The 69,467-nt window shown below is 50.1% G+C and overlaps 3 protein-coding genes across 5 annotated transcripts; 1 reads left to right on the top strand and 2 right to left on the bottom strand.

Moving 5' to 3' along the window:
* Positions 1-23,323: 23,323 nt before the first annotated feature.
* On the bottom strand, positions 23,324-41,385 carry PSMB1 (proteasome 20S subunit beta 1). The gene is made up of 6 exons (XM_081035989.1): positions 39,825-41,385; positions 37,514-37,621; positions 33,844-33,925; positions 30,802-30,931; positions 24,339-24,445; positions 23,324-23,575 (listed from the first exon to the last, which is right to left on the bottom strand). Exons 1-6 carry the CDS (start codon positions 39,935-39,937, stop codon positions 23,390-23,392), a joined length of 726 nt encoding a protein of 241 aa, XP_080892115.1. The 5' UTR covers positions 39,938-41,385; the 3' UTR covers positions 23,324-23,389.
* Positions 41,386-42,203: 818 nt separating this feature from the next.
* TBP (TATA-box binding protein) lies at positions 42,204-52,552 on the top strand. Of its 2 annotated transcripts, none has more exons than XM_081035967.1 (8): positions 42,204-42,405; positions 43,885-44,078; positions 44,841-45,235; positions 47,138-47,225; positions 47,808-47,899; positions 49,903-50,070; positions 51,097-51,191; positions 51,860-52,552. In XM_081035967.1, the coding sequence occupies exons 2-8, from the start codon at positions 44,025-44,027 to the stop codon at positions 51,937-51,939; spliced, it is 972 nt and encodes a 323-aa protein (XP_080892093.1). In that variant the 5' UTR covers positions 42,204-42,405; positions 43,885-44,024; the 3' UTR covers positions 51,940-52,552. The 2 variants fall into 2 exon arrangements, with proteins under 2 accessions (XP_080892093.1, XP_080892092.1); XM_081035966.1 differs by having other exon boundaries at positions 42,278-42,405; positions 43,882-44,078.
* Positions 52,553-54,097: 1,545 nt separating this feature from the next.
* PDCD2 (programmed cell death 2) lies at positions 54,098-61,859 on the bottom strand. Of its 2 annotated transcripts, XM_081035947.1 has the most exons (6): positions 61,490-61,852; positions 60,803-61,042; positions 60,328-60,456; positions 58,966-59,069; positions 57,814-57,927; positions 54,098-56,613 (listed from the first exon to the last, which is right to left on the bottom strand). In XM_081035947.1, the coding sequence occupies exons 1-6, from the start codon at positions 61,770-61,772 to the stop codon at positions 56,455-56,457; spliced, it is 1,029 nt and encodes a 342-aa protein (XP_080892073.1). In that variant the 5' UTR covers positions 61,773-61,852; the 3' UTR covers positions 54,098-56,454. The 2 variants fall into 2 exon arrangements, with proteins under 2 accessions (XP_080892073.1, XP_080892074.1); XM_081035948.1 differs by lacking the exon at positions 60,328-60,456 and having other exon boundaries at positions 61,490-61,859.
* Positions 61,860-69,467: the final 7,608 nt, after the last annotated feature.

Genomic DNA, 69,467 nt, shown 5'->3' with positions numbered 1-69,467 from the left:
GGGAGGAGGAGCTGGGGTAGGTACCAACCAAAGCTTATGTGCCTCGCACCCCTGGTTTTTACAGAAGTGGAACCAAGTTAGGAATCAGTTGGGGGTGGGGTTATGTTGCAGGAAATGGGGTCACAAAAGGAGAGGTGAGAGCAGGCAGGCTTCTGAGGACCCAGGGGTCTCCAGCAGCCATCTGTCCCAGTGTCCCTCTCCTTGCTCACATAGCCCTCGAGAGCAGGAGCACGGTGCAGGCAGGCTCCATTCACGCCTTTGTGAACTGAAGCCATCAGCACCTTGGCTGAGAAATAGGCTTCTCACCTTCTCCCTCCCTCAGCTACAAACCAACCTGAGAGTGTCTGAGATCAAAGGGCAGGCCCTCCCCAGCCCTGCCTAGTCCCAGACCCGCCCGAGGAACTCACAGCTTGGGGCTGGGGGCCATGTGTGGATGACTGAGCTGGGTGGCAACACCTGCAAAGGTGGGTGGTTTGAACTTTCAGCAATGGCCTCAGGGGCCACCTGCAGGTAACAGCTTTCCTGCACCACAGAAGGTTTTCTGGAATTTGCATTCCAGTGGGTCCTTTTCACAGGACCTTGGCTTGAGGCTGCTTTCCACAAACTGTGAGGGATCTCCAGAGCCCCCAGCATGTCCCTCCCCAGGGGCTGGTCTCGAGTTCAGAGCCTTGCCTGGCAGTGCTTTGCCAGGAGCCAGAACTTGACCAGAAAGAGAGAAAAAGGGACACGTTGGGCGCACAGCTGCAGATGCCTTGGCTGCACGTCGTGGAAACGCTTAGTGTCGCAGATGCAGCAGACTCACACACACACTTCTGTGGACACCAGTGCTCTGAACTTCCACCCCCTCTGCTGGCTTTGTGCTCAGGCAAACTGGCCACTGGCGCCTGCAGCTGTGGCCCCTGGTCTATGTGAAATGACAGCACTCACTCAGAAAAGTCTCCAAAACATGCCCCAAGCGTGTGCCACAAGGGTGTCTGGCCCTGCAGGTGGGCTGCTGTCCTCACAGCATGCACATACGTGGTGCTCAATAAATGCGATGAGCAAATGAGCCGATGCTTGATATAACAATTCCCGTGAAGTAGGCTGTTACGGGACAGTGACAGTGGGAACAGCTCAAATGATGGATGACCGGTTGTCTGTAAGCTTAGTGAATGTTTTGCCCTCATGCCTGAATCGCTGGGCCATGGGTCCCACAGACTCTGAGTCAGTCTTTACACTGCGTCCCTACAACAAGCAGAATGCCCGTCACTATCATCTGCCTGGGCCCGTGGCGCAAACCGGCAAGAACACCATTTTGGGAACAACTTGATTTCCGAGGACGAGAACTGTCCCAAAGACCACTGGCGTGAACTAGGGGGTCGTTGTCAACAGAAAACTCTTCCTAGAACAGACAACATTCTCCTCACAACTTGCCAACATGAAAAATAGGTACACCAGATTGCTGGTTTCCGAGTTTTTCTATCTAAACCCTAACTCACAGCCATGTCGTTTGCCCTTGCATCCTGGCTCAGCAGGGTCTGAGGTTTCCAGCAAGTTGAACGGTGACGGGCAGAGCGGTGGCCGTCCCCAACAGGCACACTGACGGCTCTGCCGTCTCTCAGCCCCAGTGCCGTGTGGGGGTCTCCTCGGACCCCAGGCAGGCCCTTGTCCTGTGCCCTGTGTTTCCTGGGCGCCCGGCACAGCGCTGCGCTCACAGTAGGTTCGAGAACTGTTCTTGCAAGAGATGAATGAGGATTAATGAGCGTGAAGAGGGCCACCCTGGGCCGGGCCCCTTGACTGATTCTGTCAGCGGAGCAGGCCGTGACCAGGACACAGCTGTCCCTCTGTGCTAAAACGAGACCAGGACTCATTCCGTATCCGTCCCCAACAGCTGCCAGGCGGCAGAGGCCTTTGGTCCCTGTGCCGTGAGCCAGATCCAAGCAGTTGGTCGACGCAGGTTAAGACTTTCCTATCCTGTTACGAGTTCCCAGGCTATCCGGTTCCCCTTCCTTCTTTTGGGGACAACTTTGCTGTGAGCAGAAACCTCTTCCCCTCGTCCCCATGCTGCTCCTGCACTTGCCGGAGGCTCGCAGACCCACGAGAGGGGTCTGGCCTGCGGAAGCCTGAGCAGAAGCCGGCGGCAGCCCCTCCTGCCGACAGACGTGCCGGCCCACAGCTGCCCCACTGTCCCCGCGCTGCGGGCTGCGCCTTGGGGCCCTACTTCCCAGCCGGGCAGCCCGGAGGAAAGGCCCGAGGGCGGGGGCCGGGCCAGCCAGGCCTCGGGCTCCGCGCCCCCGGCCACGCTGCCCCCTCACGAGGCCCCACGAGCGGCGCCAGCGGGGCGCCAGCGCCTGCCCCGATCCTCCTCCTCTTCCCGTGGGGACCTGGAGCCCCGCGCGGAGCGGGACGTCGCTGGGGCCCGGCCTCCGCCCTCCGCTCGTCGCGGGCAGGAGTCCTGAGGTCCGCAGGTGAGCGATGGTCTGGCGGGGCCTTCGCACGTCGGGAACCCCATGTCCTCATTTAGAAACGGTAAATAATTTCAGCGACCGACGCTAAGCGCCCTTGTGGCACTGACCGGGGGTCGTGCTCAGGAGGCGCGGCCAGTGCTGCTCGTGGGCGCCACGCGCAGCCGGTGTGTCCGCGGGCGGCCTCCCGTGGTCAGCACTGCGGCTGCGGCGCCAATGCTCCCAATCCAGGGGCGCGTCTCACGGTGCTGCAGCATCACGGGGGCCCACGCGCCACGGGTGCTCCCGCCCCCCGTCTGTGCTCTTCTCCAGGGCCGGGCTCCGTCCCGCTGTCGTGGCCACCACCCCGGGCCGGGTGCCGAGGGCCAGGTGCCCAGAGCGCGCGGCCGGGCCTGTCCCCTCGTCACCCGGCCCCACCCCACTTCCCTGGGTCCCACGGGCTGCGGGGGCTCGGCCACGCCATCCTGCCGGCCCCGTTCAGCGAGGCCGGGGCAGCGGGCAGCGCGCAGCAGACACGCTCCGGGCTCGGGGGCGCCCGCACAGCTACGTCCTTCCTGTCCTGGGGCAGCGCGCCCCTCGTCACGTCACGTCACCGCCACTTCAGCGGGGCCCGCGACGAAGCCAAGGGCGGGGCTCCGGGACCAGGCAGCGCCGCAGGGACGCACGCAAGGCGCACACGCACGCAAGGATGCACGCAAGGCGCACACACACGCACACGCACGCAAGGCGCACACGCACGCAAGGCGCACACACGCACACGCACGCAAGGCGCACACGCACGCAAGGCGCACACACGCACACGCACGCAAGGCGCACACGCACGCAAGGCGCACACACGCACACGCACGCAAGGCGCACACGCACGCAAGGATGCACGCAAGGCGCACACACACGCACATGCACGCAAGGCACACACGCACGCAAGGCGCACACACACGCACATGCACGCAAGGCACACACGCACGCAAGGCGCACACGCACGCAAGGATGCACGCAAGGCGCACACACGCACACGCACGCAAGGCGCACACGCACGCAAGGCGCACACGCACACGCACGCAAGGCGCACACGCACGCAAGGATGCACGCAAGGCGCACACACACGCACACGCACGCAAGGCGCACACGCACGCAAGGCGCACACACGCACACGCACGCAAGGCGCACACGCACGCAAGGATGCACGCAAGGCGCACACACGCACACGCACGCAAGGCGCACACGCACGCAAGGCGCACACACGCACACGCACGCAAGGCGCACACGCACGCAAGGCGCACACGCACGCAAGGATGCACGCAAGGCGCACACGCACGCAAGGCGCACACACGCACACGCACGCAAGGCGCACACGCACGCAAGGCGCACACGCACGCAAGGATGCACGCAAGGCGCACACGCACGCAAGGCGCACACGCACGCACACGCACGCAAAGCGCACACGCACGCAAGACACACATGCACGCAAGGCGCACACACACACACGCACGCAAGGCGCACACGCACGCAAGGCGCACACACACGCACACGCACGCAAGGCGCACACGCACGCAAGACACACATGCACGCAAGGCGCACACACACGCACACGCACGCAAGGCGCACACGCACGCAAGGATGCACGCAAGGCGCACACACGCACACCGCCTGCACGTGCACATGCAAACACGTGCACATGCGCACCGTGGGGCCGCGCGCGGGCTGTGCCAGGGGCGCCCCTCGAGTTGCAGGCGTGGCTCCTGGGCTCACTATTGGGAGGAGCTGTTCTGTTTCTTGTCGCCGCATCGGGCTGTCCTGCTGTCACTCAGCTGGAGAGCCTCTGAGTCCCCACGAATTGCCCTTTGTTGCGACTGTGCAGGACCGAGAGCCCTGGGACGCAGGGCTTGTTCGGAAGCCGGGGAGCTGCCCACCGTCTCCCGGCCCGCGGGGCGTCTCCGACCGCCCTGTGCTCTCATCCCAGACCCGGCCTGCGCCCTCCGGTTCCCGGCCACCCAAGCACCGCACTGACGCTCCCGCCCGCACCCCACCCCTGGGTCACCCCACTCCTGGGTGCCTGCCTTGGCACCACGCAGCCTAACCCGGCAGGCGCCGCTGTGCCCCAGCCAGGTGGCCGCCCGCCCAGGGCACTTCCAGTGACAGCAAGGGACGATTGACTTCTTTCCCCCTCCCCAGAATTCCTGGAAACAGGCCACTCTTGCCCACAAAAGGCTTTTAAGAGTAAAACCGGCAGAAGGTCCACATCACACACACCAAACTGAGCACATGGATCCCGGAAGCCACTGCGGAGCCGCCACCTGCAAAGCCAGTCACCAGGCTCACAGGGGACACCTTTGTCCAGTGCCCAGCTTCTCCGGGCGGGCGTTGCAGGCCGATTCCCATCCTGTCCCAGGCTCGGTGGCTTCCTCTGTTCCCGAAGCCGACCAGACATCTGCAGGTGTGACTGGAGCCACAGCCCGCCTCCGGGAGCCCGCTTGTGATTCCTGGAAGGCATTGCTGATGTCCCGCCATCCAGGAGTCACAAGACACCTGGATAGTAAAACTTGACATGGTTCTCATTCCGAGAGGGATCGTATTTGAGGAAATTGTCCACGTAGAGTTTTGTGGTAACGACAGCACTCTATTATAACTCCTCCAGAGTTCAACGTCAAAAATCCCATTATAATACATTCTCAAAAATAGTTTGAAATTCTGTCAATTGCCATCAATTTGGACTTCCTTCAATTTTTATAAAAAAATAGGAAGGCTGCTTTCTTCTGATTTGTATTTAGCCATTAAATACCAGAAGATGTAGCAAATGTCCACTCATTCTACCTGTTACTCTTTCACTTAAGGCACCTGGTGTCCCACCCATGGCTCTGTGGGCATGAGGTGGGCTCGGGCGTCTGTTTTGCTGGCACAGATGGCGGCAAAGGCCGTGTGATCCAGACCCTCTGGAAGCAGAAGCACCAGCTCCCCCACCAGCCTGGAGGAGGTGGCTGGTGGTTTCTGGGATTTCAAGCTGGAGTGTGTCCCACTTTCATGTCAGTGACCTTGGAAGCACCCATGACCTGGGTTAAATCCTTTTCTGTTTAAACTGGCTCAAACAGATGTGGATGTCCCCAACTGAACTGACACTCCAAACACTCTGTATTCGCCAGGTCAGGCCTATCGTCGTGCATGCACTGGAGGTGATAGGCCACAGAGGTTAAGATAGCCACCAGCTCACAAGTCAACCAGTGGACCTCGGTTTTCCTTAGCTATAAAATGCGATGTTAGGCGGAATAATTGAATATGAACTCGGCTCATAAGTGTTCACTCCCACTCTGTCCCTTCCTGGGGGCAGAGGAGGGGATGGCGGGGCTGGGTATGGCACACGGCGCGCCCAAGCACCCTCACAGAGGTTGGGCTGGCTGTCATTTGCTTGGACCAGTGAGAGCCTGCCATCTGAGCCAGGCCAGACCTTGCCTGGTCCCCAGATGAGACACCTAGAGGGCGCCTTCCCACTGCCTGTGCCTGAAGCAGAGCCGATCCCAGCAACTCACACACTGAGTGAGAAATGACACTTACTGGGGAGGTTTGCTACACAGTGATCAGAATGACAGCTGGCTAATACCTCCAAGGACTGTTTTCGGAATGAAACAGGGAAATTAACACCGTGCTTCAGCCATCCCATAGTCAGCACTCAACTGCTGTTCAAAACAACGTCACCATCCAGTTTCCATGGGTTTCTGCAATGTAGCCGTTTGCTTGTACTCCCTTTCTCCCAGGTTCTTCCTATGTCCTTTACCAAGCTCAGGACTGCCCGCAGGACCTGGTGACAGAGCCACGCTCTGGACAACCCCTCCCTCCGTGTCCCCCCCTGGCCCCACTCCCACGATGCACACTGATCGTGCTGACACCAGGCTTGGAGGGGACCCCTGACCACTGTGTGGGCTCTGTTGCATTTGATGGGGGGCTCTCCCAGGAAGGTGTGGGCCCCCCCTCTTGGGGCTGCCAGCCCTAGCCTCTGACACAGCCCTGTGGAGGCTTTCCAGGTCACCTGGGTCACCACCTCCACCCCCTCCTTCTTCTCTCTCTCTCTCCCCTGGCCACCCGTCACTACATTTATTTATTTGTTTACTTGCTCAGTTCTGCCAGTGCCCAGCTGTTCAGGCTGCTCAGGCTGGATGCCCAGCCAAGCCCCATGACCGTGACCAAGCACGGGGAATGTCCTCCACGCCAGCACGCGCCCGCCCTCCGCAGACCCCGCTGCGAGGTTTAATGAACAGACACAAGCTCTCTCCCACGCCCAGCTGCCCCCTCCCTCCAAGGGCAGTTGCTCTGGTTGCTGTTGGCCTGTGGTAACCGACACAGGAGTATGCAGCCCCAGTCCATCTGGACCAGAGCTCCTCTCTGTCTCTGGCAATCTGACCACAATCTGACTACTATATGTTCAAACATATAGTAGGGTTTTGCTCACTCTTTTCCTTTCAAATTCGCCCCCAGCTTTTCCAGGAACAAGGTCATTCCGTCCGAGCTCCTGAATCTCCCTGAGCCAGTTTCCTCATTGACAAACAAGGGAAGTTATATTCCTCCAGGGTGGTCCTGATACTGAACCCCACCATGCTATGGGAGGCAGTGTGTTCACCTCCTGCAAACACTGGGTGCCCCTCCTCTCCCTTCTCCGTGCTGTGTCTTTCTCTGCCTCCCACCTCTCCCTGCCTGTAGGTCTCTCTCTCTCTGTCTGTCTGTCTCTCTCTCTCTCTCTGTCTCTCTCTGTCTCTTTTTCTCTGTCTCTGTCTGTCTCTGTCTCTGCCTTGCACCCCTACCAGCCATGCCCCCCCCCTCCAGCACCGGGCTGGACATGCAGAAGACGCTCGGAGGACCCCCTGCAGTGTCACTGCTCTTCTGAAGTCACTCCCAGTAAGGGCAGGCTGCCTTGGAATCAGCCCTTGGCTGAGAGGCAGACGGCCCAGGGGGCTGATGGAGAATGAAGGGGACAGCCAGCTTCTCTGCAGGAGTTGGAACTGGAGACAGACAGAAAGGGCTGAGCAGCTGGCAGTGGGAACAGAAGCCAAAAGGCACAGAGCAGGAAGAGCATTGGGGAAGGGCAGGCGTGGAGGCGCTGCTGCCCCGGGGCTGGGGTCACCATCCAGCCTCCTGCGTGAGCGCCCACTGTGTGAATGAACACAGGCGCCCAGATGCCCCTGACTCATCCCGCCCGGCACCCCAAGATCCCGGGCCATGTGGCCCTCTGCAGTGTAAATGAGCCCAGGGTCCAGGTGAGGGTCCGCGTGCTGTGCACACACCTTTGTTGCTGATGTTTCTCTTCTCTTCAGCCACACACTGACCGGCTGAGATACAGACTCCATGCAGTGGCGAGCCTTGGCTCTTTTGGGTGAGTGAGTCCTTTCACTGCAACCTTACATGTCACCCTGATGACAGAAGCCCAAGCCTAGAAAGAAACAGAGGCCACTGAAAATCAGTCAGCAAGATTTGATGTACACATATTTCTTCTCGGTGCAGAAAGCTGGTTTGTGGGGACCTCAGAAAGGCTGGTGACCAGCACTGAGCAAATGGACCCCACCATCAGAGTACTTTCTCCTCCTTGGTTTTTTTTTTTTTGGTTTTGTTTTTAAAGATTTTTTTTTTTAATTGGGGAAGGGGTACAGGACTCTATTGGGGAACAGTGTGTACTTCCAAGACTTTTTTCCAAGTCAAGTTGTTGTCCTTTCTTTTTTTTTATTTTTTTATTTTTTATTAAATTTATTGGGGTGACAATTGTTAGTAAATTAAATAGATTTCAGGGGTACAATTCTGTATTACATCGTCTATAAATCCTATTGTGTGTTCACCACCCAGAGTCAGTTCTCCTTCCATCACCATATATTTGAAGTTGTTGTCCTTTCAATCTTAGTTGTGGAGGGCACAGCTCAGCTCCAGGTCCAGTTGCCATTTCTAGTTGCAGGGGGCGCAGCCCAGTATCCCTTGCGGGAGTCGAACCGGCAACCTTGTGGTTGAGAGGATGCGTTCTAACCAACTGAGCCGTCAGGGAGCTCAGCGGCAGCTCAGCGGCAGCTCAGCTCAAGGTGCCCTGTTCAATCTTAGTTGCAGGGGGCACTGCCCACCATCTCTTGCAGGACTCGAGAAATTGAACTGGCAACTTTGTGGTTGAGAGCCCACTGGCCCATGTGGGAATCGAACCGGCAGCCTTCGGAGTTAGGAGCACGGAGCTCCAACCACCTGAGCCACCGGGCCAGTCCTCTCCTCCTTGGTTTGTCATAGGGAAGAAATTAGAAATTGTACCAAGAAGCCCCTCCCACCCCCTTGGCAGCAATTCAATCATCCATGCCCTGCACACCACTCAAAAGTGACACTTTCTTTCTACACACAGAGTCCCCAAAGAAGGGGTATCAGAGCTTCCCCGCCCTCAGGAGGGACTTCAGGGGCTAAGCTGCACATTTTGTACCCTCAGCTCTCTGTCCCTTGACCAATGACCTACAGACTCAAGAAGAGGCTCCCCCAACATGAAAACCCTGAAGGGCCCCCGCTTGCTGTTCCTGAAGCTACGGGCACTCAACGAGGCAAAGGTCGCACAGAGAGGAAGCAGAAAAGGGAAATTATTGTGTAAAAATCAATCTGGACTTAGACCCTACACCTCTTAAAAGTGACTTGAAACAGATTGTAGATCTAAATGTAAAACATGAAACTTCTAGAAGAAAACACAGGAGCAAATCTAGGTGACCTTGTGATCTGCAATGAGTTTTCAGATATATCACCAAAAATATGGTCTATGAAAGAAAAGTTGGATAAGTTGGACTTTATTAAAATTAAAAACTGCTCTGTGAACGACACTGTTAAAAGAGTGAAAATCAGGCCATGGATTGGGAGAAAATATGTACAAAACATATCTGATAAAGCACTTGTATCTAAAAGATAGAAAAATAACCTCTTAAAACTGAACAATAAGAAATAAATAACACAATAGTGTAATATTCTGAACAAGACACCTGAGCCAAGAAGATTTACACGGATATCAAATAAGCACATGAGAAGACGCTGACATCACGTGACATCAGGGAATTACAAGTTAAAACAATAATAAAATACCACTATACTCGCTTCTCACATGCGGCTGCTCAGCGCGGTGCTTGAATGTCGTCCCGACCTGGCAGCTGCCATCCTCGAGAGAGTGAGCAAGGAGGACGCACTGCTTTTTATGTCTTGCTTTTGGAAGAGACACACCTACACCTCTTCACCTTCTCTGCACAAGACGTCCCGCCATGGTCAGGACACAGCTTGACCACAACCCATGAGAAAGCCTGAGTGGGGGCCACCCAGAGAACCGCACGTGGAGACTGCGAGAAAACTTGATTCAACACCACTCAGCTTTAGGGCATCTATTATGTACCAATAGATAACTAATATATCCATCTTTATCAACCTATGCCTACGTTCATGTGGAAATTTAGCATAGACGCCACCTCCCCTCAGTGTCACAGGAAGTCACGGCTGTGGCAGAGACTGCCTGTTTGCAAGCTCATGTCCCCTTCCTCCACGCTCAGAGCTAAGCTCCACCTCCCACCCTGCCTTCACCCAGACGGAGGTGGTTATGCCACCTCCAATTATGCGCCCACAGGAAAGTTCCCATGTGCTCAGCTATGTCTGAACTGTGTCCCTGCCCAAATTCCTGTGTTGAAGCCCCACCCCCACCCCGTGATGCTGGTTGGAGGTGGTGCCCTTGGGGGAGAATAGGGTGACATGAGGTTGTGAGGGTGGGACCCCCATGACAAGATTAGCGTCCTTATGAGAAAAGACCCAGAGAACTGCCCGCCCACCAACCAGCTTGCATGTGAAGATGAGAAGGTGGCCGTCTGCCAGCCAGGACGAGCCGTCACCAGGACCCACCCTGCTGGCACTGTGACCTCAAACATCCACTCTCCAGATGGCGAGAAATACATGCCTATTATCCAAGCCGGGTATGTGGTATCTTGCAATGGTGGCCTGAGCTCCCTAAGACAGGGTCTTCCATGGTTTAGCTTTTACCATCTGCCAGTCAGAAAGAGGGATCCAGGACAACTTTGGGGACCACACATAGAAGGTTTCACAACCTCCAGTAGCTTGGGTGCCCACAAGACCACATGGAACAGGGCCCCTCAGCTGGGGTGACTGCCGAGCAAGACAACTGAGTTTCCTGTCTACTGCTTCCATGTGACAGAACCACAGTCTCCTCAATACCCATGCTGTCTGAGGAGCTGAGGAGCAGTGACCTAAGAAGTCAGTCCCATGTCACAAGCCATGTAGCACAGGGCCAGGCACGGGGCCAAGGAGATGAAGCTGCAGGCAACAAGGGGGACAAGCCTGGAACCAACAGATGTGTATAATGGGCCAAGTGTTGGCAAAGCAGGACACGAGGGTAGAGGTGGGAGGTGACATGTCAGAGCCTCATGAAACGAAGGAACACGTCACATGACAATGTGGGGATGATCCCCCAGCAGAGGTCTGAGTCCTGGTGTCACCAAGCAGCAAAGCACCAGGCCACTCCCATCCTCCCCACCATTCAAGCAGGGCGTCCCACAGCCTGTGAGGTCCCCGCTGGAAAGGGGTGCCTGTGTGTAGCCTGCTGTCAGGGGCCTGCAGTCCCCTGGGCAGGCCTGGATGCGGCCACTGCTGGGGTGGGAGCCTGCCCTCCTTGCAAGCGCAGTTCCTTGAGCACCCACTATTTCTGACAGCCCAGGGAGCACTAAAGCTCCCACCAAATGGGGCCGGGGGCCACCCGTGCTCCATACACACAGGGTGTAGGGCTGAAAGCTTCCTGGGCTCCCGCGGGAAACATATAGCACATTAGAGGGTGACAGGCGGAGGCTCGGAGACCCCGGCAGCAAAAGAAGCCAGGGTCTGTCACCCTTGCTGCCAAGCCCTCCCTGGGTTCCCAGGACATCATATTCGGCATATCGGAGTCACCAGAAAACATGGCATCATAGTAGGTCTTTAGTGGCCACATTCTTTAGGCAAATGTTTTCCTCATAAACAAGGTCAATTATTAAAGAATCTAAAAAAACAGACGGTCCTGCATACATGGCTTGATGAGGCTGGAAATGAAGGTTTCTTCCACTGGGGATGGCTTTTGGGGTCTTTACCGGAAAACAGAGCAAAGCTAATACCTAGAAAGAAGGCTCTCCTGCACCGATCGCTCAAACGACACTGGTGTCATGCTGTGTTTGTTGTGTTGTGTTTTGTGTTGTATTGTGTTGTATTGTGTATGTTGCCTTGGGTTGTGTTTTGTGTCTGGTGTGTTTGTTGTGTTGGTTTGTGTGTTGTGTGTCATGTTTGTTGTTTTCTGTGTTGTTTTGTGTATCTGTTGTGTTGAGTTTGGCTCCCTTTCCTCTGTTTCTGCAGAGTGGGCATCTCCACTCTCCTGCCTTGGAACTGGGCTCGTTATAGGGGTTGCAGTAGGACGGGCGTGACAGGGCACGCACTGTCCAGTGTAGATGTGGGGTGCAGAGCACACGGGACACACCAGCTCGTGCAGTGGATTTTGGACAGAGACAGAGGAGTGGAGAAGAGTCAAGGACAGAGGCGTCTCTGCCATTGGGCCACGGGTCCCAGTAGCTCCCAGAATTACGTATTATGTATTTTTTCGCTGTTTTCTGTGTGTTGTTTTCCTGAACATGATTTTGTGTTTTTTTTTAAAAAGTAAATCAAATCAACATGCTGTTTTTAACTAAATTTTTAAATCGAATAGTGACTATGAGGCACCAATCAGAAATGTGGTCCCACTCGTAGCAGGAACCCATGAGTCCAAGTTACCGAAGCTGAGTAACTGCAGACCTGCCTTCACCTGTGTTTTAAGTATTCTGAAACACTTCTGAATCTAAATATTCTACGTTAAAAAAAGAAAGAATACATCATAGATAAGATTTAGTATATGTCACTTTAAAGATTTCTCACATAAATTCAGTTTGCAAATCAGAAATCAGTCCTTGATGGATGAGCTCAGTTTTAGGCTCTAAACATATGGTCACCACGTAATGCTTGGTCATTCACAGAATTTTGCACGTATAGAATTTTCACTGCAGAGCAGAGGCAGGTCAGAGGAGCCAGTACCAAATGTCAGGGCTGTTTGCATCAAAGTGACCCCAAGAAACCTTAGAGAATGGCCAGAGGCTAGAGGCCAGCTCTCAGAAGACCACCAGGGGCCACCTTCCTGCAGGGGAGCCATGCAGGAAGGGGACCGGCCGGGGTCCCAAGCTTGCCTTCTGGGGTGGCTGTGGCTGCGAAGCATGGGAACAAATGCGTGATTTGGCACTCAGGTGCTGCTTGGCACCCGCTCAGGATTCCTCAAACTCTCCAGCACAGAATTCTTTTATTTCCCACCGCCCCCCACTGACACACCTGTGTTGGGAAGGTGTTTCCTATAGGGCTGTGTTTGGCAACAATGAATTCTTCAAGAACCTAAGACATGGACAGCTGTCAGCTGCACTTTTATTCAAGCAACCAATAAATTATTTTAACAAACATTCACTAAGCAACAACGGTAGACAGGGACTTAGAGCCAGGGCTGCAAAGGAGGCGAGGTGCCTGCACTCCAGGACATCCGGAGATGACGCAAGCCAGGAACCACTGCAGAGGGCAGGGCAGCAGGTTAGGAGATGGGGAGGTGGGGCCACATGACAGTGGGGAGCACACATGAGGCTTGGTCCTACTGACCGCTGCACTGAGGTTAACGTGTGCCGGGCCTGGGCCCCACACTGACACACGTCACCTCACTCCTCACCATGAGGAAGCCCTGAGGTCACCCTCACTTTACGGGAGAGGAGACTGGCTTCGCCTGAGGCCACAGGCGTTATGTGACGGCACTGGACCCCAGAGCCCAAAACTCTGTATCTTTGGGCAACAAGCAGCCTGGAGTGGCCAGAAAGGGGGATGTGGGAAGAGAGGGGAGGTGCCCGGGTCCCGCGGAGCACTGCAGAGCTGGCCACATCCATGCGTCACAGCCTACCTGACATGGGTGACAGGCGACACAGTGAGCCAGAGGAGGGTGCCTGGAACTGGCTGCACAGCTGTCCTGCACATGCCAAGAAACGGACAAGCCTGAGTCCTTGGGCCCTATTTCACGTTAGTGCCCAATACGTGCTCGATTTTCCAAAATACCGCCCTGGGCCTTCCCTCCAGTCTGATGCCTGGGGACACACAGGACTAACTGCACACCCTGGTCTGCTTGGCAATCACGCCCACCTAGACTTCCCTTGAAGTCTGTCTTAGTGCAATCTGCTAGCACACCACTTGTCATAGCTGCACTGCTGTGAAGGAAGGATGATGGCAGTGGCCCAGCCAGGTCATTGGCCACATTGGCATGGAACCCTCTTCCTACAGAAGTTTGTGTTGGAACATAGCCACAGAGGAAATGGGGCCAAACAAGATTTGCCTTTGCTGGACAACTCTTTGAGATGGACTCTGCTCCTCCCAGATACTGCTGCAACTTGGGCAACATGGAGTCCCCCACAAGACACCCGCTGAAGGTGACACTGGCAATAAATCGACATCCTGGATATGGCTGCACCTCCCCGTGGCACAGTCACAGTTGATGTGACTTGTCACATTCCCACCTATCTCAGGTCACAGAGGCAAACTTGAACATGGCTTTAGTGTTCGGGAGCTAAAGAAGAACAATGCGCCCAGGAAAGAACATGGTGCTCAACTGTGGTACAAACACAAACTGTAAATGGGTTTACAAAGGGCCCACATAGGTAGTGGGCTGATTCACGGCCGCCCAGTAAGGGCAGCGAAGGCCGGCCAGGCTCTTCTGAGGTCAGGCTGTGAAGGACACTCGCTCTGTGCCACAGGCCACTCCCTGGGCACCGCTGCCCAGGAGAAGCCACACCCTGCAGCCCATAGCTGCACTCAGAGCCACGTTTCTTACACCCTCTCCTTTCGCGGTTGTCGGGCACCTGAGCCCTGCAGGCAGGAGGCACCATCCCTGTCAAGAGCCTGACTCCGTTTCTAAAAGGGAGCCAGGGCCACCTGAGCCTCCCAGAAGAGGGACAAGTCACACTAGCCCTGCTGCCATGTGTGCCAGGCGGAGCCATCTGCAGAAGTGGGGACATGAAGGGCATTCTGTAGGACACTTCAGCTGGTAGGTTAAATGTGGCCCACAGCTGTCACTGATGCACTGTTCCAAAAATAGTCCCAACGCAGAAATAATAAAGGTAATGGCAGAGGTGACAAGGAGAGTAATAGCATCAGAACTGTTATCCTAGGAATGACAGTAATACGCAAAAATATTTAAGGTATAAATAACCTATACAAATTATGTATGTGATATACAAAAACACTATTCAAAGAAGGTGTTCACCACAAGCGAGCAGAGAAGCAGCGTGGAATGTGGGGCCAGACTTCAGATAAGACACAAAAGCAAAAACAGCCTCTGCTACTGGACCAGGGAGTCTGGCAAGTTTGTTATTTGAGAAAGCAGTGACATTTATACTATGAAAACAGAGCCGGATAACATGATATTGGAGACAAAAAGCACAGAAACCTTGCGAGAAAAAGCATCGGCCTGAAGGGAAGGGGCCTCCTGTGTGGCCAGGGGACTGTAGCAACCCCTGGGGCAGGAGGAAAGCCCTGCCCAGTCTGAGTCTGGGACCTGTGATCGAAAGAAGTCTCGTGGCTTTCTGGAAACTAAAGTTTATCTTATACCAGCACAAACTCAAACACCTGAGACTCTGAGATGCGTGTCACACCACAAGGAGGTTTCTATCCCAGTAGACTATGTTTAACTACCAGCTCTGACTCGCTTATTCGCAGTGGTGAGACACACCAATTAGGTGGCTCCGTTGATGAAAAACTGAACTGAAGCGGTCAAGTGTCTAAATCGAACCACCAATTTACAGAAACCACAGGAATGCAGTTGGTGATACCCAGGAAGTGGGGACTCAGCAGGACATACCTGACTCCTCTGATAGTTTCAGGGACGCAGACAGGTACTTATCTGTTTGGATCCAGGTGTGAAAAATGCTGTGAAGGAATATTTACGAGACAATGAGAACATGCGAACACAGACTGGACATTTGAGGAACTATAGTTATTATGATACTATAGTTCCATTTTAAAACATGGTCACTATCTTTTAGAGGGCTGAGATATTTGCAGATGAAGTTACCGGATTCCCAGGTCTTGCTTCAAAACCACCCAGGGGTGGGAGGGAATGAACTAAGAAAGGCCATGAGAGTTTCCTGAGTGGGAGAAGGGTACATGGGGTTGGTTCCATTGTACTGGCCTCTTGACCTCTTTCGTATGCGTTTGAAATGTTTCATAATAAAACACATGAATGAATGAGTGAATGAATAAATGAAGCATGGGGGTACTTCAAGGGAAAAAATGGCCTGTACCTCGGAACAACCCCAGCATGCTGGCACCTGAGGTGACGCACAGCTCCAACCTGGCCACACAGCAATGCGATGGTCAGAGTGGGGATGCTGCCATCCCAAGAAGGCCGAGCTGCACCCTGGAGGTGAATTCTGAGCAGCTGAAGATCTTACACCCAGGGTTTCTGCACTGCGAACTTCCCAACTTATTTTTCTCGTAGAATAATGAGGGACGTAAAAATATTAAAGGGATAAAGAAAGTAAGAGTGACCCCAAACCTACACCAAACTTCCTGATGAGTTTTGACTGGTACCTTTCCCTCCAATCTGCGTGTTTGTTTCTTGTTTTTAAAACCCTGACCCCTGAAAAGATTGCAAGCTTCCAGTGGAGTATGGTTGGCACTGGCCATTCCCTGTGGTTTTCCCTCAACTTTTCTGTGGGGGACGTAGCACCTCTCAGCACTTACGAGTCCAGTCTTTGTGAGGGAAACTCTGCACCCTTTAATATCATTTGACTTGTTAGAATTTTGCAAAGGGCAGTAAGGATTAAGACTGCTTTCCCGTTCATGAAGCCTGAGGTAGGTCCGAACCATCTGTGTTTTTCCCCACACAAGCCAGGGACTGTGTACGTCTGTCTGAAGAGCCTGGCGGGTTTCGGTTTCATAATCAACAGGTAAATGAGACTCTCACTCTGGCCACCACCTAACTGTCCACCAGCCTGTGAATACAGTGGGTGGCACAAGCAGGCCAGGCCCCCGCCAGCTGTGCCCCCACACACCACAAGTACTTGGGGCTCATGTCAGTAGTTATCTCAGCAACACTCATAGTTACTAAATAGGAGATCATCGAAGGTAGGTGTTGATGTCACATGGCTGGTTAAATGACACTCAGACTACCTGATTTTTTACCAACTCAAACCAAGTCCCCAGTCAGGTCTGTTCCTAGCTCGACTGCTAGGCTGCATCCACAATGAAAACGAAGTATTGTGAGAGGCTGGTCGCTTCCTTTGGATTCATGCATAAATGGAACAGGAGTTACTGAATGTAGAATGCTAAGCTTACAAAGCTTTGCCCTAAAATTTAAAAAATAAACAAGTGTACATACGTATTGTCACAGGATATAAAGTGCAGCATAGGTAATAGAATCTATGGTATTGTAATAGCTGTGTATGGTGTCAGGGGGTAGTGGACTTGGGGGGGTCATCACTTAATAAGAGGTGTAAATGTCTAATCATTATGTTATCTTTGTACACCTGAAAATAATAAAAAAATAAAACTAAAAAAGAAAGCAAAAAATAAAAAAACAAATGGGAAGTCTGGGAAGTCTGGGAAGCAGTGAAAGCACCATACCAGAGCACTCCATTGCGCTAATTCTGCTCCTCCTTCACTGGTTCCACCATGTCCCCAGGGCTGTGCATCACTCTCAGTGGCCGAAAGTGTCCCATGCAGAGTTTTCATGAATGGCTTAGCCATGTCCCAGGGGTGGTTCTAAGGAATTTTGAGCTACAACACGCTCCCGGTGCGGGCTTCTACCCACCTACATGCGCTGCCCACCAGGTCCCCGCCAGCAGTGGCCCCACATGTGTGTCCCAGTCCTTTCACAAAGGACACCACGAACACAGCACAGGAAGCTTGCATTCGAGGTTAGGGACGCATCCTCTCTCCAAGGCACAACCATGTCTCCCTTCTTGGAGGAGCTGCAGCAAAGCCTCGTGCTGAGTGCTGAGATGCTGCCGGCCGTGTTCCCCTCGCAGTCCTCAGCTCCCAGCAGGCCCTGGAATCCCTACTTTGTCTTGTGTCCCCTGGCTAATGTCGTTAGGACATGGGGCGGAGGACTGGCCTTCCACCCAGGGCCGTACCCCAGGCCCTGGCACAGTGATGGCACACAGCCCATGGTGTGTGGGGAAATGAGTGTTGGGAGCCCAGCACAAGACCCCCAAAGCCCTGGCTCTTTCTTGTTATCCACTCAGCTCCCACCACCTCCTCCGTAACCCTTCTTCTCAGGGAGACACCTGCCCACACTCCTGGTTCCCCTCCTCAACCTCGGATGTTCTTGGGCTGGTTGGTCTACTACCTACCTCAATAGAGCAGGGGCTGCACCCCATTTCAAGCCACACCCCAGGACTTGGAACAGAGTAGGAGCTTAAAACTACTTTTGAAAGAGTGGGTAGCTGCCGATTCGATTCCCAAATGGGCCAGTGGGCTCTCAGCCACAAGTTTGCCACTCGAACCCACAAGGGATGGTGGGCTGCGCCCCCTGCAACTAACAACGGCAACTGGACCTGGATCTGAGCTGCGCCCTCCACAACTAAGATTGAAAGGACAACTTGACTTGGTCCCGGAAGTACACACTGTTCCCCAATAAAGTCCTGTGCCCCTTCCCCAATAATAATAATAAATCAAAAAAAAAAAGAGTGGGTAAACTGAGCACAATGAGCATCTGAGCCTATATCCCGGCCTCACCTCTAAATAAACACCATAAATAAGCAAATTCTAGTATCTTGGGAAAACTGTGCTCTCATGCCATAGCAGTGCTGGCCCACGTTCTCTGGGGCCTGCGGAGAGATCCTGAAGAATCACTCGGGCTCTGTGACACTCGCCGGGTTTTCTGGGCCTGTCTTCGTCTTCTGTGCCTCTCTTGGTCCCCACCTCCCCTTCAGAAATGCTGGCAAGTCATTGTAAACTGTTTCTAGGAAAAGCTTCACAAGAAAACCACAAATGGGGAATGCCTTATGACATTTAAAGCTTCCTGGAGCTTTCCCTAAGCTCGAGAAGGTTCCGGAGAACTTGTGAACAGCACCCTCACACAGGGCTGCCACATTCCTACAGGATGCCGTCCAGAGACCCTAACCAACATCCCGAAGTTTGGGGATAAAGGTTCCTAGGCTCTTAAACAACCACGAAAACAGCCCAATGTGCACAGACCATCAGCAGCGGCTTCACCTTCTGGCCTCAGCCGTGGTTCTCAGCTCTCAGTTCTGGAAGTTAATGAGGGTGTTGGTACAACAGAGCCAAGAGCACAGAAGAGAACAGAATCCAACAACAGCTTCTGAAATAGTTAGAAACACATATTTAGAAGGAACAAATGAAACAGGGACTCTTAATAAGTCCATTACAGGTGTCAATGTTTCAAAGCCTTGAATTGAAATAGTTGGTCAGACACCACATTACTGCACATTTCAACCTTTGCGTTAGAAAATGTGGTCCTTAGTCCACAGACTTTCCTTTTTCATCTAGTCAGGCCAGGTCTGCCTTGGACCTGACTTTTCTTCTGAGGAAAAGAGATAAGAGGCAAAACTGCCTCTGATTGACAGGAAAATACCCTTGCCAGTGGCTGAAAACAGCACAGCGTCTCCTACGGAACCTACAGGCCTAAGTTAAATGAAGAAACGCGAGCCTTTCTTGAATTTCCTGGGGTGCCGTCGAACACAACTTGAAGTGAGCGGACGGCTCACTGCGATTTAGGACACTGCTATGTGACTTTGTGGCATCTTCTACCACCAGCACCTGCACAAAGACCTCAACCAAAACCTCGGTGGCACTTACAGACTTGAGTCCTTAGGTTATCAGAACACCAAGGTTCAGCTGAAAGGAACTTACCAAAGTACAAGAAATAAAAGGACTTGCTGGTAGCAGAACACAAAGAAAAACGGGAGGGGGACAGACAGAGACATGGAGAGAGGCAAAGAAACAGAGAAAGGGAGAGGGAGCGAGAGACCCACCAGTGGAACCGAGTCTTAATCTCCTGGGCAAATCCCGTAAATTTCTCTGTTTCCAAAGTTGTTTTGATTTTTGTCTCCCCAAACCACAACCAGTCCCTTCTCCCTTCCTCTCTATTTCCCCCACCCTCCCCTCTACCCTTATACACACCCAGGACCTGCAGTGTAAATGATTCCTTACCAACTTTTCGGTTTATCTCCTCCGGTAGATTATCAATTTTGCTGGGTTTGTCGTCTCTTTCCACATTGATATCAGCAGGAGCTGAGATTCGGAGCATCAGCAACGCGCCCCTCCTTCCAGGTATGGAGCCTGGATTTCGGATCACGCCCCGGGCTTTCTCACAGCTCAGCAGGACATGCACTGGGGGAGCTTGTCCAGCGACCTGCTTCTTTACATACACGAGACCCCCTCCTACCGCAGTGAACCGGCTGGGCAAGCCAATACCGCCACCTCGTGGTGGCCTCTGGGAGAGCGACATGCAGATCCCGAGGCTGAAGGAGTCTGTCCATTTCCAGGCCAGGCAGCCAAAGCCTCTTCAATGCCCACAGCTCCCCGCTCAGAGTCTTGGTGGCGAAGAGTCACAGGCTTGAGGGCAGTGGTGCGAGATGACACTCGCACCGATACTTTCCCATTCAGCTCTGTGGACATCAATTTGCACCCCATGTTGTTTTTGAATGGAGATTTTTCCCATCATAGAATGTTTTTCAAACATGACAATCTCCACAGAGCCACAAAGACCTGGGCGCGCGTCACACAGCAGATGCCTACAAAGCGCCTCCAGGACAGACGCTGGGCACACACTCACAGACGTTGACTGTGGCCGGGGCAGTCAGGGCCTCAGCCCGTTGGACATATCGTCACCACATCCAAAATGCAGACACACCAGGAGCCCCACCCTGTCCCAGAGAAAACAGGCCCGAGGACGTTGACAGGCAACCCCACCGAGATCCTGTGGGTGAAACTGCCCTTCTCACCTGTCCTGTTGGAAAAGGAGCTACCTGTCAAAATGCTAGGTGAGGCTCGGGTACCACCTCCCCTTGCCTTCAGGCTCCGGCAGCCTAAGCTGTCCATGGACACAGCTTCCCCCTCCTCCGGGAAGCCACAACTTGGAGAAGGTACTTGCAGCTCCTTCCCAAGTTTAGGGCGGGCCTGCTGTGGGAAACCCCAGCAGGCTGGGCTGGCGGTGAGATGGGTGAGGAGCGGGCATCTTCTCCACAACTGCTGGGTCACTTGAGGACACTGGGCACCAAAGCAGGTGTAGGTGCTGAGGTTGGTGCGAGTGTGCTCACGGCCCCAGTTCACAAGCTGCAGTGTCCCAGCGTTCCTCCCTACCCCAGCAGCCTGCATGCACTGTGAGGCCTTCAGGCTGCAGCCCCACAGCCACTTGACCAGCTCAGCATTGCTCCAAGTCAAGTGCTGCAATAAGCCCTCACACGTCCCCCAGGGTGTCGTCCAGGGGCTGCTCGTGATACAGCCTGTCTGGAGAGCAGCTAAGGAACTTCCAGCTTGTTCATGCTCCACCTGGGTTTTTCTGTTACAAGTGCAGATTTTCACGTCCCAGCCCCAGTACACCTGGGGTAGGCCCAGCAATTTGCTTTTAGCAAGTGCTCTACTAACCAACAGAGTGGTTCCCGTCACTTTGAAAGTGACAAAGGGGATGGGGGACCCCCAAGTCAGAAGGCACGTTAATGATCACTCCCGGCCATGGAAGGCTCTCCCAGAAAACCCCTAAGTGTAACAGTTGGGACATTTGGGTAATGAAGACCATTTTCCTACCAGATGGTCCGCACCCCTTTCAAGCAGGCTGGCAGTCAGTCAGCCTGATTTTTGGCCCATAAAGGAGCAGAAACGTGCAGGTCACAGCTCAGCTGTCAGCCAGCACCACCTCCAGGGCAGCCCATCAAACACCAACTGCAGAGAAATATTTCTGCTGTCTTGTGTGGAAAAGCCAACACCACACAGCATATGACCCGGCTGATGCCTCCAGAAGGCACCATCTCCCGCCAGTTTCTAAGACGTGCAGGTACCTTAATACCTTCCATTCCGAGCAGCAGACAGGACTGTGCTTCTGGTGTGTGGTCTCATCGCAAGGCAGCTTTCCAATCAGAACCCTGACGGCTAGCTCGCTGTGAGTTACTCCCCTAATCTACTCAAGTGCTAAGAGGCTGCCCCCTTCAGGTGAGGAATTACGCTGGAATGATCTAGAAAAGCCACCCAGTAACTGGGTCTGGACACCTGCCGGCACATTCTCCTGAGGTCACGCTGACTCCAGCTTCCGCAAACACAGGCCTTCAAATAAGACCATGTTCCAGGTCTAGAGGAAAACTGAAAATAATTTATATACCAGGAGCTGGGAAAAATACTACGAATTTGGAGAACTTCCCCAGAAACCTTGAGAAGTGAGGACCTTACAGAAAATTCTAGACCCATACAAGTGTGGATAATTTCAAATAGTGAAAAACTGAATCCTAAAATCAACAAAAAAATCCTTTGAAACAAAGAACATGCCTCATTTATGTAACTGCAATGGTTAACTTGCTGTCAACCTGACTGGATCTCAGGGTACCCAGATTCCTCGCTAAGTATTATATCTGGGTGTCGGGGGATTTCTAGATGAGCCTAGCATTTGACTCCGTAGGCTGAGGAAAGCAGGTGGCCCCAGTGTGGGTGGGTGTCACCAATCTGCTGAGGGCTCGGCTAGAACAGGTGGGAGGAGACTGAGCTAGCACTGCAGAACTCCCGGCCGGGACGCAGCCCTGCCAACACCGTTCTCCTGGCCTTCGGCTCTTACCTGAATCACCTGAGGCCTCCCTCCGGCTTGCATGCAATCAATCCTGGGACTCCTCAGCTTCCATATTCACGAGTCAATTCCACACAGTAAATTTCTATCTGTGTTTATCTCATTGGCTCCGCTTCTTTAGAGAAGTCATACAACAGAAAGAAAAATGTGCACTGTGAATGGGACAGTCTAGTTGTCACTTGTGACACTGAGAGAGAAACACGAATGAGATCTCACCGTTGTGGCCCCAGGGCCTGTGACAGAGCATTTAACAGCTATTAGAACAAAATTTAAAATACGTATCTACTAGGGTTTTAATAATTTTCAGTTCTTAACAAGTCAACAGGAAAATCTCATTACAACCCACCTCCTAGGCTACATTGTATGATTTGACTCGTTCAACACCAAGAAAGCTGTTGCAGCATTATACGTAATGGAGTTAAAAAAGTATTTAACAGTTCTAAAGCAAAAGTACTTTAGCTCTCAAAATTTAGGTCTCAATTTTAATCTTCCTAAACAAGTGTTTGGAAAAATTATCCCAGATTTCTGGCTAACGCCCATTTCCAGAGCTATCAGCTTTCATAACTTTCTTCTACTCTGGCTGATTTGACGATGTCTCCAAAATAGCCATTCCAAACTGCTTGCTTAACAATCCCAGGAATGAGAACCCTTAAATATTCTATTTAGACCCAATAATTTCTTAATAAAACCAAGATGTTGTAAAGGTAAAACCTGTGCTGTAAAGCTAGCCCGCCCTCACGGCAAGCTGAGCGGACTACATAAACCCCAAAGCACCCCCTTCACAAGACGGCCAGCCACCATAAGGTGGTGCTGACACACTCATGAAAAAGCCAACTGCCCCAGCCAAATTTCTTGCTCACAAACGTAAGGAAAAACTGCCATGGCCTGTTTGTTTCTTCATCCTAAAAACACAAAAATAGCTCTGGAAGACAGAAAAGGGGAGAGTGAAGACAACAAGGAAAAAGAAACCCCACTTCCCAGCTTGGTGCCACCAAGAAAACCAGTCCCAAAAAAATGAGTATTTTTTTGATGAAGGTTTATTTTTTAATAATGGAGTTTATTTTTTAAAAATGAGGGTTTATTTTTTTAATAAAACAGCTGGTCAGTCCTTCCTCAGGGGAACGGTCTCTTCCGTGATGCCCTCCTTGGTCACAACGCAGATCCTGAGTGCGTCCCCTGTGTACACATCACGCTCAGCCGCAGAGATGAAGACATCTTTCACGAGCCGCAGGGCCCTCTCCAGGGTCAGGGGCACGTGCTGCACATTCTGCATATTCTTGAAGCCAACCTGGTGGGACGGGAGGCCTGGGTGAGATGGCGACAACATCCCCTAGACAACATTCTGCGACAAGGCTCTCGGCCCAGGGAAGCACATGCCCTGGAGGCAGACAATGTCACAAACAGTGTCGTGACAGAATGCGCCATAACTAAGAAGATGAGCGGGACAGCCCAAGCAGCCAGAGCCCAATGTACGGGATGAAGAAAGGCTTCTGCAGAAAGTGCACTGAGTGCGGGCATCTGCGGGGGTAAACAGGCATTACAGTGGGATCACATTCAGCCCAAGGGGTGGGGGTAGCCACAGCCTGGAGACAGGACAGGCACAGCATCTGTGGGATTGGGGTGGAGATGGGACGGGGTGGACGAGCAGTAAGCAGAAGCGACTGTATGTAATATACTCAGAAGGGCGAGGAGGAAGACCTGGGGAATAAGCTGGAGGCAGAAAGATGTGAGCAAATAAGCAGTCATCCAGGCAAGCTGCCATGCAGGGCTGACTTAGCCATCAGACATGGAAAAGGGGGCCAAGCTCAAATATGCTTGGGAACTAGAATACAAAATTAGGAGACACAAGTGCTAAGACTGGGGAGAAAGGTGGAGATGACAAGAGAAAACGTGGACCAACCGCTGTCAACACGACTCAGAAGCTGTGGGCATACGGGAAGAAGTCAAAGCCAAGGGCAAGGGAGCCAAGAAGGGCTGAGCGGGCAAAGCAGCCAGGGCCCCCGGCTCCGGGCCTGGGGGAGCAGCGCCCGGCCCGCACGCAGACACATTACCTGGTTGTCGAGCAGGGGCTGCAACATGGCACTTGCCGAGCCTCCGGCCTTGAAGGAGTCTCTCTGGTAGGACCCCACCGGGTCAAAGCTGTACACGGCTCCCTTCCCTGAAGGAAGGAGACAGTCTCCATGAGGAGCTCCAGCCCAAGGTCACAGAAATGTCCTCAGAGTCGGGTACAAAGTGGACTACCAGCTGAGCTAAAATTTCAGCCCAAGTTCAGCGAGAAGCACACTCACTGTTGTACAGTGAGACCCAACACACCTCCCCTCAGGGGCCCACCGGCCATCTTGTGTCCACCATGGTGTTTGCCGCAGGCTCCCTCTCTCCGTGCTGACGTCATCGGGCACCTCCCTGTGGCTTCCAACACGCTGCAGGCATGCTGGTCAGCGGTCACAGGCCCTTCCCTAAGTGCCGCACCAAACTCCTAGACACACTCCCAGTAAAGGACTGGGGCGCTTCGGGTCTGGACTTGAGCTTCCTGGTGTGAGTATGGACGGTCACACAGGACACGTACTGTGCGTCTCTGAAGGACTAGTGAGAACGCTGTTTAGCATCAACACCACAGAAACAGTTTAATGAGGAAGAAATTTAAGAAAAACACACCAGCATTGCAAAGGGTTAGTTTTGCCTAAAATGTAACCACTAGCTTTGTTCCACCAGAAATAAGAAGCATGCCTTTTTTGTTGTTAAGAAAAATAGGATTTTCAATTGTCACCCCAATAAATTAAAAAAAAGAAAAAAGAAAAATAGGATTTGAACCCTAACCCCACCCCCCAACTGCCATTCTTAGCTTGACAGGTAGAGAACTAGGAGCGGATGGTTAAGGGGCTCTCAGGTTCACCCAAAGCATAAATCCTTATGCCTTTCTTCAAAGAGCAATCTGGGGCCGGCTCAGTGGCTCAGGTGGTTGGAGCACCGAGCTCTTTAACACCGAGGTCACCGGTTCGATTCCCACATGGGCCAGTGAGCTGAGCCCTCGACAGCTAAGATTGTGAACAATGGCTCTCCCTGGAACTGGGCTTCTGTGAACAGCCGGAGGTTGTCATGAGCTGCCACGGGCTGCTGTGATCTGGCGACCGACTACCTGAGCCGGCGGGAGTGAAAGTCTCATAATACCAGCATGGGCCAGGGAGCTGTGTCCTACACAACTAGACTGAGAAACAACAGCTTGAACTGGAGTGGGGCGGCGGGGGAGGCGGAAAGCGGGGGAAAGAGGTGGAAGGGGGGAAGAGACAGAAAGGGGGGGGAAGAGGCGGAGGGGGGGAAGAGCAACCTGGTGGCAGAATCTATCAGAATGCAAAAGTACAAACCCCATGACCAGTAATAATCTCACTTGTAGAACATGATTTACCTGTAAGAATGCTTGCACAGGCAGACCTCATTTTCTTGCACTTCACAGGTGTTGCATTTTTGTACGATTGGAAGGCAAGACCTTCTACCCACAAAAAAAAAACACAAACGACCTTTTTTTTTTTTTTTTTTTTTTTTGGTGACACTCACTTGACTGCGGTGGTCTGGAACCCAAACTACAGTATCTGAGGTCTGCCTATATAAACACACAAAGCATTACATACAAGACCATTTCTGTAACTCTTAAAAGAGCAAAAACCTATAAGCCACCTGAAATCCATGAGCAGGAAATGCTATGTCCACACCGTGATGTACAGCCTAGAATGAGGAAGACGGGGCAGGGGGGTGGTGGAGCCCGCCCACCGAACAATGTAAAACACAGAGCTCTGTAATATATACAGCACAGTCCTATATTTTGTTTAGAAGCATAAGAAAATTGCATACATACTTGTGTAAACACCAGAAAGTATGGAAAGGTAAATAGCAAACTAGTTCTGTATCTTTGTGGGATTGGAGGCAAGAAGAGATAATCATGTTGTATGTTTTGGTACTACTTGAGTATATTACCAGAAACACGTCATTATCATTTTTAAAAATGCTTTTTAAAAATAACTGTGTTCTGGGGGGCAGCCCGGTGGCTCAGGCGGTTAGAGCTCCATGCTCCTAACTCCGAAGGCTGCCAGCTCGATTCCCACATGGGCCAGTGAGCTCTCAACCACAGGGCTGCCAGTTCAATTCCTCGAGTCCCACAAGGGATGATGGGCTCCGCCCCCTGCAACTAAGATTGAACATGGCACCTTGAGCTGAGCTGCTTCCAGGATGGCTCAGTTGGTTGGAGCGCGGGCTCTCAACCACAAGGTTGCCAGTTCAATTCCTCGAGTCCCGCAAGGGATGGTGGGCTGAGCCCCCTGCAACTAAGATTGAACAGGGCACCTTGAGCTGAGCTGCTGCTGAGCTCCTGGATGGCTCAGTTGGTTAGAGTGTGTCCTCTCAATCACAAGATTGCCGGTTCGACTCCCACAAAGGATGGTGGGCTGCGCCCCCTGCAACTAGCAACGGCAACTGGACCTGGAGCTGAGCTGCGTCCTCCACAACTAAGACTGAAAGAACAAGAACTTGACTTGGAAAAAAAGTCCTGGAAGTACACACTGTTCCCCAATGAAGTCCTGTTCCCCTTCCCCAATAAAATCTTAGAAAAAAAAATAACTGTGTTCTGCATATGAGAACTCACAGATCACTTACAAGGTATGACTTCAAGTGACATACCTGACTTTGCAGCACGCTGTACCTAAACTAAGCACTGCAGTGGTTACCCTGGAGACGTGAGATGAGGACAGCCTTCTCACTCCCTATGGACACCTGCACCATCAGCTGTGTGCATGTCCCGTGTCACGATCACGCACACAGAAGCCCCTGCTGAGACAGCAGCCACTGTGGTCACCTAAGAGCCTGAGCAACTGCTTTGGCTGGAAGCAAGCGTGGGACAAGAAATAAGGGCAGTTTACTAACTCCAACAAACAGGGAAAGGGATACAAGGAATAAAGCCAAAAGAACAACTGAATTTCTCATGAGGCTAACAGGCCACAAGCCAAAGGAGGCCCCAAAGCTTTACCCAAGGGTACGTCTCAAACCCATACACAGTAGATTTGAGGCAAACAAGAGTGGGACACGTCTAAAGACAGAACTTCAAAGACCCCTTAGAAAGGACAAAGAGACATCTGTGACATCAGTACAGAATGGAGAATCTTAACTGTGGATATAAAGTACTATTCCTCTTTAAAATGCCAAAAAGGCATGATTTCAATGCAAAAAATGACATAAAACCAGGTTACGTCCTAGAAAGAAATGCAGGCAAGCATTAAATGGGGGAGGCCTTTCTAGCAAAGCAGGACACTCCATGCCTTTAAGATTGACAGATGTGACTATCAAACTCATAAACTTGTGTGTAGTTAGAGACACCCCCACCACCACCACCAAATGTAAAAACAAAGCACATTCCCGGGAGTCATCTACCATTACATGACAGAGGGCTGACGCAGTTGGGTGGTGTTCTTATAGATCAGTAAGAAAAAGACCAACCTGCAAGTCAGGAAATGAGGAAAGCTTAATACACGGGTCAGATTCCAAGGAAGAAAAGAAAGGTCAATAAACATGAAAGGATTCCAACTTTAACAAAGAAAACATATAGGTGAATTAAAACAATAAAATACTTCTTCGGCAAAAATCTTTCAATTATGTTCATTTTGATACCATTAAGGACACAGGAAAGCCAGGCACTCATGCTTCTGCGGGTGTAGCATGCTGCATACCCTTCCTGAAGGGCAAGCCAACAATGTCATCAAAAGGCAAAAAGTATATATTCTCTGACCCAGCAACTCAAATTCTAGGAAATTTTTCCCAGGGAGGGTAGCACAGTAGGAGAAATACACAAAATCATGTTTTTAAGATGGTCATCATACTGTTTACATTAAGGACCCCTGATAGCAGTGGTGGGCCAGCTCTGGGGCAGCCCCTTGAGGCATGAAAGCATCTAGTCTTTGTGCTAGTCTTTTCTCACCAGCACAGAACCATCTTTGTGATAACACACCCAACATCCATTAACAGGAATATGGACAGACTGCATGCCAGCCCTGCAGTGCACAAGCACGTGAACACACTACATCTAGAGGAGGCACATGTACCAGAAGCTAACCAGCGATTTTCTCTAGAGACAAGGTTTGGGTGATTACTACCGTGTTTCCCCGGAAATAAGACTGGGTCTTATATTAATTTTTGCTCCAAAAGATGCATTAGGGCTTATTTTATATTACGAGCATCCTGAAAAATCATGCTACATCTTATTTTCAGGTTAGGTCTTATTTTCGTGGAAACATGGTATTTTCACCTTTGTATCTTCTAAAATTATTTGAACTTCTGCAAGTATTACTGTTTTTATTACAGAAAAACTGAAGCCATTATTACTTTTTTGGGGAAAATTTTAAAAGAGAACATGACAGCAACTGGAAAGTTAAAGGCACAGAGTGGAAAGCAGATGTCTGTTGACCCCTGAGGGTCAATCGCGTCCCCACTGTCCTGAGGGTCAGTCGTATCCACACTGTCCTGAGGTTCAGCTGTTGACCCCCTGTTCTGAAGATCTCAGTAAGGTGCACTGCTCTCCATGTCCCCCCTCTAACGATACAAAAGACCGGAAAACAGGAAATTTCAGTCTTTTGGAGACCGGCAGAGGCTCTGGACTTGGGGCACCCAGCTTAGGAGCGGACAGGGAAAAGGGCAGGGATGAAACCAGAAGCGTAAGTGGAAAGTTGGTGAGCCGACACAGTTCGTTACAATCAGATTTGGGTGTCTCACTCTCGATATGAATGTGTAGCCAAAAATCAACAGACATTAGAAGGAACCTCCAACACAGCAGACAGAGGCCAAACACACACAGAATGACAAGAGCAATCTGATAAAGGGCAGGAACACAGGAAAACTTCAAAGGAAGTAGAAAAGATCCAATAAGAACAGGACACTTAAAAAAAAAAAGGAAGCCAGAAAAACAAATTTAAAAAGTTGACTGTGGAGATGTGGAGAAAGAGGACACAAAAGACAAGGAATTTCAGAACACCAGGATTTAATAAAAATCCTAAAAGCCAAGTCTCAGAAAAGGTTTCGATTTCTTTTTCCAGAAATCTGTGGGGAGATGTACACCACAACCAACAAGGAAATAAGCCAAAAGGACAGCACTGGTAAGAGAGCCAAAGATGTGGGGAGATGTACACCACAACCAACAAGGAAATAAGCCAAAAGGACAGCACTGGTAAGAGAGCCAAAGACTGGAGAACAGGAAAAGGCAGATAACTGTTTTATTACACACACATGAACTTCTGAGAAATAAAAATTAATTTAAAGATCAAAGCAAACAAGACAAGATTAGAAAAGACAGTTAGAAATGTCTGAGAAAACCACCAAAACAAGGAACGCTGCCACATGGAGACCAAAGAACAGGGCTTGAAGGCAACAGCTGCGAACCCAAATCGCAGCTCTACTGTTCAGCAGACGTGAGCTTTCCCAAATTAGCCTCCCTGACACTCAGAAAAACTCAAAGGCCCTCTCCGGCCTGCAAAAATTCAATGGTAGCTATTATCAATGTTGCTAAAATTGAATGTAGTAATCTGACATTCAAACCAGACATAATTTAAGTTAAAAAGAAACCAGAAGTGCCGTGCTGGGTTAGGAAAACTAATCTGTGGCCAGAATTGAATTGCCCAGGTTAAGGGTAATTAATTTCTATTAACCATTTCTATGCCTTACACTTTCTGTTTTCAAGTAAGGTTGAAAGCCTCTAAAGAAACTGTGTCAACCTAAACCGTGGTCAGTAGAAGATCAGAATGCCTCCAGAAGCCATAATCGGGGTAGCAGCTGAGAGAGGGACAGCAAAGAAATTCCATGGGACAAAAAGGGATGTAAAACTAGACAAAGAGCTGAGACGAGTCCACTCCTTCCTATCCTGAATTTTCGCTCTCAGAAGACAGACTTATTTCAGTGATGATGTCCTCATAGAGACACTGCTGTCACTTGTGTCTACAACGGACTACTCTAAACAGTGGCACAATCTGCCCTGGGAGAGTGTGTTTGGTTTCTGGAACATACCAAGTCAATACACATCAGACTTGTGGAAAACATCGGTGCCCCAGCTGAGTAACACCACACCAGGATGGACATGTCAAGTGTCAAGAGCGACTGTCTCAGGCTCTCCTGGTCTAACGCTGACAGAAAACCAGAGACGTTTCAAAAATGTTTCCAAAACACTGGTGGAAACGCATGCATTTCTTTCAAGACCTCACTTTTTAAAAACTCTTTGTTAATAAACTGTCAGTACTTAGGTTAAGCTTCTCCAGGTCAGGTTTCTTTTTGTAAGAATAAAGCCCTAATTATCTACTACTTACCCGCCTCTAACATCTTGAGGAAACAGTAAAATAATTAACTGCCAACACTCATTATCAGAGCCTCAATACTGCGTCCTTTCAGCCCCTGAATTATCAGAGAATGTGCTGCGGGGCAAGATGGCCTGGCTGGCTCCTTCCCACTCTGGGTGGACATGCGCTCAAGAAGCCCCCCTTCGTGTCCTACCTTCTTCATCAAGTCCCCCGATGATGTTGTACACGTAGTACGGGAAGAAGCGCCTGGAATAGAGGATCGTGGACAGCATCGCAGCAATGGCCCCCGTTGTCATGGCCTTGTTATTGGAATGCTTGTACATCTGCGGTGTGACAACGACAACAGGCAGAACACATTATACTAGAGCAATGAGCAACAACGTAAAAAGAATGAGTGTACATCTTGGTGGAAGAGGAAAGGACACCCGTTTCTCTCGTCATCAAAAGCCACAGTATTACTGAGATAAAATGATAATTTATCGCACCCTACCACTTGGGGAGGGGCTATAAACATTTGTAAGGAAAAGAACACTAAGTTTGCCCGAGGCTCCCGGCTTAACGACTGTTTTCCCTGTCAGCCTTACCTCGGGCACTGCCATCAGGAGCAAATGCACACTACCAGGGCACATGAGGTGACCCAGGGATGCTCTTTGAAGCCCAGCTGCTCTCTCTGAGCCTACACTACGGTCAGCACACTGGAGCCCATGGGCCAAATCCAGCCCACCACCTGTTTCTGTAAATGAAGTCTTACAGCAACACAGTCTCTCCTTCATTATATATCATCTACGCCGGCTTCTGCGTTTCCACAGCAGAGTTGAGTAGTGGCCACAAAGACCAAATGGCCCCTAAAAGTGAAAATATTGACGACCTGGGCTGTCACAGATCGTTTGCTGATCCCTGATGAGACCAGATGTAAGTCGGTCCCTCTCTTTGCACACCAAACATCGCAGAGAACAGAAAAAACGTGGGCAGCACCCTCACCCTGCGGGAACCTAGCACAGGGCAGTGGTCCCGCTCACTGAAGCATCTACAGTGGACAACAGAAGGGCCCCAAGCAGTCCTTACAGCGATCTCCGATCCAACAGTCACGTCACCATTGGAAATCCTAACTTACTCCACAAAAACCACACACCAAATGATGGCACATATCTCTTAAGAGAAACCAAAGAAGTACTGTGAAATCACACAGTGACAGTCAAAATACTGAAGAAGGATTAGAAATGGGCTACAAGTAACAGATAAATCAGTGTGTGGAAGAATTTTCCAAGCTGAAAGTTATAAAAAAATTCTTCACTTCATTTTAAAACCAAGTACTGTTTTATTTCTTCACCATTTATGTACTAATGTGTAAAAGAAAAATTTCGAGGACTGTGCATTAGATTGAAATCACTGTACCTCATTTTATTTTCACAAAACAACTTTCCATGTGATGCTTATTTTTGTCCTTTAAGTTCCATTTATAAATATGCATTAAAAATCACATACATGTGTCAATAAATCTAAGTCACTGAAGCTATCAATAAAAGTAAAGATTTTAAGCATTAACAATTGATAAATACTGAAATTTAATCATTTTTACATCGGCATCACTTGTAAATGTAAATCATCTTAAGTGTTATTCACAAATAGCCAAAACAGCATGTGGTCGCCCAGCTAATTTTTTTCATGTACCACACAGACTTACCAACAAGTTATGACATGTATCCTACAATATTAAACAAGAAAACAAAGGGTACTATAGTATTAATACTGTCCATGCCATCAACAGCTATGAAAAAATGTTCACTGGGCTCCAATCATTTGAGAAACAGACCTACGAGGTCTGACAATTAAGTTCACAAACTTGTAGCAACGCTGTTGCTAATCTTTTTTGGTATCAGAGGGATTATTCATTATGAATTTGTACAAACTGGACAGTTAACCAAGTTGACTATTTGGAAGTGCTGAAAAGGCTGCATGGAAAAGTTAGACAACCTGAACTTTTTGCCAACAATTCATGGCTCTTGCATTACTACAATGTACCAGCTCACAAGGCACTGTCTGTGAGGGAGTTTTTAGCCAGTAAACAAATAACTATTGGAACACCCTCCCTACTCACCTCATTTGGCTCCCAAGGACTTCTTTCTTTACCAGAATATAAAGGAAATATTGGGGTAAAAACAACAAAAACATTTTTATGACATTCAGGACATCAAGGGTAATACCATGATAGCTCTGATGGCAATTCCAGAAAAAGAGTTCCAAAATTGCTTTGAAGGGTGGACTAGGTGCTAGCATCGGTGCATAGCTTCCCAAGGGAGTCCTTCAAAGGTGACTGTAGTGATAGTCAGCAGAGAAGTATGTAGTACTTTTTCTAGGATGAACTCGTGGACTGAAATGTCTAAACTCGTACATTTCTGAATACTTATAAATGGCAACAGAACCTACTGCAACTAAGACAGTGTATTTACTGGCTGTTGTGAACAAAATGCACTGTAACACAGTCCAAATCTCTCCTATGCTACTCTCCTTGACACTGGTGGAAGCCAACACTGCTTCACACACACAGGCCACAACCGGGATGGAGACCCATCTTCACTACCATCAATCAGCACTCCTCTGTTCTTCATGCCTCCCCAGCTCGCCCAGAAGACAAGCAGGCAGTGACAGTGTCAGACACTTTAAAAGCGCCAAACAGGCTGGTCCGTCACCTTCTCTCGCTTCTTCCTAAACTACCCCTCTCCTCTCTCCTACCCCCATCTCTCTTCTGTCGAGTCTTCCTCCTCAGCTGGCTGCCAGCTGAAGCCCGTTAAGCTGTTAGGTGACAGTGGCTCACGAGGGCCTCTTTCTGGATGCCTGGCTCACTCCTTCTGGTTCCTGTTCTGTCCACTAAGTGTGCAGTGTTGTGCTGGGGGAGAGCATGGCAGCCAAGGCATTCCAAGTCAAGCTCCTATCTAAAAGCTTGCCTTCTCCACAGAAACTGATTTGTTCTGTTTCTGAGGGAAGAGTATCTTGAAAAGAGCCCCCTCCTGGCCACACAGAAAAGGCAGAGAATGCTTTATAGTACACAGAGCTGAGAAACAGAATTCGCCATAGGTTTACATTATACTACTCTAATGATGTTACGTAACAGTAGCATTTCACTTCTAGGATAGGTTAGTTTCACAGCTATTCTGCGCAAGTCATGCTGTGTGCTTAAAAGAATCTAGTGAATCGTTATAACTTTTAGTAGTGTAGACATGTAAAAAGGATCTACCTTTAGTCTTGCTTCAATAATCTTTGTCAGGGTAAGACAGTCTCCATGAAAACCACTGCATCCAATGACTGTTTTGTCTGTTCTGTAAAAAACACATTTTAGGAAATTGAGTTGGTTAGACAGCAAAGCAAAACATGCCACGAGCGGGCCAGCCCAGTGGCTCAGGCAGTTAGAGCTCCATGCTTCTAACTGCGAAGGCTGCCAGCTCGATTCCCACATGGGCCAGTGGGCTCTCAACCACAAGGTTGCCAGTTCAATTCCTCGAGTCCCGCAAGGGATGGTGGGCTCCGCCCTCTGCAACTAAGATTGAACACAGCATCTTGAGCTGAGCTGCCTTCCGGATGGCTCAGTTGGTTGGAGCACGTCCTCTCAACCACAAGGTTGCCAGTTCAATTCCTCGAGTCCCACAAGTGATACTGGGCAGCGCCCCCTGCAATTAAAAATTGAACACGGCACCTTGAGCTGAGCTGCCACTGAGCTCCGGGATGGCTCAGTTGGTTGGAGCGCGTCCTCTCAACCACAAGGTTGCCAGTTCGACTCCCGCAAGGGATGGTGGGCTGCGCCCCCTGCAACTAGAAATGGCAACTGGACCTGGAGCTGAGCTGCGCCCTCCACAATTAAGACTGAAAGAACAACAACTTGAAGCTGAACGGCACCATCCACAACTAAGATTGAAAAGACAACAACGTGACTTGGAAAAAAGACCTGGAAGTACACACTGTTCCCCAATCAAGTCCTGTTCCCTTTCTCAAAAAAAAAAAAAAAAAACCCAAGGAAAAAAAACACATGCCATGAGCAAGTTTACATTTAAAATTACTATTTCTGCTATGCTAAATGGTATGGTATGGGACTAGTTATCCCTTTTTTTTGGGGGGGGGGGTCTATAATCTGATATCTAACCCCTTACAGAAAATGCATTATAGGAGGATCAAAAACTAGAAACTATGAATGGACTAAGGAAAACATGGATGAATTTCTTGTAACCTTGGGTTGAAGGCAGCTGATTTAAATATGATACAACCCTTGGGCCGGCCGGGTGGCGCAGGCGGTTAGAACTCCATGCTCCTAACTCCGAAGGCTGCCGGTTCGATTCCCACATGGGCCAGTGGGCTCTCAACAACAAAAAAAAAAAAAAAAAGAAAAAAGAAAAAAAATAAATAAATAAATATGATACAACCCAAAGTCCACACAGAACTTTCATAAATGTGACTATATGAGAAAGGAAAACTTCTATAGAGAAAAAAACAAACAAGATATAAAAGAATAAAGAAAATATATTTGTAATGCACACGACAAAGTCTGATTTTAACTTTCTTAGTGTACAAATGGCTCCTAAAAATATGAAAAACATCAATATCGCAATAGAGGTGTGATATGCAGCAGGGGACCAGTTAATGACACTGTGCTGCACATCTGAAAGTGGCTAAGAGAGTAGATCTTAAAAGTTCTCTTCACAAGGAAAAAAAAAAATCTGTAACTGTAATGTTGACAGATTTGAACTAAATTTATTGTGGTCATTTCACAACACATACAGACAGGAAATCATTACGATGTACAACTTAAACTAATATGATGGTGTATGTCAATTACACCTCAGTAAATCACACAATGGAAAGGTGAGTAAAACTATGAAAGTCACACAACAAGAGATGCAAGTCACCACAAACATATGAGAAGAGCCTCCATGTCACTCTGAAATCCGAATCTAAACAGGAGACGGTCCCAGCCCCCTGCTATGATGGCTAACGATGCATGATGCTGGAGAGCCTGTGGGAAATGGGTACTCAGACACGGGAAAAGTGGGCATCGATCTAACTGTGTGCAAGGTCCTGTTGGCAGTGTCTAGTCCAACTTAAAATACACAGCACTTCACTCAGGAACTCCACTGCTAGAGACTCATCCTGACAATATACTCAGTTTGCAAGGACAGGGTCGAGGCTTACTTGCATAAGCACCCCTCTTATTTTAATGGCTCTCCAAACAAACCAAACCAAAAACCTAGATGCCCACCAGAGGGAAGTGGTTAAATTTTGGTGGAGTGCCGAGCCCCTAACGCCCCTAACGCCAAGGTCGCAGGTTCGACTCCCACATAAGCCAGTGAGCTGTGCCCTCTACAGCTAAGATTGTGAACAAGGGCTCTCCCTGGAGCTGAGCTGCCGTGAGCAGCCGGAGGTCGGCGTGAGCTGCTGTGTCCTGCCGTGAGTGACCAGTGTGAATGGCGGCAGCCATCGTGAGTGGCAAGCAGCCAGTGAGAGCTGCCATGAGCTATTGTGAGCGGACGACTGGTGACCGAGTGCCTCAGCCGGGGGGCAGCCCAAGGCTCATAATACCAGCATGGTCCAGGGAGCTGTATCCTACACAACTAGACTGAGGCAACGGCTTGAACCAGAGTGGTGCGGGGGAGGTGGGCAAAGGGGGGAAAAAAGAAAAAGAATAAATGGAGGGTCTCCAACAGGTGGGAAAGAGGCAGGCTTGGCTGTAGGTTGGCTCCAAAGGGCACAGATTAGGGGTGCAGAGGCAGCTTCCACTGTATGAATGTTCACGCGAGGATGGGTGATAGGGACACAGGAAATTGTTAACGTCGTGTCTACTTCTATATCTAAGGTCATAAAGTCATATGAAAAACGATGGGTGTTCTCGAGTAGCATGCATACTAAAATGTGACAAAGATGAGCAGAACCCAACACAAGCAGGGTATCAATAAAGTCATGTTTTCAAATTTTATTTGTAGCACTTACTACTTTCCAATTATAAAAGTTACATCTTAGAAGAAAGGTACATGGGTGCACTATGAATGGGGAAAGAAAGGGGTGTCAGAAGATGGGAGAAGTGGTCAGAGAGGGAACTGGAAAGATAAAGACAAACTGCACTTCTTCTTTATGTTTAGACGAGGGACAGCCCTGAGCCAGGCAGACAGGGCTCTTCTTTACCCACTCCTGACAGCTGCCCCAGCCCCGTTCCAAGGACCTAAACCTCATCAGTCCCTTCCTGTTACAATTCAGGTTGAGCAGATTCTTCTGGACCATCCTGAGAACCAACCACCATTTAGAACTGTTTCTGAAAAATGTTAAATACAAACCACTGCTAATCTGCAAGACGCATTTTGCTGAATTATGCAGGCTTTTTTTTTTTATTACGTGACTTTATTGTCATTATTTTAGAAAAAATATAGGTAGACCATTAAAACCATGATCCATGGATATAACTGCTTTAGGACATGGCTAAATTGAATGTTTCAGGCAAGAAAGGGGGGGGGCAGATTTTAAAAAATATTTCACGGATTAGTGAATGGATAGAAAAATGGAAAGATGTGATAAAATAATAATGCAAAAATGGTAATTAGATCTAGGTGACACTATATGGGTGTTTACCACAAAATTTTACTTTTCTTTTTTTTTTTTTAAATTTTACTTTTCTTGTATATTTGAAATTTTTCATGACACAATGTTGAAATAAAAAAAGCACTGTTATTAAAGGCACTGTTGGAACCCAGATATGGCAAATATCATGAAGACTGCATACTGAAGTATTAGCAAATACTAATTCAGAAGATTGTTTCCTAACAAAAATGCAAGCCATGGTACAAACTCACAAAACAAACCACTTAGAAATGAAATCTTGAGCAGCATTAAATTTTCACACAGGGAAATGTGTCCTTACAAATACTTACAATTTGTAACATTTGGGGCTGTCCCGGGTGTGAATTGAAAATCCTTCACTCAATCGAGTATCAGAAGCAACAATTGAAAAATCTTCTCCAGCAATTGCCAACACAGTACTGAGGAAAAAAAGAAAGAAAAAAAATTAATGAATTCCTCTGGTTGGTACTAAACCCTCTCCCAATGGAAGAGTGTACAGTAGCATAATGTCTAAAAAAAGTGCACACCTTAATTAAAAAACATTTTATTGCTAAAACATGTTAACTATCCGGAGCCTGTTGGGAAAATGGCACCCACAGACTTGCTCCACGAGGGCTGCCAGGAACCCTCACTGTGTGTAGCACAAAGAAGCGCAGGAAAACGAGGTGTGCCTAGTTGGAGTGAGTAAGATCAGGGTTCAGATGGAGAGGGAGAAGGGGCATAGGATCCCTCGGCTACCAGTCATCTGGAAGAACATTAAGGGCTTCCTAAAAACACAGAGCCAGGGTCCCTTAGCACGAGGACTGTCAGCACTATGAAAAAATCAAACGCCTACGCTGTGCAAGGCACTGAGGCAACACAACAGCCAAAGGCCATGGCCCTGCCCGTGGGGTCAGGTACAGACCGTGGAATCACAGCATGTTACCCAAACTCAGAGAAGAGGGGTTGACGTTTTTCACTTCTGGATATCCAAGCCCTTAATATGACATCTAGCACTCAGTAGACACACAAATATCTACTGAAAAATGAACAGAAACCAAACTTCACATTGTGGCTGTGAGATTTCTGATGGCTGTTTACTGCAGAGGCCTAGAGCACGAATTCCAAAGCAGACTGTCTGGGTTCTCATTCTGATTCTCCCACTCGGCAGGTATGAGACTGCGGCTAAGTTACTTAACGTCTCAAGGCCTCACTGTCCACATACGTAGATCACAGGTCCTAACAGTAGATACCTTAACGGGGTTACAAGGATTAAATTAGTTACTAATTGTAACGCCCCATACTAGTGCCTGAAACGTGACTGGTCCCCCAGTTGGCTAGCACCATGGAGGCATGCGTACCAGGCAGCATGGTGACCACTGAGAGCCACCCACGACCCAATCTTGCCACTCACCTAGCTCTGTGACCCTGGACAAATTACCCAAGTTCAGGTCGAGGACAGTAACAGTTTCCGTGTCACAGGGTGACTGTGAGAGTTAAAGGACATGATTCATAAAAGCCCCAGCATAACACCTCCGAGGACAGAAAGCACTCAGGAAACTTCATCTCACCAGAGGTGGGATGTGCACTCAAGTTCTGAAGTACTCACGGAAGGCATCCCCGATACCGTGGACAGCGACTGGAAGGAAATGCGTAGGAATTCAAACAATACATTCAAACAGCTTGTTCAGGTGTCCCTTTATGTGCAAGAAGACGAGGATCATAAAGCGTATGTAATGGGCAGGGATCCGAGTGTGGGAAATGCCAAATACCAAAGTAAAGACTTTGGAATTTTAGCGAGAAACCGTCAAGAGAAGAGTTCCATTTGCAAAGTGGAGTTTTAAGACTCCTGGGACAGCAACACGTCTGCGAAATGGGATGGAGACACCTCCGATGAGACGAATGCGATACCGTGTTTCCCCGAAAATAAGCCCTCGCCGGACCATCAGCTCTAATGCGTCTTTCGGAGCAAAAATTAATGTAAGACCGGGTCTTATTTTAGTATAAGACCCGGTCTTATATAAGGGTCTTATATTAATTTTAGCTTCGAAAGTCGCATTAGACCCCATTGTCCCGCTAGGTCTTATTTTCCGGGAAAGACGGTAACAAGTCAGCAAACAAGAGTATTACTCAAGATAAAGCTGGTGATTAAAAAATATACAACCCAAATGTAACATGCAAGCAAGTAACTTTTTAAAAGGCCCCCTCCTGAGCATTTCTTCCCTGCGCTTAAGCTAAACCCTAACCAAGCAAACCTACTTTCTATGCAAAATAACAGAAACGATGACCAAGTGGCGTGACCGGGCCTTCAGGGCCAGGCACCAGCATGTAGGACAAGGACCGAGCGGCGCAGGCCGGTCAGTTCGCGGCCCTCCCGCCCCCCGCCCGCGGCGCGCGGAGGACGACGAGCCGCGGAAGGAAGGTTCCGGCCGCTCCGCTGCCTGACGCGGCCCAGGGCGCGAGACCCGCGCGGCCGGCCGCTGGGGTGCGGCCTGGAAGCCTACGGCTGACGCGAGCAACCCCCGGAGACCGGGGTCTGCAGGCAGGCGGCGCAGGCATCGGGTCCGCCGCGACCCCCACGGGCTTGAGCAGGGACGTCGCGGGCGGGTGCGAAAGCGAAAGGGGCGACTCTCCGGGCCTTACCCTCCGTTGAAAGCGTAGGGCGAAAAGCGCAGCTGCACCGGGCCCGCGACGCTGTGAGGCTCCATGGCCAGGTCTCTGCCGGGGCCCGAGTACACGGCTGGGGAGGACAACATCGCGCGGCAGCTGCCCCTGCTGTCTCACGGCGAGATGGCGGCCCCGGCCGGAAATCCGCCACTTCCGGCTGTTCCTTGGTGCTCTTTCCCGTCGTTCCGTGTCGCACACATGCCCGGCTCCTGGAGGTCCGCTCTGCATCCCGGCCTGTGGGTAGAGGAGCGCCCCGTATTCCGAGGAAGCTTACAAAGATGTCAAGCCTTTCTTTCCGAAGAAAACATTCAAATTCACTCCTGGTGGACAAAAATTTTTAAATCTTACCATACGAAAAATTTTGCAAACTTGTGGAGCAACGGAAAGTCGAATCCTCTATTGGAGTGTAAACTGGTACAGCCCTAGGTGGAAAAGGGCCTGGCATCGCCTGGCATAGCAGATGTACACACCTTAGGCCCCAGCAGCTCAACTCCGAGGTATACGCTCTACCCAGAAGACCCGTGCAACAACGTTCATATAGCATTGTGCTTAATAGCCTCAAGCTGGAAATGAGCCAAAGGTCCATAAACAGCAGCATGGATAACCCCAACTGAAGGATGTCACAGCAAGGAAAATTAACCGAGGTTAGCTCAACGTCTTATAACGTTGAGCAAAAGCATACTACATCACTTAGGAGTACAGTGAGTAAGAGGGGCCTGCTTGGCGGAGGTATGGGGCTGACGTTCTGATGCTGGCAATAGTCGCTTTCTGTATTTGATTTATAACCATCCTCTACATGCGTTTATTCACTTCTTCATATGAAAATTCTATTTTACAATTTTTAAAATGTTATTATTTAAGAAGCAATCAAGCAATTGGCTAATACACGATGGACTGCTGATATATACATGGAATTCTGGAACCAGAAAAGATTTTTGAAAGTATTTAATTAAAACTCTCCCCATGTTTTACTGCAAACAAACAAAAAGGATAAAAAAAGAACTTTCTTTGGTTTGGTTATTGACAGACAAGCATTGTATTTATTCAGGTACTGTCCTGGATACAAAACAGTCTATATAACATTCCCTATCCTTAAGGGGCTCACAACCTCACTGAGTATATAAAATACAAAGGAAGCAAAACAATAAGCAATATGAAGGGGTTCAGAACAAGTCTCCCCAGAATGTGCCACTTTGGCATGGGGATTATTTTGAGCTGAACACAATGGGGACCCAAAAGACTCAGGAAAACCTTTTTACCTCCCCTTTAACTGCCTAAAAGAATGTAGCTAGATGTCCTGGTCCAGGAAGAGAGCGATCACCAGAGATAACTGCAAAGAGTATGAGCCAGGTGTGGTGGGCTGGGGTCGCTCAGCAGGGCCTGTTTGTTCAACATCCTCCTATGACCCGTTGTCTCTTCCATGGCATGGCAAACATTTGTTTACCAAACCTTTGCTCTACCCATCTTCCTCAGAGTTCTCTTCCTTCCCTTTGAAACCACAGATCCCTATCCCCTTCTCCTTAGCTCGGGATGGCACATAAGCCTCAAATGACTGACCGCCAGGAAGCCTCTTATTGTCCCATGATAGTACATAATAAAATTTGTTCATCTGTTACTCTGTTTATGTCAATTTAATGAGTAGAACAGCCAAAAGAACCTATAGTGTAGAGTAAAAATTCTCCTCCCCTGTAGGTACAATATATGATTATGTCTAAATGAACTATAGAAAGAGAGATGAAGGTCCTCTGGGATCTAAACGAGCATCGGGAAGCAAATAAACAACTATGGACAGTCTCATTGTGACAAATGTGAAAAAAGAGCATAAGTTGGTAGTAGCAGAAGTAAAATATACTTGACTCTGTAAGCCAGGCTGTCTGTTTTTGTTTTTCTTATCTTTTGACATGTTTGAGAATAGAAAGCATGCACTGAGTGCTCATCATGTGCCAAGCAGGTTCATGCTTTTCCTTATTCCATCTCTCAACGTCTGCTATTAGTCCATTCTGCAGACCCAGAAACTGAGTCAGACAGCCAGGTAATTTGCCAAAGGTCACACAGAGAGTCGTCTTAGAAAGTCCACATTTAAAAATCTGTATCTCGCTCTCTTTTGCACGGAGACGGTCGGCCGGAAGGTGCGTGTTCCCACACCGCTGTGGCGGTTTTGTTTTCTTTTCCCCAATAAACCCTCTTTTTGATGAACTATCTAGAAAATAATAAAAATAAAAATAAAACTCTGTATCGCTCGTTCCAGCAATGACCAACCAGCAAATGCTCCGGCCGGGCGCCCTCACCCCGGAAGTCCTGCAGAGCTCCGCCCCGCTCCTCAATACCCTTCAACCCATCATCCCAGGAAACACAGGAAGCGACAGTGCCCACACTTCCCATGGCCGCCGCTCCAGCGTGGGCACCCCGCTGAAGCCAAGGGCGGGACTGGCGGAAGTGACAGTATAAACGCGCGCCAGCCGTTCAGTAGGGTCGGGAGGGTGGCCGGGGCGGGCGCTGGGGCCGCCTCCGGCTGAACTCCGTTTCCGCGGGCGGGTGTTCTCTGCAGTGACTCCAGGTAACAGCCCTTTAGCCTTTTCTCTCTTCTGAGGGTTGTGCGGAGGCGACCACTGCAGCGAGGCCCCGGCGCGACGGCGGCGGGAGACGCAGGTGGGCGCGCAGGCCGCGCGGGAACGTGCCTCCCGCCCGGGCCGAAGCCGCTCGGCCGGTACCGGCCGCCCAGCCGCCGATTCGCCCGCTGCCCTCCGCTGCAGTTGGAAAGCGGCTTCCGGCCGTGCGAGCGGGGGCGCGGGGCGCGGAGGACCCCGGACCGCGCGGCGCCGAGCCCCGAGTCCTGTCCTGCCACCGTGTCTCCCGAGGTGGAGGCTGAGACTAGACCCTCTTGGCCTCTGTCCTCGCTCTTGGCCTCTGTCCTCGCGGCGCTTCTGCGGTAACAGCAGGCTTCGTGTCAAAAGCGTGCGACCGTCCGTCTGTCTCGGACGTTTCGGAGGCAGTCTTCATGTTTATGGTGGTCTGTCAGTAAGGAGGATGCAGCCCTCGGGGTCCTTTGTCCTCGGGAAGTGGTTATCAGATCCTTTCATTTCTTCCCGAGAAGGCTGAGTGCTTGCTTTGCACCTGCACGTGGGTTTCTGACTTGCCTCATGTAACTGGGACCTGTAGGTCTGTGTGGGAACGTCTGGTCAGGTATTAATGTTTAAACTGAAACCTGATGGTAACAGCACACGTGTCCCGTGCTTCTGTACGATAACTAGGTGCTGTTTGTGACACGTCAATCACTTAATCCTACTTGATTCAGTCAGTTCTCACAACAACCCTCAGCAATTCAGGGGTCCATCTGAGTTAAACTGATCGAAACGTCTTTCCGCAGCCACTTGGTTCTTTTGTCTAAAACTGACTTCAAATGTTTAGCCAGTAAAGAGTAATTTTAGGAAAGCCAGACATAAGCACACTTTGTACTTATGTGTTCTAAACAGGTAGTTATTGCGTGCGTAAAAACATGGTCTTTTCTTTATTTTTATGTCTGTACTACTTCTTAGTGTTTTATTAAAGTAGCAACTCAATAACCAATAGACTAAAGTGTATTGGACTCAAATATTTCTTGAACTTAACGCCAAACTTTGAGGATATAAAATTGATTGGAATACTTTGAAACCTGAACTTAGCCTAATAGACTTGTGTAAACGGTGGTTAACAAATCTTTCTACTCAGATATGACAGTTCGCTTAGGAATTTCTTTTCTCTGGGCATTTTCCCCCCCAGAAGTTTTCAGTGCAGATCACGACACCTTAATTGTAACATTATAAGAGTATTTAAATTAAACATTAGCAAAACAGTTTTTATTTCTGTTGGCGATTTGGCATGCAGTCACAGGAAACATGGAAAGAATAAGATTACAACATTATTGGTAAAAAGAAGTGTATTCCAAAATAGCTTGTGTTTTGGGGGGTGGGGGGGTTGTGTAACCATGAAACTGATTTATAAGATTGTATGATGTACCTGTATTCTTACATTAAACTTCATTCTGTCCCCAAAGCAGCATCAGTGTTCCCTGGTGTGCCTGAAGATAGAGAGTTGAACTTGCTGAGAAGAGTGTGCTAGGGATGCTCCAGGAAAAGCCTGAACGCTGAGGCGAGCTCCAGGCCCAGGTGTTGATTTGCCAAACAGAAAGCAGTCATCATGGATCAGAACAACAGCCTGCCACCATATGCTCAGGGCCTGGCCTCCCCTCAGGTAACACAGCAGCAGAGGGTATAGTCCAACTGTCGGCATTGTCAGAGAGAGTAAGGAAGGGAAGGAAGGGAATGTAGCAGTCTGTTGTGGAAAATGGATGTGTAAAGTTACCACGTGACCTAGCAATCCCACTACTAAGCATTCACCCCAGAGAAATGAAAACACGGTATACACAAAGCCTGCACACAGATGTTTACAGCACCTTTATTCATAATAGCCCCAGCACGGAAATGCCCCTAATGTCAGCATCTGGAGGATGATCGTCACTGTCATTGCTAACACGTCAGTGTTTTCTATGTGCCTGTCATTGTGTTGGATGCCTTCAGTGGATGTCTCTCGGGTAACCATAAAATTTATCATCCAAACTGAGACAGATCCTCTTTGAGAGTGAGATGGGGAACCGCCCAAGTGGTATGTTAGGAAAAGAGTTTAAACAAGGATGTGTGCTCACTCCAGTTCTCTCTCTTATTCTTTCTAACGACCTTCACATGTTACTATCCCCTAGAATGCCCGAATAGCTAAGCTGCTTGTTCAGGTTCTCACATGTGGTAAGTAGCAAGCATGGATAGCACAGCCAGGTCCAGTTCCGAGCCCTAAGCTGTTACCTGCTGTGTCGTGTAAAGAAAGGGGGTGCATAAGGAGCAGGTTCCTGTCGCCATGCTCAGGGACCTGTCACACCGGATGATGCCTGTCCTTCCCCAGGTGCGTCCTGCACACACCACTCAGCCGCTGGCCTGACCCATTTTCTCCCACCTTTGACAGGGCGCCATGACCCCGGGAATCCCCATCTTCAGCCCCATGATGCCGTACGGCACGGGGCTGACCCCACAGCCGATCCAGAACCCCAGCAGCCTGTCTGTCCTGGAGGAGCAGCAGCGGCAGCAACAGCAACAGCAGCAGCAGCAGCAGCAGCAGCAGCAGCAGCAGGCAGCGGTGACGACGGTGACAGCGGTGACAGCCGCAGCACAGCAGGTGGCAGCCCAGCAAGCAACTCAGGGTGCCTCGGGCCCCACCCCGCAGCTTTTCCACTCACAGACTCTCACGACCGCGCCATTGCCAGGCACCACGCCCCTGTACCCCTCGCCCATGACCCCCATGACCCCCATCACGCCTGCCACACCCGCCTCCGAGAGCTCTGGGATTGTGCCCCAGCTGCAGTGAGTATCTGAGCATCCTGCCTAGGGCTGGTTGTGTTGGGGTGTGGCTCTGCGGGTGATGTGGCCAGAGCTGTCTCCCCTCAGAGCCAGTTGGCGCCCCAGGGAAGCCCTGCAAACAGATGTGGAAGTTGGGCAGCTTGTCTGTGTACTTGGTGAGCAGAAGCAGTGCGCCCTTCCCGTTGCAGATGTTCCTGCAGCTGACTGGCTCCTTGAGCCTCTGTTGTCTCCTTCCCTTGTGGTGGTGTCTTAGGTCTCTGGGAAGATTCAGTCCTGAGTCGTGGAATTCGCAGAGTTGACTGGCCTTGTTTGTCCTTACTGCGTATTGGGACGGCCGTGTCTAAATATTTGAAGAGCTGAGGATGGCTGTTCTTGGCCTGAATGGGTCTTTCTGCCTAAAGGACGTGGCTCAGGATGGGGTGCACTGTATTCAGATGGTGGCACGTTCGTTACTCAGCCATCCAGAGGAGGCAGCTGTGTAACCTGCTGGTGGAGCCCGGACTATTATGCCAAGTGCCGTGAGTCGGTCACATGACACACACTGTGAACCCAGTCTTGGGAGGTGCTTGGTGAAGATCAGAGACAGGAAGTGGAAGGGTGGGTGCCAGGCTGGCGGGGGGAGCACAGGGTTATTGCCTTGTGGGACAGCTTCCGCTTCCCAGGGACGATGGTGGTGACAGCCGCACAGCAATGTAAGTCCGGAATACCTCTCTGTTCTGTGCCCTGAAAGATGGTTAGATGGTGAATTCTAGGCTGTTTGTGTTTGAACAATTGTTTAGAAAGAGAATACATTACTAGTTGTGTGACTGAGTTTGTGACAGAGGCACCAGAACTTGCTGGATTCAGTTCATGAGGGGACAGTGTAGCAGGCAGGCGTGCATACGAAATCGCTCAGTGGGAAGTAGGTGGTATATAGAGATGAGCACGCACAGTGGGTTGCCGCCCTAAGTGGCCTCACACGTGTGCACTGACCAAGGCAGCCGTCTTCTTTTTAACACACCAGGAGCCACTTCTGACAAGAAGTGTTGCATTTTGATAGTACAAGAAAGAACCAGAAGCAGCAATGAGCTAGACGCAGCTGGAGATGTGTGCACAGGACGTGGCAGTTCGTTTTGTTCAAAGGACATTGCCCATTTCCGGTCTATACTTGCAAAACCAGGAAAACACAAAATTAAAATTAGTGTTTGCTTTATTGAATTTTTATTAAAATTTGTAATAAAGTTCTTTTCCACTATATATTTTCTTTTGTAAGTTATTCACAAACTGATACAAGAATACTCAAAAGGGAGACTATTGGGCCTAGATAATAAATGGTTATGTCTGGTTTTCTTGATTGACTGTTAATCATAAGAAAAAAGCAGGTATTTTTTCCTTTGTCAAAGATACTGAATTCTTGTTTTTCCAAAAGATAATTATTTTGAGAGGGCCGAGAAAGTCATGCCTGCCTCTTTCCTTCATAAGTAGTGGTTTTAGGAATAGGGGTTATGGTGACGGTAGCTCAGAGCTCGTGGATGAGTTGCGTCAGTGTAAGTGAAAGGCTGAGGCTCTGGAGAGAGGCAGACTCAAACCCTGACACGAGTCCTTGGAGGTCTTGTGTTTCCTGAGCAAGCCACGCCTGTTTAAGCCTCAGTTTCTTCATCTGAAGATAGTTATTACTTCACGGTGCACCATCAGTACTCAGTAACAATTCATGTGAAATGCTCACACCATGGTATGTGTTACTTGTTAAACGTTTAATAAATGTCAGTGATTTATTAAAATTTCTAATTAAGAAATTAAGTTAAAACTAAACTAATGAAATTAAATTAGTTTTGGTGATAGGATCAGATTTTAGATAATCATCTAATACCTCATCCTATAAAAGGTAAATGAATAAATCATGTTTTCTTTTCAAATTTCTTGCAGAAATATTGTATCCACCGTGAATCTTGGTTGTAAACTTGACCTAAAGACCATTGCACTTCGTGCCCGAAATGCTGAATATAATCCCAAGGTCAGAGCGATTGTAATGTATTTTAGACTGTAATAATACAGGAATTTACTTCTACAGGTCCCTAGATGAAAAAGTCTGTGTCATGTTATGCATTAATGCTGTTTCTAGAGCTGATTGGAAATAGGAGGGCACTCCACTATTTCCTGGTGTGGTTGTAATCTGATTTACTAGTTCCCTCCAGAGGTAGAAAAGGTTTATCAAATAGAAAAGTTATAGTTACAGAAGCTGGTCTTGAGAAGCAGCAAGTTCAAGGTAGAAACGGAGGTACTGGTGTGTATTAAGGTGTAATTAGTTAAAGAATACAGTTTTGCAAATGTTACTTGTTGGAATGAAAGAGCACACAGGTCCTGGTGCTGCTTACTCAACTGTCACAGGGTGTTGGTTCTGCCACCCTAGCGTGCGAGGCCTAGCGTGCCACGTGCAGAGACAAGGGTGTCCTGTGCAGGGACATGTGGCAGATGCTTTGACAACTGTATGCCCTGGGTCCTTTAGTAGTCGGGATGTTTTTTGTCATAGTTTGGTTCTCCTAAGAGAAATCAGCAGTCTGGCAAGACCTCGTTAACAATTGTGTCTGACTTTCAGCGGTTTGCTGCTGTGATCATGAGAATACGAGAGCCCCGGACCACTGCCCTGATATTCAGCTCCGGGAAAATGGTGTGCACAGGGGCCAAGAGGTAGGTGGGGGGCTTTGGCTCGTGTTCTGGGCAGTAGGCCAGTTCTTCCATAAGACGTGGTTGCTCCCTTGTTAACATGGTTGGGTCTGATCACTTCAGACAGCAGTCATTTCGTCTTCTTCAGATTAGGCATGAGTCTCGGATGTATGTTACCATTGCTTACGTCCATACAGTTCAGTTACATTTTATGTGTATTTGATAAAATGTAGTATCAACATTATTAAGAAGGATCCCTTTAAGAGAAAGACTTTATTACAGTCACCCCCCAGTGGAAAACAAATGGGTTCTGAGTCACAGAATTTCAGAGGGGATGCTGAGAGTGTGGCAGACAACACTGGGCGGGCAGTGTGCCAGCACAGTGTGTGTGGTTGCCGGTGCCTGCCTCATGGCAGCACGTAGAGAACGTACCTTTCCCATCACATGCTGTTGCCGTGCTCCGCCTCTGTTTGGAGTGAGCCTGTCTGAAAGTTAGCGTTTTGGGCCTTGGCGTCTAACTGTGTCTGACAGCCCACATACTTGGCAGGAGGCACACGTGGGGGGAGGGCTAGTAACATCAGCTTCGTAAAGCTTTTACAAAGGGAAGTAGATTGAACTTTTCAAATAAAAGATGATTAAAATGCAGTTGGTGGTGTTTACGTACAGGGGCAGTTGATGCTTGTGCTTAGTATGACCTTTGAACTTGTCTTTCAATGACGGGAAAGCCATGCTGTGTCCATCCCAACTCTGGTCTCGATTTTCGGCAGGCTAGACGTGGGCCTGTCCCTGGCTTCCACGTGACTGTTCATTTAGGAGTCTGTCCGCTGCTGTCCTCTGGACGGAATACCAGCGACTGGCTTGTCAGCGGATGCTGGGTGTGGGTTTCCTCCCCAGTCTGTAGCCTCTTTGTGCAGAGCATTTCCCGCAGACAGAATAGTGCCTGTCTACTTCGGTAATTACTTTATCCAGATAAGAAACCATAAATAAGTTTACTTTTCTGAGAAAAAGCACTGTATGTGTGCTTACATTTTCTTTTTTTTTAAGATTTTATTGGGGAAGGGGAATAGTGTGTACTTCCAGGACTTTTCCAAGTCAAGTTGTTGTCCTTTCGATCTTATTTGTGGAGGGTGCTGTTCAGCTTCAATTTGTTGTCCTTTCAGTCTTAGTTGTGGAGGGCGCAGCTCAGCTCCAGGTCCAGTTGCCGTTGCTAGTTGCAGGGGGCACAGCGTACCATCCCTTGCAGGAATTGAACCGGCAACCTTGTAGTTGAGAGGATGCGCTCCAACCAACTGAGCCATCCGGGAGGCAGCTCAGCTCAAGGTGCCGTGTTCAATCTTAGGTGCAGGGGGCGCTGCCCACCATCCCTTGCTGGAGTCGAGGAATTGAACTGGCAGCCTTGTGGTTGAGAGCTCACTGGCCCATGTGGGAATCGAACCGGCAGCCTTCGGAGTTAGGAGCATGGAGCTCTTAACTGCCTGAGCCACCCAGCCAGCCCTATGTATGCTTATGTTTTGTCACTCCTGACTTCGCAGTTGAGTCCCTTGTTTATGATGGTTTTATCGCTTTCATCCTTTAGCGAAGCTCTGCTTCGCTAAGTCACAGCTTCACCCAACAAATAGTCACGCGAATCGGCAGGAGACTTAGTGTGTACGTTCTTCAAGTCTGAATCTCGTCAATATTTTCCTGCCAAAGGGAAGCCCGTTCGTGTTGGTCTCTGCAGGCATCTGTGGGCTAAAATACAGTGACAGTAACGGTGATGGTGACAGTCACATCTGTGACACACTGGGCTGTCAATAATCTGGTAATGGAAAAGGTGCTCATTGGGGCAGGCCTTTGTTTTCTGCCTTTATAATGAAATGGTTCATATCTGCTGGTCTTTTATCCCCTTGGGGGGGGGGGGTGACCAGTTACACTTTTTTTAAAAAAAACTTTCCCAATTTGGACTTTTCATAAGTTATTCCTCTAAATAACTATTTTGGCTGTACGGGTATAAGTCTCTCCCATTCCCTCCCGTTCCCTCTCCCCAGCGAAGAGCAATCCCGACTAGCAGCCAGGAAGTACGCCCGAGTCGTGCAGAAACTGGGCTTCCCAGCCAAGTTCTTGGACTTCAAGATTCAGAACATGGTGGGGAGCTGCGATGTGAAGTTCCCAATCCGGCTGGAGGGCCTTGTGCTGACCCACCAGCAGTTCAGCAGGTGAGTCTCGCGTGTGCTGGTGCATAACACGCTGTGGCCGCCTGTGTGTCCTGCGGAGCCTCCTGCCTGTTGGCAAGCAGCCGCGGCCCCTCTCACCACCTCTGCCTCCCACCCCACCTGCCGACATGAAAGCGCCCCTCACCAGGTGTCACTGACTCCCCTTGGGCACATTTCATTGTTTTAAGTACGATTTAAGTGCAGGAATTAAATCCACAGCCTCATGTGTCAGCTTTTTCCTCAGCTGTGTGACCTTCTAGTCTGCATTGTCGGCTCTCCCAGCCAAGAGTAAGGCTGAGTGATGGGACTGTCCTTTCCTCCCGTGCGCTGCGACTTCCCAGCGAGGACTTGCAAGGTCCTGGCCACCTCTGCAGCCTCCCTCTTACAGCACCCTCGGGCACCAGGCCCTGCACATCTGGGAAACGCAGTCGCGTGTCTTCCCAAGCGTCTTCCTGAGAACCTGTCCCACATTTTCCACTAGGTGAAACACTCCCCTACTGACTGCTTCCAGTATCAGCTAACATAGCGGGGTTACTGGGATTCCAACTAGGCATGCTGGTGGTGTATGCAGTCAGGAAGGCCTGCTGTCCAGCCATGGTCTGCTCTGGCACTTTGGTTAACTTGCCTGGCCAGCACTCACAGCTAGAGACTATTCCAATGTAAGGAAATGAGACGGGAATGGAAAACAAAAATTATTATTGTCCAAGCTTAGAAATCAATGATACAGGCAGACTGGTCCAGAGTGACACCTGATGAGGGTCAGAGACCACAGAACATTAAGGTAAAGCTTTTGTTCTCATGTCAGAAAATCCAGATTCATCAGAAACAGAGTTATTTGCCTTCCTAGTGCTGGTTGGTCAGAAGTTGGCCTCGCTGGCCTTTAGTCCTCTGTCCTTTACTGTGACTCAAAAAACTGCTTTCTCCTGATCGGGTTGCTGTTTAGTCAGTGTTTTCCCTTGTATGGGGCCTCATTTTGTTTAACAGTATGGACTTTTAATTTACAAATTGTTTTTGTCCTTTTTCTTCTAGTTATGAGCCAGAGCTATTTCCTGGTTTAATCTACAGAATGATCAAGCCCAGAATTGTTCTCCTTATTTTTGTTTCTGGAAAAGTTGTATTAACAGGTAAGTTACAATAGACAGGGTGTGGTATCTGAACCTTTGAATGGCATTTTCTCAATGCTAAAAAGTAATGTCACTGATTTGGGACATTTCGCTACCAACTGGGAAAGATGCCTTTGCCGCTCTTTTCTTCCCACCCTAACACCGATGGGAAATGCACCCATAGGAGGAATCAGAGCAGGTTCCTGCTGGTCCTTCTGCCGAAGCATGACCTATCGGGGGAGGGACAAGGGAGCACCACACTGGGTAAGAGGGTGTTTTCAGTTGGAAGTTGTCCTCTGAAGCGTTGGCTTTCACCAGCTATGTCATTTTGAGACCACAGAGGTGTGCTGTTAGGATCTTGGCTGGAGGCAGCAATTGGGACAGTGAGATGCAGCCACTCAGGGCTTCCCTGCCTGGGACAGCAGGCCAGCTGCAGAGAGGAAGGCTGGGTCACCTGGGACACTGCTTTTGTAATTCCAACAGCCATTCTAAGAAAATACTGCTTTAAGAACAGGGATTGTGACAAGGGGTTCCATCGCTAATGTATTAGTGCCTACGTCTGTAGGTCTAGCTGGGCATGCAGACTACGTCTGGGCAGTCTAGCTGTGATTGTTTTAAAGTCACGATTTCACCTCTTAGTATGTTAAGAAATACCAGACTCTCATCTCCACTCCCGTGTGTCTTCATAGGTGCTAAAGTCAGAGCAGAAATTTACGAAGCATTTGAGAACATCTACCCTATCCTAAAGGGCTTCAGGAAGACAACGTAGTGGTTGTGTGCGCCTGCCTTCCCCACCCGCTGGTTTTTTAAAATAAAAAAGTTTGGGGACATTGAAGTGGTGGTGGTGGGGATGGCCCTGCTGGGCTGTGGGTGGCAGCCTGCGTGTGCCCGCGGGCACGCCGGTAGGGGCACACTTCTGCACAGAGACCCCACCATGCCCCTGCCTAAGCGGTGCTGCCCATTATTTATATTTAGATTTTAAACACTTACTGCTGTTGACAAGTTGGCTTAAGGGACAAAACTTTAGTGTTAGAGCCACCTCTACAATTGACTGGACTTTTAATTTTGTTTGATTTCTTCCCCTTAAACCAGTTTTTATATTTCTACCAGAGCAGTAAAAATCTTTTTTAAAAGTGTTGTTTTCTAGTTTGTAACTCCTAGGGTTATTTTTGTGCCAGACACATTCCACCTTTCAGTATTGCAGGACAGAACAGGTGTGTTCATGAGAACGAACAGCTGTAAATATTTTCTTTCTTCACCAGTGCTCTGTACAATAAATGCTGTTTATAAAGTGTTAGGTTGATGTTGTAAATGGTGCCCTGTAAGGTCCATGTGGTCATACTGTTAAAAAGTTGTATTTTAGATATAATGCCTGAAACCATTTCAGTGTGTGTTTGCTTGCTTGCTGTTTCAATCAACATTTCATTATACGTTGCACTGAAAGTAGGTGAGCTGCCTGAAAATGTAAGGCTGCTCAAGAAAGAGGTACTTATTGCCCTCCATATATTGAACGTCTCCTCCTTCCCAGATAACACTGCCCGTAATTCTCACTCTGACCCTGCAAACATCACCCAGAACCTTGCCGGCCATCCCAGAAGCCTCTCTTTCGGCTCCAATCCAGCCACCAGCCCCACGACCCCCTACAAATAGCCATTACTCTAATAGAGGTTAGCCTTCCATTTAAAAAAAAAAAAGAGATGTTTTTCTCTCTGTTTTATTCCTGAAGTTGCCTCTCCATCTCTTTTCCTGAACGTTTCAGGCTGTTTGGCTGGTGGTTTCCTGTCCTGTGTTTTGCTGTTTGCACACTCACGGTGCAGTCCAGTGTGGGCCTCGTTCTGTTTCCTGTGAATGGGCCGCTGCATCCAGAGCCTTGATCCCTTTGTAAAGACTGCAAGTGGCGTGTTCTTTTGTTAGGAATCAAGTGTTTGTCTTGATTGTTGTTTCTCTTCTCATTGATCCACTAATTTGTTAGTGGGTTGCAAATGGTGAAATTCTAATAGTTTCATTTTTTTTCGTATGTTCATTGAATACTTTTTTAAAGTGATGCACTTCATACACCAGGATAATTGCTTGCGTTTTTCCCTTTGAAAATTTTCAAGATAAAATACCTCATGAATTCACAGATATACCCAAGTTCAGGACCACAGGGGTTTTATTTGATCGATTTATTATTTATTACCTTTTATACTGAGAATTCTTACTTTTTAAAAGCACACAGGATGACTTAAAAGACCCTATAGGTAGTTATTTATCCCACATGAACAGTCTTACAATAACAAGACCACCATCAATATGAATGTTGAAAGTATTGAAACATATTTGTTATGGTGCTTTCTGAGTTGTCAAAGGGTACGGAGACCAGGACTCAGATCTGTCAGAAGACAGGTTAATGGGGTGCTGTGTATAGTGGGGCTGAGTGGTCAGGACAGGACAGGGCCCAGCAGGGGTCTTGGGTGATGGGCAGGAACCCTTCCTGGGATGAAGTTATCCTGAAGCCAAAGGAGGTATCTCTCGTGTGTTCAGTAGGGTTCAGAGCTGTGTCCCGCAGTGTCTTCTGCTACGGAACAAGCCTGTGTGCATTAAGACTAAGACCCAGAGGACGGCAGGGGCATGTGGTGGAGAGAGAGGGGGCGCACGTGCTCCCAAATCATCCTAGTCCCCATTTAGTCTTAAGCCAGCTCCACATCTGTATGAACTCCTTTCCATTTAAATTTCAGTTGTGTCATTTGCAGCTAAGGGTCCTGACTCATAGAAAAGTTAGGATCAACTGATGGGTAGAAATTTAGCAGCCTGCTGAGAATACAAGCAGCATTCTAGGCCGAAGTTACATGACTTCAGGTGTTACAGTGAGGTCTTTAATCCACTTTCAGTTAATTTTTGAGTAGTGTAAGAAATGGGTCCAGTTGCATTTTTTTTTTTTTACATGTGAATATCCAATTTTCTCAGTACCACTTATTGAAAAGACTCTTCTCCACTGAGTATTCTTGGCTCCCTTGTCACGTATTAGTTGACCGTATAGACGTGGGTTTATTTCTGGGCTCATTTCAGTTCCAGTGGTTTATTTGTCTGTTTTTAGGCCAGTACCACAGTTTTGATGCCTTGCTTTGTAATAGAGCTTGAAATCAGGAAGTGTGGTACCTCCTGCTTTGGTCTTCTTTCTCAGGTTTTCTTTGGCTATTCTGGGTCTTTTGTGGTTTCATATAAGAGTTTTTTTCTCCTGTGAAAAATGCCACTGGACTCTTGACAGGGACTGCATTGAGTTTGTACACAGGTTTTGGCAGTAACACGGATCCCTCTCCATTTATTTGTCTTCAATTTCTTTCATCAGTGTCTTGTAGTTGTCAGAGTAGAGACCTTTCACCTCCTTAAATTTACTCTTAAGTATTATTGTTTTCGATGCTATTATAAACGGGACTAAGTTATTTCCTTTTCAGAAAACTGGTTTAGTGTTAGCTGTTTTTAACAGTCACCAAGTAGGCGCTGTGACACTTTCTGGTGATTTGGGCTAGCTGTCTCCCAATGGAGAGGGCCTGTGAACTCTCACCATCATTTCTAAGCTTGCTGGGGATACACACCTAAAGGACAGCTTGGCTGATGACACCAACATGCCTTTAAGAATGTCCATGTCGTCTGGTGATGTCTCCAGGAACAGACCTTAGTGAATTTGCTGGAAAATCCTTAGCAGTCAGGATGCTTTTCTGTTTTGCAAAACTTACTATGTAAGTATGTAACATATCCTGATTATGAGTATTACTTAACAATTTGAAGGCCTCACTAGTCATTTTCCAGGAGCCACTGAGATACTTACCAAACATGACCCTTGCCACCAGTTGATGGGAACTTTTCACGTGTCCTCCAGTAACCATGGGCTATCTCACCATAGTTATGGGTGATTCTGATTTAACCTTCCAGCTTCAAATTTAATACCATTCCCTCCCTCTTTAAACACTGTATGTAACCAGTCTCCCCATGGGAATTTCACACTGCGGTTTTCCATGTAACACTGTTTTATGTGCACGTCTCTACGAGTTACGTGTACATACATGCACACACACAACGCGGACCACTCAGCCAGAACTTGGATGTATAAAGCCAAGTACTCAAGGACATCAACACTGTCACCTCCAAAGCAGTGTGTACAGTGGTGGTGCCTTTCAGGGTTAGCAGGGCGTGTGGAGAGAGACCCAGTAACCATGAGAAAGTGACCAGAATTAGCTGACAGCAGCCAGTAGCTTTGCCTGTGCTCTGAGCAGGTGTCCCTGGGGCTACGGGAAACAGGGCTTCTCACAAGGGAACTACACCGCTTGGGGCTGAGGGAGCCTCAGGATGGTTGAGGGCAGAGGTTCAGAAACCACCACCGTGCTAACACTGTCCCACACCTGAAAGCTGAGCTCCGGGCCTGCCCACAGGCTGCTGACTCCTGGGCCAGATGTCCCTGAGGCACCCTAGGGAATCCCGATGGCCCAATCCTGCACCCTCAGTCTGGTTTCCTTGCCCGTGCACAATGGTGTGAGGTGCAAAGGAGACCAGTGCTCTCACCTGTCAGTCTCATCTGTACGCTGACCACTGGCTGACCAAGGTCAGTTTCAAAGTTAGGCTGTCTGATCGCAAACCTTTTCCTGATTCTAACTGCAGCTACTTCAGAACTGCTGGGCATCCCTCTCATAGTCACAGCCCAGTATTTTCATGTCTAGGCTTCCATGTATACTACAGCCTGTGACAGACAATCACTTGTTATCAGACCAGCCCTTTGCAGTTTTACCCAAATATTTTTCTCTGTAACTTTGCAAATTTCAGGGGAGAAAATGATCTGAGTGGTTTGACTTAATTAGGCACATTTAACCCATTTTTATTGAAGAAATAAATATACATACAAGATTGTTTCACTTAGCCCACCATTCAGCCCACCTAGTATGTATTTTCCAGATTGATCTCTATGCTACACACATATACACAGATATTTTTAGAAAAATCTAGTCCTACTCTGAATACCATCTATAAAGGTATCAGGGTGTCAATTTAGATCTTTATCATACTTGGTGTGCATGCAAGTCTCTAGCATTAAAACTGCATAGCCTTCCATTGTACAGATACCCCAAAATGTATGGAATTCCATCACTGGACATTTTTGCTTCCGTACTATTTAGAAATTGGAAACAATGCCTAACACAACATCTCTGTACCTCGATCTCTGGTACAATTACTTCCTTAGGGCAAAGTCCTAACAACTGGAACTGCGAGGTCTAAGAGACCACAAGCATTTCAAAGCTTGACGACAGGGTCTTTAAGGTGTATCTGTTACATCTTGTTTCCAAACAAACTCCTCGGTGTAGCCAGTGCCTTGTCTACAGCTGTCAGCGCAGGTGAAGACGGCCAGGACACCCCAATCGACACTCCTGCCCAGTCTGTCAGCCTTTAGGTAGTTGAGCAGCTGAGGCATGACCTGAGAAGAGGGTGACAGTCACACCTGGTACAAGGCAAGGAGGGCAGTCTGCTTTCGACAGACCTTCCCTGCCAGGGTGACTATAGGGTCCCTGAGCTCGCCATCTCCACACCACACAGCAGAATTATAGACATTACACAACAAGCACATTTGACCTAAAAATATTTTACAACTCTGTTTCTTCAAAACCCCTCTCTATTTCACTTGGTCTTCATTTGGTCTTTCTTTTCTACTTGAGAAAGAAGATCCCAAGTACAGTGGGCTGGTGGATCTATTTGGTTCAGCTGGTAACCTAATTATTTTTATCAATAATACATCATAAAATAGGACTGAGGCTTCCATTTGGGCAACTTTTACTTTCTGCCATTTGAAAGCTGAATAGTAGATGTTCTTACTGTGACTGAAGAAACTCGAATAGTAATGAGGACAAGAAGGAAATCGACAGGTGTCTGTACAGAAGCCAAGTTGTCAGCTGGCAAAGGGAAGACCCACAACAGCCACCAGGGATAGGAACACGCTTCACACACCATCTTGGGGTCTAAGAACCAATCGGTTTTGGAGGCAGTCCTCAAAATAGCTTTCTTCCCTTAGAAACAAGTATCATTTACCACTTTGTAAGGTGCATGAATCCACGGAAGAGCATTGCCACTCAACCCAAAATGATTTTGATGCTAACAATTTGTGAAAAATCATTTATCTTAATGATTACATCCACTTGTTTACTTTATAAATCCAAAAACCAAGACTAACAGAGTAAGGTTCCAAAACTCTCCTGTCACAAAGTACAGAATGAGACCTTAATTGATGAAAAAATATATTATTTAAAATTACAAAGGTAACCATAGAGCCTAAAAATAACAATATAACTGCACTGACAGGTAAGGTCAGGTCTGCTGATAGTGGAAGCGACTACCTTTAAATCCTCATGACTGCACAAGTCAGTCAACACAGGTCTGAAAACCAGCAAAGTGACCGATGTCAGAAAAAGCATGTTATTTAGAGATAGAAAGAACTACTGGATAAAGCAGTAAAAGACAATTTTAAGCCATGAGGTGGGGCAGGAAGCTTCTGATTTTCACTATGGCACCTTCTATAAAACCGTCTAGACCCCTGTGCAGGTTCCTTTGGTCAAGTTTTTAATGTTTGGAAACATAAACGTGGGTGACCATGTACTGCAATAGTCTGTATTTAAGGTCATACCTGGAATTCAAATAGCCTCCTGGCACCACAGGGGCAATCTGGAATGTCCTTTTCCTGGGGGATATTTTCACCAGAGATCCAGATGGGGGCAATCCCTCGGCCATATCTGAGAATCTGAAATCAATCACAGTCATGTCCCAACCACCGACACATCACCTAAGTTTGCAGTGGCAGTGTGCGATCCGACAGTTATTTGGAGGAACTCTGTACCTGCTCCCACCCTTGATGGAACAGCCTTCCACAAGGCAGCTTACTGTCTCCTCAGATCCAGCACCCTTATTGCCTTCTCCATGTCATCAAAGCAATCCTGCAGCTATCTGCCTCAGAACTTCAGAATTTATTTCTTAGGTGACATGGTCAGATTGAATCTTGTGACTGTTTGTGGAGGCTGAACAGAACCCTGTTCCCAGGATGGTCCTGAGACCGATTGCAGCCATCTGTGCTGTCTTGCACATGAGCTGCACTTAGAGGTTTTACGAGGGACAAATAAATACCACATGAAACACAGTGTTTACGCCAACACTACAAACAGGTAAATGTCATCGCAATAAGGCCTTATGTAACAACTGAGGTTTTCCCATTTTGTTAAAAGCACACCCGCTGCGAACAAGCACTTTCTCGGTGGTCCAGATCTAGACCTCTTCTCTCTGTGAGCCCTGGACACCTGACCCAGTGACTGGTTTATGGGCATTTAACTGAGGTTTCTCTAAAGACTGCTGTTCATGACGAGGGGAGTCAAGGAGAACAACACTGAAGACAGCAACGTGCAGACACACAATCCCCCTCTATACTTTCCACATTGCAGATGCGGTTACGTCAGCTCACGATGTAACTCAGGATCCAGGATCCTTTTCACAAAACCAGTGTCTCTGTGTTAATATGTCCTGTTGGTTTTACAAGCCCAAGGCCCCTGTTGTCACTGGTGCCTGAACTCCATGTGTCGCAGGCCACATGTCTCCCCCAACCCTGCCATTAGGATAAACCCCACATGATGGACAGCACAGCTGTTGTCTCTTCCGTAACTACTGGTAGGACCTGTCCTGCGAACACCTTTCCTATGTGCGAAGGATGGCTTACAAGACAGCTTTAGTGATGACACCCCTAAACATTTCTGGGAAGAACACGAAGGGGGCTATATGAGTTCTACCTTACCTGTTCTGGTTCTGGGGCTATTTTAGTTTTAAAGCTCTGGAAAATTTTATCTTCCCTGGATTCATGTTTTGCCATAGAATCCAGTTCTTCCTCAGGTGCTTCACCTGGAAAACCATCAACACAATTATTATGGCAACAGGAATGATCCCCATGACTTGACGATTCACATCTGCTGAAGCAGCCAGTTTCAAAGATCCAGCTTAGTGTTAAACCAGACTGTGGAGGCTGCATGGCCCCACAGGCTCTCCCAACTTAAAGTCCTTCAAGCTGGTGCTTCAAGACCATCTGAACATCCTGGCACTCCAGAAGCACTATTTACTATGCAGGCTGCTGGTGAGCGCTTCTCTTTAAAGCTTTACTTTTATCAGAACAGACCCAAGTCCCAGGCTCAGGACTGCTGTGCACACACGACAGGACACCCAACAAACATGAGCCCTAGCTATCACAACTGTCCTTAAGCCGTCTGCACTCGTGTCTCAATTCTGTACATGTCTCATGCCTTCCCCCTCCTACTGGTACATGCGCTCTGTCATCACATGCTCAAGGTGCGCCTGCCAGCTCGTTCCTTTTCCATTCTCACTTACTGGAACCCCAGCTACCGGCACCACTGCTGTCCACAACAGGATTTAGTGTCTGTAACAGGTTAGGTTATTTTTAACATCCTGAGTATGAATTACAGACCAGTAAGTCAATATTCTAACCTGGGATCCAATTTAGTGCTTTAGAGCTTGAGTTCTAGTCAGTGAGACTAAGCGCGAACTCCAGCTGTAAAACTTACAGCCAAGAACCTCAATTTCCTCATTGCAAAAGGGGGTAGAGTTGTTAATTCACTATGGATTTTAATGAGATCATACACAAACAGCCCTTGATGCAGAATAAGTGGTTGTAAATGCTGGCTACCAACCAGCCTCGTAGGTATGTGGTCAGTACAGGCACTGGAGTACAATCAGCTATGGAGATCGAACAAAGTCACACATCTAAAACTGGCCGGATCAGAGAAACTAACTTTGAAAAGTCCCCTGCCTCTGACCAAACACTATGCCAAGCACTGTCACATATACCATCTTGATCTGAGGAACAGGTCTGATACCCCTTGAACTCACCCATTTTCCAGCATCTCTTGCAGCTCTACCCAAGTGACGTATTTGTATAAAAACCAAGACAGACCTGATATATGCCAAGCAGGGGAAGTACAGGAAGGATACTTTCAAAGGAGGCAAAGTTAGGAAATTATATACCGGTACTGCAGCTTCCAAAGTGGATTGAGTTTTCCTCTCAGTACCTCTCTTGACATACTGAGCCCTTTCTTTTGAGCACTATGTTTAATCACTTCATGAACAAAGTTCTGAATTGACTCCTTACCCATGCTCCCTGTAATCTCCGATTCATCTGTTCCTACAACTTCAGGTGTAATCTCATCTTCTGTTTCTATTACAATTTCAAATTCGGGAAAAAGGAAATTGTGGTCTGGAACAGTATTGTCCAAATTATCTGAAACAAAAAAGGTAACTAGCACCATCAGCAGTAATTTATTTTTGAAGATAGTCTGATGAACTCTTATATCTAAAGTAGATCCCATGTAGTAACAGTTTTCTCTGGTAAATTAATCCATATAATCCAGCATTCAGGTCATAAATTAAATGCCTCTATGAAGGCAAGGCTGGGACACAACTAAGTGGGCACAACCTCAAAGCTCCTTTCAGAAAGCCGTTACTACCAAACTTCTGAAAAGTATTATGCCTTTTCTAATTTTAACTTTTACCCTCGAAATGAAAGATTTGGGTTGACAGATGTTATGAAACTAAGCTGAAATTTAAAAATAAAAAACCGGACTCACCTGATTGTGTACAAGCCTGTTTATGTCCCAATCTCCAGTCTAGAGCCTGATGCTCCTTACTGCAGTAATGTGCCTTGTGACATCTGGAGCACGTTTTGGGTCCTAAACAGCCACAAACCCTGCAGAGATGCGCTCCAGACTTGAGCTGGAGGCACACGGATTCTCCTGTCTCGGGAGGAGACTCAGAGGGTGGTTCATAGGAATAAAAGTCATTTTTCCTTGGTAGCTGATTTCTAAAAACTGAAAAAAAATGAGGAGAAACACTGTATTTTTAAGTAAAACAACATGTCAACTCAAATGTTTGAGCCTGCATTCCATAAAGGACAGAAAAGCCACCTATTTCTTGAAAAGGCAAATAGAGGGCAGTTTTTGCTTTCAGGAAACTTATTTTCTGAAAGGAGATAAAAGGAAAACGGTGCAAAAGAAACTCTAATTCTAAGTCTAGAAAAGAGTTTGGTTCCCACGACTCAGTTCTGCGCCGATTCCAACTCATCAAACTAATGACGACACTAACGATCCGCGACAACACGAAACAGCCGTCGGCCCCGCCGTCTGAAAACCGACCGTTCCCCGCGTCTGCACGTAACACGCGTCCTGAGCGCCGAGGAGGCACCGCGCCGGGGGCTAGGAGCGCGCGCGCAGGACGGGGCGGGCGGGACGCCCGAGGAAGCGGCGCCGAGGGCTCACCGCGCAGGCCGGCGCAGCACGGCGGCGCCCGGCAGCAGAAGAGGAACAGGGCGCGATGGAAGGCGTCGGCTCTGCCGGGCAGGGGCGCGTACAGCTGCAGCACGAAGGCCAGCGGGCGGCCGCACAGCGCGCAGGCCAGCTCCGCGGGCCCCGGCAGCCCGGCCTCACCCAGCCACGCCGGCCGCCCGCCCACCTTGCTGGGGAACTGCTCGCTGCGCAGCCGCCACGCCGGCGCTGCCTCCGCGAAGCCCAGCTCTGCCGCTCCAGCGCGCGCGGCCGCCATGGCCCGCGGGGAACCTGGCGCTCGGACCCCCGCACCAGCCGGCCGGAAGGCGGAAGTGGGGCACCGGAAAGTGCGTAGGCGGCCGGCCAGAAGCGATTGGACACCAGGGCGGGGGGCGTGGCCGACCTCCCCCCGTGACTGGGTGGGGGCGCGGCCACCTGCTGGGGCCGCGGCGTGGCCCGTCCCGCGGTTTGCGGGCCGTTAGGCACCTGGGGGGCTGGGGGTCGCGGGTGGGGGGACCTTTGTGACGGGCCGGCGCGTACTGTGCGGACACTCAGGAGGACACTTGTGCCCCCGCTGCTCTCACCTCACAGTAAACAGTGAGCACCTGGCCTTTCCTTCCTTTCGATCCCGTTGGAGAGTTACTGGGGACAGCGCGTCTCCCCGGCCCGTCGGCCCCACGTCGCTGCCCTTCCATCCGGCTGGGGAGGCCAGCTCAGCCCCAAGGCCGGCGCCGTCCCCGGCCCGCAGGTGCAGGCCGGCCGCCCGCCGTCCCGCGGGCACCGAACCAGCGTCCACGGCGCTGCGCGTCCCCGGCGCTGCGCGTCCCCGGCGCTGCGCGTCCCCGGCGCTGCGCGTCCCCGGCGCTGCGCGTCCCCGGCGCTGCGCGTCCCCGCTCGAAGCCGCTGCGCGTCCCCGGCGCTGCGCGTCCCCGGCGCTGCGCGTCCCCGGCGCTGCGCGTCCCCGGCGCTGCGCGTCCCCGCTCGAAGCCGCTGCGCGTCCCCGGCGCTGCGCGTCCCCGGCGCTGCGCGTCCCCGCTCGAAGCCGCTGCGCCGGCGCCGCCCGCTCTACCGCCCAGGTGCCCTGTGCAGCGGTTGCCCCTGCCCTTCAGGCTTTCTGCGGGCTTGCCCCTCGTCACACTTGACAAGGGGGTTTGTACACAGAACGCGGTGGATGGGAGTCAGCTGTTTGTACGTTTCTCTGCAGCTTGTCACTTCACAGGACTCATCATGGGGACGCGCCACGTCAGGAGCTGTGGCTTCGCCTGTCCTCACACTATCGCAGAAGGGAGGTCGTTGGCCACAGCGACGCAGCCTTGCGATGCTACTGGATGTTGATGTCATTCAATTGAGTTGTCATTTCAGCAGTGCCACCAGGATCACTTGAGTGTGTCCTACGGGACTGTGTGTGTTCGCGTGGGCTGCATAACATAGTGCCACGATGGACGGTACAAACAGCAGACATACATTTCCTCACAATGCTGGAGGTTACAAGCTTGAGACGAGGGTGTTGGCAGCGCTAGTTCCTCCCGAGCAGTCTCTTCTTGGCTTGCAGGTTGGCGTCTCCTATGTGTCACACGAGCCTCCCTCTGTGCTTCCCAGTGGCCTCACGTCTTCTAAGGGTGCTGGTCACGTTGGATTAGGACCCACCCCAATGAGCTCACTGAACCGTAATTACTTACTTAAAGACCATCAACCCAAATGCAGGCCCATTCTGAAGGTGTAGGCGCTGCTAAGTCAACCTGTGAATTGGGTGACACGATTGAGCCCATAGTACACACTAACCCGTCACAGGGTTTTGGTAGGGTCCAGCGGATCACCATGGCCGGCGCGTACCTGGTGCTTGGCTCTGCAGACTTGGCTGCAGGATATGCTGTGCTGTTCATGGCACTCACTTCTCATGAAAATTTGCCTGCCTCACCCATCACTGGCCTGTAGCATTTCTGAGTTTGGAAAGGCAAGTGGAAAGCAACCCGCTGAAGGGTTTGAGATTCCACGTAGCAGCCCTTGTCCTGGTCCTCGGTGCAGCCAGATTCGGGATCTCCAGACACGGCAGAGGGCCACTCAGACATCTGTGATGGTTGCGGTTGGAATTCATTTGTTCAACAATGTGTATTAAGAACCTACTACAAGCAGGCAGTTTTGGGACACTCAGCATAACTCAGTGAATGAAGCAGACACAACCCCTGGACCTCAGTTGTAGTCAGTGAGTCAAGCACACTAAACGCCGTTCACAGGTCCTGTCCACCACCCAGCAGATCTGATGTCCTTGTGGCCTCCTCGACATGTGGAGGCCTCTCCCCATATTCTGCCCAGGCTGATGGGCCACAGGGAAGCCTACAGAAGTGAGTGGTCTTCGGGTACAGAAGGAGGGCTCCGTGCGGGAGAGTAGCGGGCAGGGAGGGCCTGTCAGAACGATCTCACACATCTGGTTCCCACAGGAGGGCTGAGGTCTGGCGGCTTCCACTCCAGGAGGACGGGGTCACACAGAGCTGTGGTGGGTCCCAGGCCCCTGGTTCCAGCGTGGAGGCTGGGCTGAGTTGTCCCCCAGAGGCCCAGCCCCACACTGTCCCAACTCTGCCTGTCCCTCTCCACACACACCCCTCCTGACCACCGTCACCAGGCCCGGAACAGGAGATGTGCGAGCATCTGCTCACAGGCAGGCTTCACCGCTCAGTCCAGATGCCCAGGTGCAGGGAAGCTGAGTGTGTCCAGGCCCTCGATAACTGTCAGTGGGAAGAAGAGACTCACACAGGCTCTGCTAAACCTGCTGGGTGAACAGGACAGCCACATGGGTCGGCGGTGGGATAGGCTGGGATGTCCCGGTGTAGGGGCCTAGACACAGCTGGTCCCAAACAAGGTGCCATGGAGGGCACTGAGGAAGGAAAGGCCAGGACTCTGACTCTGCTGCCCACCTGCCGCGCCCCCAGGGCCACTTCTATGGTGGGAACCAGCCCGCCAGATGCAGGGCTGCAGCCAGCGCCTGTGCTTCGCCTGTTTCAGGCTGGAGCTGGTCTAAGTACAGGTCAGCCTCCCACCGGGTAGGCCCACGCTCCTTCTCTGCGTCCACCTGGAGCAGCCAGGCCCACTGAGGCCCAGAGGGACGCTGAGGGGACCCAGACCCACCGAAGCCGAGGGGGACACTGAGGGGACCCAGACCCACTGAGGCCGAGGGGGACGCTGAGGGGACCCAGACCCACTGAGGCCCAGAGGGACACTGAGGGGACCCAGACCCACTGAGGCCGAGGGGGACGCTGAGGGGACCCAGACCCACTGAGGCCCAGAGGGACGCTGAGGGGACCCAGACCCACTGAGGCCCAGAGGGACGCTGAGGGGACCCAGACCCACTGAGGCCGAGGGGGACGCTGAGGGGACCCAGACCCACTGAGGCCCAGAGGGACGCTGAGGGGACCCAGACCCACTGAGGCCGAGGGGGACACTGAGGGGACCCAGACCCACTGAGGCCGAGGGGGACACTGAGGGGACCCAGACCCACTGAGGCCCAGGGGGAAGGCGAGGGGACCCAGACTGTCACGCGGGGCGTGGGCTGGGGTGCCTCTGGTCCCGCTCCCCATACAAGAACTCAGGATATGGGGAGGCCAAATAGGAACACCCAGGGAGCCATAGGTAGGACTATAGTCTCTCACTGGAGGCTGGATTCACACAACGTGTGACCTGCTGTCCCCTTTCTGCCAACCGACTGACTCTCCGGGACTTCACTCCCTAACACAGCCGCGGCAGTTATATTAGTGGCCAATGGCTCAAGGGCCACAGCTGACAGTCAACTAGCCACAGCTGACGGCCATCTACTACCCGAGCCAGCACCCTTCCTTCCACGTGAGGCCGAGAGCCTGGAAACTGCTCTCTGGGGCTCTGTCCCCACACAGATCCACTGAGGCCGAGCTGGAGGGGACCACAGTCTGTGAGGACTGTCTGAGGGTGGCGGTTGGGTTCCGGCCTGAGTTCCCTTGGAGCCAGATGCAATTTTCCTCTTTGGAAAGCACCGGAAAGTCAGGCAGGTGCATGAGCCTGTCTCCTCATCCTGCTCAGACCAGAGCCACGTCCAGCTGTGTCTCTGCCAGCTGCACTAGTGCTGCAGCCAGTGTCAGCTCCGTCAAACCCTCCAGAGCCGGAGCGAGCACCGGTGGTGCCAGCTGGCCCTCTGACTCTGGTGAGTCCTCCATGTACAGCAACACCTCTAACAACTGAGCAGCTCCAGCCCCAGAGCCTGGCTGCCCTGGCGCTGTGAGCACTGAGAAGCTGCAGAGGGATGAGAAGCTTAACCTCTCCAGGTTCCCTCCAAGGCTGGTGGCAGAGCAGTGGGCTCTCAGGTTGGGGGAACAGGCCATACCTCTGCCACCATCTGCCCTGGCCTGCCATTCTCTGAACCAGCCTCCTGTGAGTTGGGTCCAAAGCCCAGCTCTGCCACTTACTACCCATGTGACCTGGGCCACTTCCTTAGCCGCCGAACCTTCGCTGTCTACCTGTGAACAGGAAAAGCGGACACTCAGGACCTGCAGCCTAGTGTGGCTGTGCCTGTCAGATGAGGCAAAACAGACAGGAAGCTGGGCAGGCATGGCTGATGTGATGGGGCAGGGGAGCTCACTGTGTGCCTGTCGCTGGGTCCTCAACCCATCTGCCAGGAGGCTCAACAGTCTAGGAACTTATTATGCACCAGGTGTGTACTGAGCTTCGAGGGAGACAAACACAGCCCGTGGGTGTTATCTGAACCTGAACAGGGAGTCAGACCCACCCAGTGGCTGACCATGGTCCAGGGAACAGGGAGTCAGACCCCAGGGGCTGACCAGGGTCCAGGAAAATGCTCCCTAGGACCAGCTTGGAGCAGAGGCCGCCCCTCCCCCTTCTCTGCCAGCACTGGGACCTGGGTCATCCAGTGCTGGGGACCTTCAGAGGACAGAGAACGAATCCCTGGGACTCACACAGGGCTCAGGCCACATCCTGTTTCCTGAGCTCCAGCTCTGATGAGCGACCTCTGCCTGGGATTGAGGGGGACTGTGGACATGAGCTGGGGGGTGGCAGTGCCAGGTGACACTCCCCTTTTCCCCTGAGCTGTTCAAGATGGCAGTGCCCCACCAGTGCCTGGGCTCTACATGGTCCTGAAGGGAAAGCCAGGCAGCGAGCACCTGGCACCCACCATCCGTGCCACTGTCACCCAGATCAACAGTGTGGCCAGCGGCATCCTTGCCGCCTGCCTGGGAGACCTGGTGTTGATGCCCAGGTCAGGGCCAGGGTGCTGGGCCTGCATCAGGTGCCAGGGTGGCTATGGGAGGCCCAGCGGAGTCCTTCTCAGACCCTTGAGAAGTGCCTGTTTGCCTGTCTCAGCTCGTGGGGCTGAAGTCGGCAGACTGAGCCCATGCCCAGGGCCTGAGCCCCTCCTGCCAGGGCAGGCTGACCTTGAATCGCAGGTCCCAGTGGTGGGAGGCTCACTTCCTCCCTCGCTCCTTCCTTGGTTTGAGCTAAAATCCTCCATCCTCTGAGTGTCTCTCTTTGGGTCCTAAATGTGGCCTACCTCAGCTCCCTGAGCATCTGTCCCACCCAGGAGGGGACATTGAAATCGAGGGGGACTGAGGCTAGAGCTAGAGAAAGCAGGGCTCCCGCTCCCCCCTCACAGCTCCTCCCTCCCCAGAAGCGAAGGACCCTCGGGACTTCCCACTGCTCACCACCCTTTGTGTTCTGCAGAGCTCCCGCCTCGATCCATCACCTGAAGGAGACCGGGAACATCTCCAGGTGGGTCTGCCTGTAGTCACACAACAGCCTAGCCAACTGTCCCTTCATGTCTTTCCTTAAGGAAAGAAGAGTTTGTGAGATTGTGCCTTTCTAGGACTCTGTTCCATCCTTTGTTTACACCTTATGTCTCTCTGTCTGGTCCCCAAAAGATGGTTTGCAGCCAAAGACCGGTAAGATATCTCACAGGAGATACAACCTAAGCCAGGCGGAACCGAGTGGGGACCCGCAATGAGCTGCCTTGGACAGGTATGGGAAGGGGCCTTGCCTCCCCTTCCCCCTGCCTGGGAAAGTCTGCTGCCGGCTCTGGCTTTCCCCTTGCACCTGTTTCCACTTCCCTCAAGGGAGTTGTTACAATGTGAAAGACTTGATCCTGAAAAGGTACATGCTTTAAGTAAAAACATCCTGGGACCTTGTGCTTCCGCTGTTTAAAGACAAAGGGTGATTGTAATAAACATTTTCTGTTATGAGGTCTGAGCCTCACAGACCGTGTAAGAAACAATGTTGCTTTCTTGTAGTTGTAGACCTCTCAATTAAAAACCTCCATCCAGCTATATTCTGGGCTCCTGTCCCCATAGCAGGACCAGGGTGGTGAGGGGTCTCCCATGTGTCTGCCATGGCCTCCTCAGCAGCTGGCACCTCCTGGGAGCAGGGACAACCTTGGGGGCAGGGACTGGGCTGGTGGGCGGGGTCTCAGCCTCCCTGGGACCTCAGGCCACCAGTCCTGCTTCAGGGGTCCTGCTTTCATTAAGTGTCAGATCCCGGGTTGGGCCACATTGTCCCGACCGGCAGGACAATGCAACGTGGGACGAGGGGAAGAAACCTGTTGAGGATGAAAAAAAAAGGGAGACAGGAGACGCGAAGAATGGAGGCAAGACAGGGATCTGATCAAGCCTCAAAATTTTATTAAGATGGCGGGTTATATATATAGCTATGTCAGACGGGGGTGGGATATGCTATGTCATAGGGTGGCGAGGTACTTGTCGCGGGCTGATAGGCTAGGACAGGGCGATGCCATATGAGGTACAAGGAAATGGGCAGGCTCTGGGTTTGGCGCGCGCGGGCTCTGGGTTTGGCGCGCGCGGGCTTTGGGTTTTGTGACCAGGAAGTTCTGCCTAGGCAAGGCCTGGGGATTTCTATGGCTTCCGACATCTCCTCCCTTTTTGTTTGTTTTAAGGAGGTGGGCCTTGACCGAGTGAGGGAACAGAGGCCTGGTTCCTCCAACGAGCAGAGCTCGTTATTGGATGGTTTTGGGTATCTTTTGTGGAGGAGAGGTAGAGATTTTTTGATACCAACCTCTATGCAAACCAGGTATGTTCTCAGGAAAGTTAAAGGGAGCCGACCGTTGTGAGTCGAGCCCTTTCCTTGCAAATGCTTTGCTTTGCACTCACCTCGGTGCCCATACCCCTCCCCAACTCGTGGGGGGAGTAGACATACCCTTAGTATTATGTCGTCCCCGTGGGGAGGAAGCCAAGATAGCCTTCTTCGAGGCCGTCCCCTGTTGCTAGCCGCTGATAATGGATTTGGATTGGTTTGGCCAAAACAGCATCGATTTGGTTTTTAATGAGGTCAGTAATGCGCCTAAAAGCCCATGGCCCGAAGGCTATTAAGAGAAGGATGCATAGGAGGGGGCCAAGGGTGGGGAGCAGGTAGGGGAGAAGTCCGTTGAGACCCGTCCAGAGTGGGTTTTCGAAGAGTTCTTTGCGTCTTTTTACTAGGTCCTCTTGTAGTTTTTTGATCTTGTCTCGGACGATCCCAGACTTGTTAGCATAGAAGCAGCAGCGTTCCTGTAAAGCTAAGCAGATACCTCCCTGTTCTGCAGTGAGAAGATCTAGGCCTCGACGGTTTTGTAAGACTACTTCAGCTAAAGAGTCAATCTGATCTTGGAGATCATTGATGGTCCCAGAAAGTGTTTGGACATCATCTATCAGCTGGCGTGATAGTTTATTGTAGGACTGGACTGCAACACCTACTCCCGCGGTACCCGAGGCTATTCCAGCAGTAATTCCTAGCCCTACGAGTAAGGGAATGGCTGTAATAGCACGCTTGTGGCGCCCGGTGGCAAATTCTAGGCTGGGGAGAGGGACAGGTGTGTCTCCTGGGATAATAGAGATATCAGGGAGGAGACTAGCTGAGACACAAAGTCCGGTCCAGTTGGTGGGTAACGTGGTGTAAGCGAGGCTGTTCCCACATATGAAAACTTGTCCAGGGCTAGAACACAAGGTTCCGT

This window comes from Rhinolophus hipposideros (assembly GCF_964194185.1).
Source record: "Rhinolophus hipposideros genome assembly, chromosome: 3".
Taxonomy (NCBI): domain Eukaryota; kingdom Metazoa; phylum Chordata; class Mammalia; order Chiroptera; family Rhinolophidae; genus Rhinolophus; species Rhinolophus hipposideros.
The sequence above is the reverse complement of the archived record's forward strand: the minus strand, read 5'-3'. Positions and strand labels throughout refer to the sequence as shown.

Excerpts from the sequence above, each read along its gene's own strand:
- PSMB1 (XM_081035989.1), bottom strand. The coding sequence starts at position 39,937 with ATGTTGTCCTCCCCAGCCGTGTACTCGGGCCCCGGCAGAGACCTGGCC. Across the intron at positions 33,926-37,513 it reads AGCCCCAAATGTTACAAATT|AACAGACAAAACAGTCATTG; the intron begins GTAAGTATTTGT and ends TGTTTTTTACAG. Across the intron at positions 24,446-30,801 it reads CGGGGGACTTGATGAAGAAG|GGAAGGGAGCCGTGTACAGC; the intron begins GTAGGACACGAA and ends TCCTTCCTTCAG.
- TBP (XM_081035967.1), top strand. The coding sequence starts at position 44,025 with ATGGATCAGAACAACAGCCTGCCACCATATGCTCAGGGCCTGGCCTCC. Across the intron at positions 47,226-47,807 it reads ATGCTGAATATAATCCCAAG|CGGTTTGCTGCTGTGATCAT; the intron begins GTCAGAGCGATT and ends TCTGACTTTCAG. Across the intron at positions 50,071-51,096 it reads ACCCACCAGCAGTTCAGCAG|TTATGAGCCAGAGCTATTTC; the intron begins GTGAGTCTCGCG and ends TTTTTCTTCTAG.
- PDCD2 (XM_081035947.1), bottom strand. The coding sequence starts at position 61,772 with ATGGCGGCCGCGCGCGCTGGAGCGGCAGAGCTGGGCTTCGCGGAGGCA. Across the intron at positions 61,043-61,489 it reads GTGCTGCGCCGGCCTGCGCG|TTTTTAGAAATCAGCTACCA; the intron begins GTGAGCCCTCGG and ends ATTTTTTTTCAG. Across the intron at positions 59,070-60,327 it reads GGAGATTACAGGGAGCATGG|GTGAAGCACCTGAGGAAGAA; the intron begins GTAAGGAGTCAA and ends ATGGTTTTCCAG.